Source organism: Vanellus vanellus, assembly GCF_965231255.1.
Source record: "Vanellus vanellus genome assembly, contig: HAP1_SCAFFOLD_59, whole genome shotgun sequence".
In the NCBI taxonomy this organism is placed as follows: Eukaryota; Metazoa; Chordata; class Aves; order Charadriiformes; family Charadriidae; genus Vanellus; species Vanellus vanellus.
The window spans coordinates 862970-934028 of NW_028127359.1; the positions used below are offsets into that span (position 1 = coordinate 862970).

The 71059-nt window shown below is 50.9% G+C and overlaps 1 protein-coding gene across 1 annotated transcript; it reads left to right on the plus strand.

The window, feature by feature from the left end:
* Nucleotides 1–8552: 8552 nt before the first annotated feature.
* On the plus strand, nucleotides 8553–24318 carry LOC309685338 (E3 ubiquitin-protein ligase TRIM36-like; the record flags this gene model as incomplete). Its single annotated transcript, XM_082501116.1, has 7 exons — nucleotides 8553–8561; nucleotides 19608–19754; nucleotides 20838–20933; nucleotides 21866–22119; nucleotides 22771–22895; nucleotides 23438–23731; nucleotides 24017–24318. The coding sequence occupies 7 exons, from the start codon at nucleotides 8553–8555 to the stop codon at nucleotides 24316–24318; spliced, it is 1227 nt and encodes a 408-aa protein (XP_082357242.1).
* Nucleotides 24319–71059: the final 46741 nt, after the last annotated feature.

Sequence of the window (71059 nt, forward strand, 5' to 3'; positions counted from 1 at the left end):
CTGTCCCAGACCCTCAGCCTGTGCCCTGCCCTGCCTGTGCTGGGCAGCCCTGCCCGCCTGCTGAGGAGGGGGTGCTGCCCGCAGGCTCCAGCGGAGGAGACGGGGTGCAGCGGGTTTCTTCTCTCTCCTCCTCTGCAGGGCAACTGAGGAGGCAGCGAGGAGGGAGCACCGGGCCCCACAGGACCCACTGGGCTCCCTGCCAACCATATACCATCCGAGCAGAGATGCCTCTCTCTACCCCCTGTCCCCCCCAAGCCCACAGGTCCCCCTGCCCTCCTTTGCCGCCTATAGGTCCTATCAGTGGGGACAGCTCCTTCTGGTCCAGGCACCCCCCGGGCTCCTGGGCCCCCCGAGGGCCACCGCAAGAGCCCCTGCAGCCTGTGCTCGCTGGCCAACTCGGAGGACTGCAGCAGCCTGTTGAGGAGCAGCTCCTCTTCCCAGAGCTCCCTCTACCACTTCGTGGAGCCCTGGCCCAGTGCAGCAACAGAGCCAGTGGTGCTCACACACTCAGGACACCCCCACTCTCCCATGGCTGCTGGTGGGGCAGTGGGGAAACTGGGGCTGGTCCTCAGCCAGGAGCCTCCACAGGAGCTGCCAGCAGGGACCGAGAAAGAGTGGGTTCCCCAGCAGGGGATGGACAGGACACAGAGGCCCACGGACGAGCAACTGTCCCCTGGAAGGCCCCCAGCCATGGACATGGACAAGGTGGAGCGGGTGCGGGAGATCACCTGCGCTTTCCAGGCCTTGAAGGCAAAGAGGGAGGAACCCTGCAAGACCACGGGCAGGGAGTGTGGCCAGGCAGACCCAGGGCTGTGCAGGGCAGGAAGATGCCCACGGTAGGGCTGCGCCTGGCTGTGGGGCTACCTGAAGGGCTGGTGGAGATGCCACTAGCCGTGTCTGCTTCTGCCAGCCCTGCAAGTGGTGACAGCGCCAGGCCCAGAAGACCAACAGTGCCCCGAATACTGAGCGGCTGTGGGGTGTGGGGCCGGGAACCCCTCTGGGGTACCCCCTATGTGAAACGTTAAAGAAATAAAATGTTTGTCTCTAGCCCTCGTGCTGTCCTCCCTCCTCCCATCCCACCGCTGCGGGTGCTCCCCCGAGGGAGCAGGTGCAATCAGCAAGCACTGTGTGTTGAGCTCCCCTGCTCACAGCCATGCTCCGCCTGAAGGCGGCGAGGCAGGAGCAGTCCCCAGCCAACTTGGGCACAAAAAGGTTCATCTGACTCAGCGGGTGAGGAAGGGCCCGTTTCAACTCCGTACCTTTGGTATTCTCAGGTCAGAGGATTTGATGGAGCCAAATGAGAGCGGCAGCATACGCTGTGGGGCTCTGAGCTGCTGCGTGGTGCCAGGTCTATCCAATGTCAGGCAGTACGTTCCCAGGAGACGTCACCGCTAACAACCCTTCTGAGGAAGTCGGTCCGTTTCTGTAGTCGTAGCCTGCCTGGAGAAACAGCCCCACGGAGCTAATAGTCTGCTGAGCAGCAAGGGAGCAGAGTCGCTGACTCTCAACCAAGGACTGAAACACAGCAACCCACTATACTGCCTTCCCCCTACGCCCGCTGCCTCCCACAGTTTAGAAGAACCAGGGAGTTCCAAGTGAGGGGACCCCTCCCCCACTCCCCCAAATCTGCTCAACATCCCCAAAGCTCCCTCAAGACACGGGACTCCTCCCACACACCTCCACTCCCCACACCGACAACCTTCCCCCTCCCCCAACGCTCCAAAAAGCAGCAGTCCTTAGGGCAGACTCCTTAAGCTGACTCCACAGCTACGGCTCCCCGTCGGCTCTGGGGGAGACAAGGGGGCCCCGCGGGTCTCCGTGGGCTTTAAGGGGGTCCCAGGGCTGCCCACGGGCTCCCAGCAATGCCCGTGCCCACCACACACCCCCGCTTCAGGGGGCCCAGCGCTGACAAACCCCGACCCATCTCGGGGGTACCTGGGGGGACTCGGCCGTGGGCTGGAGGCGGGCGAAGGGGGCACGGCCGGGCTGACCTGCCGGGGGCGGGGGGGGGCTGAGAGCGGAGCCCAGAGCGGAGCCAAGCGCCCCGCCAGGCCGGCCCCGGGCACCCTGCGCTGCGGCCGGGGCTGCCGCCACCTGCGGGGAGCGAGCGGGGGGTGAGGGGGCGGCAGCGGGGGACGGGGGGGGTGGCCTGAATCGGCTCTGTTCCCCCCGGGGACCCCCCACTCGGCTCCGCCACCCCCAAACAGGCCCAGACCGCCCCCCGAGCCCCCCAGCCCGGTCCCGCCACCCCACAAACCCCCCGAACTGGCCCTGCACACCTCCGCGCCGCCGCCACCCCGCCCGCCCGCTCCCGCCCTCCTCGGCTCCGGTCCCCCCGTCTCCCCCGGTACCGACCGTCGCAGCTCCCGCCCGCCGCCGTACACCGGAAGTGCTCCCCCTCACGTCCGCCCACCCGCGCATGTGCCGAGGCGAAAACCCGGGCCACGCCCCCCTGCGTCGCCGCGGCAAACGCGAGCGAGGGGGCGGGGCCGCGCCGAGGACAACGAGCCCCGCCCCACAGCTTCTCTCCGCGTCGGGCAATGCGAGCCCGAAACCATCCCAGCCCTCCCCAAAATGAGCCGGACATCCGCCTGCAGAGCTCCGCCAGCCCCGCCGACGAACATCACGGGGATGGGGGGGAAGAAAACAACCAGAAAGGTACTGAAAATAGCTTGGAGATGGGGCTTAGAGATCCTTCTGAGAGGCAAAACCCGGCCTTTGTTCTCATTTTTGATCACGGGGTTTCGCAGTGCTTCGCGGGCGGTGGTTATCCAGGGGCATCAGCTATCCTGGGAAGCGAAAGTTCCCATCCCATGTGGCAAAAGTCCACTCGCATGAATAACTTAGACAAAACCAGCTCTCAAAAGGACAAGAGGCGCGTTTGGTCACCTTTTCCTTGAAGCTTCGCTAAAACTGTATACTCAGATTGGCCCTGTCCTGCAGTTTCTTTCCCAGAGTTTTGCCCCCAAACCCACGCTTCCGGCCCCGGTCCCCAAGCCCTCCCTCAGGGCCCACCACCTTTCCCCAGCCCAGCCTGTCCTTAAAGCTTTTCTTTTCACACACAGCCCTTTCCACTCACCTCCCTCCGGGGCCTCCTCTCTCACAGACACCTCACAGCCCTGCAAACCGCCCTCTCCCGAAAACCCATTCCCCCCTCACTCCCCCCTCACAAAACACCTACTCCCCTCACACCCTCGCCCCCCCTTTCCCCTCTACCTCCCATTCAAAATGGCGCCGCCCTTCCCTTCCCTTCCCTTCCCTTCCCTTCCCTTCCCTTCCCTTCCCTTCCCTTCCCTTCCCTTCCCTTCCCTTCCCTTCCCTTCCCTTCCCGCCTTTTCCTGCCTCAGCCCCCGCCCCCCGCTCAGGTGACACCGCACACAGCCGCCATGAGGCGCGGCGGGGAGGGCCGGGGCTGTGAGAGGCGATGGCGGTGAGGGAACTCTTGGCTTTTCTCCTCTTCTTTTCATCTCCTCAGGCTTCGGGCAGCCCCGCGTGGGCGGCTGGAGATCCCCCCCTCCCCTTCCAGGAGTGGCCCCGGCCCTGGGGCGGCCCCCGCCTCCCTCCTCCCCACAGGCTCTCCTCAGGGAGAGCCCCCAAATCTGTCCCCCGGGCGGCCCCACAGCCTCCTGTGTGTCCGGGAATGGAGTTTCCTTCAGGGAGTGTCTCCAAACCTGTTCCCGGGGTGTCCCCACAGCCTCCTGCGTTGCCGGGAATGGGGTTTCCTTCAGGGAGAGGCCCCAAATCCATCTCTGTCGTTGCCCTACAGCCTCCTGCATGGCTGAGAGCAGTGTTTCCCTCAGGGAGAGCCCCCAAATCCATCCCCAGGGTGGTCCCGCAGCCTCCTGTGTGGCCAGAAATGGCGTTTCCCCTATGGATGGAGCCCTCTCCTTCCCCTGACTCCACTCCTGGGCAGCCTTTTCCTCCCTCCCACCTTCTCCCCACAGCCTCTTCCAGGGCTGGGAAAACACTCCTGCCCTTTCTCTTCCTGCGGGTTTTGATAAGAAGAGCCCCCCCGTCTGCCCAGCCCACACGTGGGGTCTGGGCAGCTCCACGCCTTGTGTTTGAACCGGGAATTGGGATATTTCAGTTGTCTTCTGCGATCAGGCCTGGTTGTGAAAGGGCCAGTTGTAGTGGTTAGGCTTTGGTGGGTGAGTAACAGCAAATCTTATTTAAATTTTCCTTTTTTTTAGATTTTGTGTAGGGGGCTTGTTGTCCTCACGCCCTCGAGTTCTGCTCCAGGTCAAGCGAAGCCCCATGGAACTGGCCCTAAGGGCGGCGGTGGCCATGGACCAGCGCCCCTTTGGCGTCGAGAACGTGGTTTATTTTGAGGTGAATCTCCCTGTTTTTCTTGAAAAGCGGGGGTCTGGTTTGTAGCGAGGCTTAAAACCCCGAGTTGTGCCTAAACGTGGGTCTGATTTCAACCTCAGGGGCTGCAACTCTGTCCAGCTCCGACTCACAGCCCTGGCAGCACCGTCAGCATGCCGGGCTCAGCATTCTCTTGTATTTTGAAGGGTTTCTTACGGATCGGCAGCAGCTGGGGATATTTAGCAGCTGTGTATTGGTGGTGGAATCCATGTGGTGAAAAGATCTTTGGGGTAAAGAGGTGAATAGGTGTTGTTTTCTTTTTTTTCACCTGGAGAATGTTTCTTGTTGCCTTGTACCTGTAAAAAGATGTTCAAATCGTTAAGGTGTTCAAATCGTTTCATAAAATTACCCCCTAGACAGGAATATGTTTTGTGGTTGGTTTGGGTTTTTTTTATGAGAGTCCTTTCAGCCTGCTCTCCAGGTGGAAATGGGAAATGCAAAGGCATTACAATGATAGATTTGCTAAATCTGTTGCCAAGGTCTATATTACTGGCTTTCCCTGAAGCGGGGAAAAGACGTCCTGTTTAATTGTTGTTTGCATTTGAAATTCTCTGTGAAATGGATTAAGCAGTGTGGGCTTCTTTTTGTGGGTCTGCCCCTTGGAAGGAGAGCGCCTTTAGGAAAAGGCTTTTCTGGAGGGGACAGAGAATTTAATTGCTGATGGCTATAAAAGCGCGCCCTGTTTGGGTGGCCTGAAAACAAAACCCGTGAAAATCCATGACTGAAAAATGAGACTTTCTCCTAATGATCGGGGCTGCTGTTTCTACTGATTGGCCCATGAATAACAGCTCGTTCCTTACTGGTGGCTGAGGACCCTTGAATTGTTTCCCAATGCCTAAGGCAGCGGGAAGGGCTGGGGTTGTCAGATCACTGCAAATCAAATAAAAGAGAGCGGTTTGGAGTTGTCTCGTTCCCTCTTTCTTTTCCCAAGAAAGAGGGGTGGAAAATGGTAAAATGTTTTGCGGCAAAGTTCAAAATGGCAAAGGATGTACCGTGTGGGGGGTGGGATGTGGGTTTAGGTGTTGGTGGGGACCCCAGCAATAAACCGTAAGAGGTAGAGCAGCTTTGTGGGACTTTTGGGGCTTGTTTTTGTGTGGATATTCGCTCGTTGCAGACCACGTTCCGGAGCCCTCCAACAGAGGCATTAGAAAAAGAAGTCTTTTTCTTAGTACTAATGCTTTGAATTTTCCAGTGTGGGAAAAGCCGCAAAAGTGTGTATTTCTGCCCAGCTGCGGAGAAATGGGTAATACTGAGCCCTACAATAGCTTGGTTGTTTTTTTTCCCCCTGTGTGATGACTGGTGTGGAGGGAGTTTGTACCAAAGAGTCAACTTCTGATTGTGGGCAGCCCCTGTTTTAGGAACTGTTGCACAGATTGCTTATCGATGCAAGTGCTGCCATGACTCCCGCACTCCCTGCTGAGTGATAATCCAAAACTGCAGAGCGAGCTGGGTGCCCGTGGAAGGGGAACTGCACTCTCAAGTGGAAATACTTGGGGTCTCTTTGCCTGTGGGAGGGAAAGGGACGTCAAGAGTCAATCTAAAGGAACTTCTCACCTTCAGAGATCGGGCTCTGGAGGTGACGGTTAATTGAGGGGAGTCGTGGAAGCGTGCTTTACTGAGCAACATGCTGCTGCTGGCCCGAGACTAAATGTCTCCAAAGTTTGGGGTTGGTTTAAGTGCTTTTTGGTTATTAGCTGGATGTCACTCTTACAAGCACCTCTTGCCCTGTCTGGAGGGGTTTGCTGCTGCCTCCTGCATTGGGCCGAGGGGACCGGCAGCCCTTAGGACAGGGACTTTCTCAGGCGTGGAGGTTAAACCTGGTGCGTGCTGCTTAAAAACTGCTCTAGGTGTTAGTGCAGTGGTCACGGTGAGAAATGTGGTGGCTTAGGGGAGCCTGAGATTCGCATTCCTCTTAAGTGCGTGGGATTTTGGGGAGCCTGGGTGGTACAATCCCCTTCCTGCTCCCAGATTCCTGTCGCTGACCCATCAGCGGGGTGTTAGCAGAGCTGATGCCCGCAGCGGGTGAGGGTCGGCATGATCCCGGCATCGCCGGAGCTCTGGAGCCGAGGAATGGGAGCGTGGCCCGTTTCCATCATGGCTTGTGAGGGAAATAGTGCGGTTTGATATAGCCGGGGTGTGTAAACGGGGATTCCTCTTTGCACGTGTGCTTACAGGGTGCACGCAGGTGTGTTACTTGGAGTGTTTCTTAATGCCTGCGAAGCTTTCCGAGATTGGTTAATGAGCGTTGCTTTGCTGTGCAAGTGCAAAGTGTTATTTTCATGGAGAAACCAGCTCGGATGTTCCATTTAGGCATTCTGCCTTTAAAAAAAGAAAAATATTTTAAAGCTTTCCTTGCAGGCAGAATAACATCTGCTTTTGAGGATTGTTTCTTTCCCTGCAGGGTGGAAAAATCTACAGCCTCGCTAAGGCTGCAGAGGAAGAAAACTTGTCAGTTTCCTGGAGCAAACTGCAGTTTGGAGAGGGGGGTGGTTTGCCAGAGTGCCTTTTAGCACCTGGTCGGGCACATTTCTTTTCCCTCGGGGCTGAGGTTTAACATGGCCTTTTCATTTGGCTGGGTTTTGGTTGTATGAATTAATGGGTGTTTCAATGGGAACCACAAGAGCTAATTTCTCAGTCGCCATCCCAAAAATTGTGCATTCTAAAAAATCAGAATGCGGATGCAAGAACAGAATTTGGACCAGATTCTCCGGCGCCAGGACAGTGCACCGATGCTCCAGGGTGCTTTCCCAGGCAGCAAAGGCCTGGTCTGGCAGGAAGGCGGTGGTGGGGATGGCGAGGTACTGCTGGCTCAGCCGCCCCACGGCCGGGAAGCGATGCTCGTTCTTCTTCCACCAGCGCAGCAGCTGGTGCTGCGCTTGCAGAGGGGCTCCAGGATGTAGTTTTCCAGTTGCTGGTGGATCTCGGGTATGCTCTCCTCGGGTCCTACCCCAAAAGGATGTCATAGATGCTCTGAGATGGGGCGCTGGTGCATGGGTCCTTGCGAGCAGGCAGCTGGCTGCCGGCATCTGTGCCTGTGGCTTTGGAATCCGAGTTTGGCACCCCAGACTGGGTGGCAGATGGGGACTGGTGGTTGCAAACCCACAACAGCGTGGTTCTCACTGGCTGGTGCAGCTCGCTTCTCAGGCTGGGGCTGAGAAACTGCATCTCCTTGAAGCGCGGGTCCAAAACAGAGGTGATAACTGCTGGGCTTTCGAGCACTTTCTCGAATGCAGTTCCCTTCAGTTTGGAAGACGGCAGAACACGGAGAATGGCATTACATGCGATCTACTCCTTGGTGTGTTGATTGGACAGGGAATCAGTCAAAAGAGAAAATAAGAAAAATTAATTTGCCTTCTACTTGGATGGCAGAAATCTACGAGAGGCAATAGAAGTCGGATGGTTGAACAAAATCTTGCATGGCTTTGAGTTTGCCCTGAGCTGACGGCTGCAAAGCCTATTGCGAAACCTATTCATTTTTGTGATGGTAGTGATTTTTGTTGGTGTTTTGTTTGGATGTCTTAAGAGTATCGTTATCAAGCAATTATCTCCCCCCAGCCCCGCCATGCCCGCCGGCAGCAATGGGCCGATGGGGTCCTCAGCTGTCAGGTGGGAGGCAGCGGCACCGGGGCAGGGAGGGGGATGCCCGGTACCCCCGGGCGGGCCGGGCCGTGCCGCCGGTGTGGCTGGAGGATGCTCCATGGCTGCTCACTGCGGCATTTCCCATGGCAGGGAGGAAACACAGGGGGAGCAGGGGGTGGGGGCAAATGGGGGAGGCAAAGCATCTGCACGGGGGGGAGGCGGGGCGCTGTGAGGGCCATGGAAAGGGGAGTGAAGGGCATCTGCAAGGTTGGAGGGGGTAAGGAGGGTGGTAGGTGTCTAAAATGGGGTGCTGGGGGTGTGCAAGGAGGGGGGGCAGCAGGCCGCTGAAGGGGGGTGTAAGGCATCTGCAAGGCGGAGGGGTGGGGGCTCAAAGGGGGAGGTGAGGGGTACCCAAGGTGGGTGTGGGAGGGAGGCACCTGGGCGATGCCTGTTGGGGGTCTCCCCACCAGACCCCCCCTCCTTGTCCCCTCCTCCGCATCTCGATGTGACCCCCTGGTGATGCTGTGGCCCTTCAGAGCAGGGGGACAAAGGCCACTGTCCCCACAGAGCCCCATGCCACCTGGTCACCTCAGCTCTTGTCCCACCGGATGCGCCTGGTGTTGGGGTGCAGGCAGGAGGTGGCTGGGTGGTCCCCCCATCTTTCTGCATTTCCTTAGCCTGGGGGAGAGCCTGTCCGCCCCCCCGCTGCACCCATGGGACCTGGCTGCAGGAGCTGCTCTCGGGGGCAAACGAGAGGTGGGGAATTAATTAATCTGGCCTGAAATTACAGCTCACGGGAAAGACTGAGAGGAATTTGCGTCTCCGCCAGCAAGGGATGACGGTCACGTCCTGGTGATGCTCAGCTGTGACCTGCGTGTGTCCCCCCCTCACAGCCCTACTTTGGGGCTCTGGAGATGTGTCCTCTCCCGGGTCCAGTCCCCGTCACAGCCCAAATCCTGGCTCAGGAGCCAGAGGGGTCCCCGCAGGGGACGGTGCTGACCCCCACGATAGCAAAGGAGGGAGCCACAGGACCGGTGGCTTCGTCTGGGTAGGATGGAGATGGAGAGGGGCAAGGAGGGGGGTCTCCTGCTCCGCCACCAGAGCAGCTCCCCCAGTTTGGCCCCTCATCCCCTTATAACACTGGGATCAGTGTTATTAATTACACTTTGCTCGAGATTAATTACATTAATCCTCCCTCCTGCTGCTGGTGGCCAGTCCAGCTTGCGTGTGACGGGACGAGGGGGCCGAGGTGGGAAGTTTGCGTGCTCGTGCGATGCTTTTGGCCTCCCCCGGCACCGGGAGGACTCAAAGCCGGACGTGAACCTCTGCTTTGTACTTTTCTTCATCCTCAATTACACCAATGCTTCCCCAGGGAAAGATTTTTCTTTCTAACTGGAGGAGTTGCACTGAGACAGGTAAACTGAGGCAGGACAGTCAAAAATCCCTCTCTCTCCTGCTGGGACAAAAAAAACGCTGCAGCAAAATAATAATTTGGAGAAGTTTTCTTGAGATGGAACAACACTCTCTGCTCCGAAACTCAAAAGTGAGCTCGCCATCCCCTTTCCCAGCCCAGTTTCGATGCTTTGATGTTTTCCAGGCACCTGGCAGCGGCGGCGAAGGACAAAGTACTTGGGGGCCAGAAAAAGCTCATTCCCAGATGGGAACGTTTGTTCCTTTTGCTCGTTAAATTGGCTGGCGAGTGGGAGGTGTGAGCTTCCCCGAGCGTCGCTGCTGCGCGGCGGCAGGTGATGCCATTCGGTCGAAGCAGGAATTTGGGGGATAAAAAGCAGATTTCCGGTATTTTGCTCTTTTCTAAAGAGAAGGGTTTCCTGGAGGCCCTTTCAAAGCTGCAGTTGCGACTCGAGTGTGAGAAGTGGTTGGTTTTTTATTTCTTTGAGCGCGGTGATCCCAGTGATGCTTCCCCAGCCCCGGGGGCAAGGGGAGAAGAGAACTCCTGTAGTTCTCCTTCAACTTTTAAGGCACAGATGCTCTTTGTGCAGCGCTGGCAGTGGTATTTCAGCCAAGGAGGGCATTAGCTGTCAGCCCTTGGCTTTTTTTTTTTGAGGAGAAAAATGCAGTTTTGTGTGGAAAGCGGGCTTGCAGCAAGAGAAGCCTGAGCCTGGTTGGGCTGAAGACGAAGCTTCACCCTTGTAGGTTCTGAGGGCCTTTGGAGGTTGGTGGTGGCCATGTCCTGTGGCCAAGTGCCATCTAGTGAGTCCTGCAGGTATCACGTTTGGAGAATGAAACTGGCTGTGCTCAAAAGTGTGGGGTTGGGTCTCCCCACCCCACCCCCAGTTTGGAAATCCCTATTTTAATTTTTCGAAAGGAACCACAAGAATTAAGCAGGAGGTTTGGTTTTGGTTTGAAACACTCAATTGTCTCCCCTTTTAGTAAATCCTTCCAGACTCACGGTGTATACAATACAGGTGACATTACAGGTGGTTTTATTTGGGCAGGGGAAAAAAAACCTCCTCCAAGTCCGTGTTTTTAGGGCTGTGCCTGAAGGAGGAGACACGCAGAGGTGTGATGCTCGTTGGCTCGCGTGGCCGCGGGGATGGGTGATGACTGGGAGGACGTAAGGGAGCTCTCCTCACCTGGCCCCAACTTGTACCTTCTTCTTCTCGCTAAACAGAGACACGACGAGGAGGCGGTGATGGACCAGGGAAGAACGAGCACCGTTGCCAATATTCACTATGAGAAGGAGGAGCTGGAAGGTGAGTCGGGAGAGGTGGCACCAGCCCCACGCATTTTCCCGTTGCGCAAAGTCCCTGCCGCGTCCTGTGCTCAGTGTACGCATCACCTGCAGCGAAACGTGGCGTGCTTCTAAATAAACAAGCACAGTTATTTTCACATTTTTTTTAATGTTGTGGCTTTTAGACAGAGGGGACAAAGCCCCCGCGGCATCTGTGGTGTGAGTGTTGGCCACGGAGCTGGGCAGTTCCCAGCTTGTTTTCTCAGAGGCTGCTCTTGGCTTGGAGAGGTCAGGAGAATAATTTGATGGCTGCAGACACAGGGCTGTGATTTTCTTTTTTTTTGTTCCAGACTTCATTATCACGGGACTAATTGGATCTCCTCTTGTCGCCTTGTGCCGACAAAGATTTTAAAAATAATTACCTTCTGTGGCTGCTTAATGAGCAGGTCTGAGTGTTGTCCAGCCGAAGCTGGAATTTGAGACGAGGGTTGATACTTTCAGGGCACTTTTAGGTGACCCGGAGCCATCGCTTGTTGTTGCTCTGTTGTTGCAAAGTTAGAGTAAAACAGGCTTGGAAAAAGGGACGGGTCTCTGACATTCAGGAATGCAGTGAAACTAAAATGAAGAGAAGTTGGTGTTTCCTCCTGGGATGGCTGTGCTGGTTTAATCATGGCAGCGGCGTCAACCGTCTCCGCAATATCGAGAGTGATGAGAACGCTGCTTTTTTTGCAGGCCACCACACCCTGTCCGTGGGCATGCGGATGCCGCTGGTGAGGCAAAGCCACCGGCACCACTGACCCCACCGCCAGAAGCATCGGAAGAAGGAACGGGAGGACTGTGCCCCGATGGAGCAGGGCTACCACTGTAAGTCCCCCCGCAGCATTCATGAGCCTCCTCGGGGCTGCGTGGGTGCCGGGGTCCTCTGCAAGCAGGTCCAAGGTGTGGCTGATTAGTGTGGTTTGCTGTTCTTCTGAGGGAAAGTGGCATTATTTGGGAGGCAGTTGAAGGCATAATGGATTGAGGCTGGTCTTCCTTAGAGGGATCCTGCCTTTAAAAATGGAAACGTGGGGAAGGAAAGTGGCCCATCCTTATGCAGAGGTGGAACAGATGGTTCTCCTTCTCCATGGCTCTGTGCAAGCCTGGCCAGACCCGGGGGAGAGGGGCCAGCCCAATATTTAGGGCTGAACTGGTGCCAATCGATGGCCACGTAGGGCTTGCTCCAGCGCTCGCTGCCGTCTTCCACGTCCTCCTCAAACTTCAGCCACCTGCGGACATCGGGCACGATCAGCCCCGTTGCAAGAAAACAGCCTCAGCTCTGCAACCCCTTTGGTGCAGCTACGGGGCGGCAAGAGGAGAAGGCTCCGCGCATCGGCACCTGCAGCTGCAAAAGCTTTGCGTCCCAGAGAGCGGAAGGCAGAGCCCACGGCCGCCACCGCAGCTGGCAGCAGGGATTTACCTTGCCGTTTCCTTCCACTCGGCATCTTCACCCTCCTTCAGGAAGATCTCATCCAGCTTGGTGAACAAGTGGTGGGGAATGTGCTGCTCATCCTCCTCGGTGCCGAGGATGAACTACACCCGCTGGGATGGGGTGTCTGCGGGCAGAGGATAAATCCTGTTACCACACCTGCATTCGGCCTGTCACGCTCACATGCAAAGCGGCCATCGATTGGCACCAGTTCAGCCCTAAATATTGGGCTAGCCCCTCTCCCCCGGGTCTGGCCAGGCTTGCACAGAGCCATGGAGAAGGAGAAACGCCAGATCGGGCAAAAAATGTCATTATCTAGGATGGGAAATAATTATCTGAGTGGAGTGATGAATAAGCACTTTGATGATGGCTTTTAGCAAAAGAGAATTCTTCCTTTTGCTGCAAAGGCTGAACTGCAGGTCCATGGCTACTATGATGACGGATGAGGTGTGACGAGATCAGAGATATCTCCGGGTCATTTTTGGGGCTTTCTTCACCTCTCCCTGTCTCTGTAGTAGTGAGGAAGAGGGTTTGTTGTCCCTCTTAGCTGCCTGCAGGAGGCTAAAATCCCACCTGGGCTGCAGCCTGCGCCTCATCCTTCTCCCCAGGGTCCCCAGCGTGCTGTCCCCAGTGGTGGCATTGCCAGGGCCAGTGAAACTTCTCCTCTTGAAGCAGAAGGCTGTGGGGTGCCATGGGGGACGGGAGCCTGGTGGAGATGGTTACAAATACTGTGATGCACAGATTTTTCCTTTGGGGGGAATATTTCCTGCCATTTCCAACAGGCGATTTGCGGAAAATGACCTTGCATTTAGCCAAGAGCTTATTGCACTGGTTAGGACATCCGAGATGGGTCATCCTCTCACCTGGTTGTCTCCTACGGCAGGTCTTCCACGATGTTGCCTATAAAGCCAAGAACCGGGCTGACCTGGTGGCTGGCATCGATGAGTTTCTGGATCAGGTCATGGTTTTGCCGCCAGGAGAGTGGGATCCCTCCATCCAAATTGAGCCCCCGAGAAACGTCCCTTCGCAGGTGGGTGATGCGGCAGAAGGAGGCACGATGGGGATGGGCAGGAGGGCAGCACGGCTGGGGGTGCTGCTCAGGGGCCCAAATTTACAGGTCACATACCCAGCCCAAAAAGCAAAACAAGCCAGTGGCTTAAAAGACATATCTTTATCTTATTTCCATTTTACCAGGAAAAAAGGAAGGTGCCAGAAGCTCTCGATGACAGTGCTTCTCACAGCAAGCCGGAGAAACACAGCGGTCCTGAACTGGAGTGGACAGGAAGGTGTGAACTGCAATAGTTTGGTGGGGTGTTTTTCTCTTTGCCCCTAAAATCTGAGTGCACACCTCCCTTCTAGCAGAGTTTTGGGGTGAAGTGGGTCAGTGAAGGGGCTCCAGGTTACCAGCTTGGTCCCTTGGGCTGGGTGGGTGGGAGATTTGGGCAGCTGGGCTCAGCCGCAGCGTGGTTGCACACAGGTTTTCTTGCTTTGGGGTGGAAGCAGATGTGTAAGTACCTCCAGGTAGAGCTGTGCTGCTTCTCAAAGTGAGGGACTGTTGCAGTAAGAGGGGACGGGCTCTCAGGTTTGGTCTCTTTTTCTTTTTGTTGGAGGGTTTCTTTTGTTGGAGGATGGACAGTGGGGTGGATTGAGAACTGGCTGACAGATAGAGCTCAGAGGGTTGTGGTTAGTGGTGCAGTCTAGTTGGAGGTCAGTAACAAATGGTGTCCCTCAGGGGTCAGTACTGGGTCCAGTCCTGTTCAATATATTCGTCGATGATCTGGATGAAGGGATAGAGTGTACCATCGGCAAGTTTGCTGATGACACTAAACTGGGAGGAGTGGCTGACAGGCCAGAAGGCTGTGCTGCTTTACAGCGTGACCTGGACAGGCTGGAGAGTTGGGCAGGGAGGAACCTAATGAAATTCAACAAGGGTGAATGTAGGGTACTGTATCTGGGGAGGAATAACCCCACGCATCAGTACAGGTTGGGGGCTGACTCTCTCCTGGAGAGCAGCTCTGTGGAAAGGGACCTGGGAGTCCTGGTGGACAACAGAATGACCATGAGCCAGCAATGTGCCCTGGCGGCCAAGAGGGCCAATGGCATCCTGGGGTGCATCAAAAAGAGTGTGGCCAGCAGGTGGAGGGAGGTCATCCTCCCCCTCTACTCTGCCCTGGTGAGGCCGCATCTGGAGTACTGCGTCCAGTTCTGGGCTCCCCAGTTCAAGAAAGACAGGGATCTGCTGGAGAGGGTCCAGCAAAGGGCTACGAAGATGATTAGGGGATTAGAACATCTTTCATATGAGGAAAGGCTGAGGAACTTGGGTCTCTTTAGTGTAGAGAAAAGAAGACTGAGGTGGGATCTTATTAATGCTTTCAAATACTTAAAGGGAGGATGCCAGAGGGATGGGAGGAGTCTTTTTTCAGTGGTGCCCATTGATAGGACGAGGGGTAATGGGCACAAGCTTGAACATAGGAAGTTCCATCTTAACATGAGGAGGAACTTCTTCACTTTGAGGGTAGTGGAGCACTGGAACAGGCTGCCCAGAGAGGTTGTGGAGTCTCCCACTCTGGAGATGTTCAAAACCCGCCTGGACGCTGTCCTGTGCAACCTGTTGTAGGTGACCCTGCTCTGGCAGGGGGGTTGGACTAGATGATCTCCAGAGGTCCCTTCCAACCCTGACTATTCTGTGATTCTGTGGTTTTTTGGTATGCCTCAGTTTCTACTGGGGCTAAAATGGGAGAAGGAGACTTCTTTTTAGCAATGGAAGTTACTCTGTGCTTGCGATTGTCCTTCCTCAGCCAAGAAAACTTAACGTGGTCTTCCACGAAAATGGTTTAATTTTTTTTCCTTCCTCCAGGCTCTTTGGAGGTTTGATCCGGGATGTGAAGCGAAAAGCCCCCTGGTTCTGGAGGGACTTTCGGGATGGTCTGAGCCTGCAGTGTCTGGCGTCCTTCCTCTTCCTCTACTGTGCCTGCATGTCCCCCATCATCAATCACCTTTGGGGGACTGCTGGGGGAGGCGACCAACAGCCACATAGTGAGCACCTCTCTCTGTTGGGTGGCACGAGGGAGGACAACACTCATGCAAAAGTCCTTGCTGCAGTGAATTTGCACTTGTGGTTTTCCCTCTAATGATTTAATTACTCGCTGCTGCCTCTCTTCCCTGGACAGAGTGCCATGGAGTCGCTGCTGGGCGCATCCGTGACCGGCGTGGTGTATTTCCTCTTTGCTGGCCAACCTCTCGCCATCCTCGGCAGCACCGGCCCCGTCCTCGTGTTCGAGAAGATCCTCTACAAATTCTGCAAGTAAGGCTGGCTGCTGCGGCCAGGTGCTGCGAGCGCCTTCAGAAGAAGGCAGGGATGGAGAAAAGATGTTTTTCTTAGTGGTAGTTGGTAGATTTAAGTTGTCTTCTGTGTCACAGACATCACGCGCTGCTGCTTTAGTATGTGACGGTGCAGGAGCCCTCGGTCTCTGAAGGATGGATGGGTGGTTCAGGGTTTTTAGAGTTAAAGTGAAAGAGCAGGAGGAGGAGAAACCACAAGGATATGGATGCCCGAGATGGGCTGCACAGGGAAGATGAGACAAATGACTCTGGTTTGGGAATGAGGGAAGATTTGCTTTCCTCTCAGTACAAACTCGGGCACTTTTTTGCATGTTTTTTGCTGGAAGTGGAAATATATTTTACCCACATATCCAAACAGTTCTCTGGTCAAATGTTTTGATGATTTTTGAAAAAGCAGGAGCTTTTCAGGCAAAATGGATATTTTCCATGACAGTCTTTCTGTTGTGGCAACTGTGATGGGAGATTAACCTCTCTTATTGCAATTAAATTTATTATGAAGCCCCAACTTGCTGGCAGCAGGTAACTGGGTGCAAACCCAGCCGGTTTCGCTGTTAGGGCATCGGGGTGATGTGGGAGAACACCACCTTCCACAACAGGGACCTGACCTCAATTAGCCTCCGAGGCATTAACACAAGGTAATTGTTAAAGAATGATAATTAACTAATTGGCCTCTCCTCCTGCGGGCCCACACCCTGCGCCGCAGCCCCGAGGCTGTCTGTCGTAGGACGTGGAAACTGCATTTACCATGCGCAGCCTTGACACGCTCCTGAATTGCTGCCGACTTTCCCCAAAGGAAGGCACGGCTCGGAGCCTCTTGCTGCCCTTTCCACCCTGCGTTTTCTTTTGCTTTCCCAGGGACTACGCACTCTTCTACCTCTCTCTACGGGCGTGCATTGGGCTGTGGACCGCCTTCTTCTGCATGGTGCTGGTGGCCACTGACGCTAGCTCTTTGGTGTGCTACATCACCCGCTTCACCGAAGAAGCCTTCGCCTGCCTCATCTGCATCATCTTCATCTATGAGGCTCTGGAGAAGCTGAGTCACCTGCGAGAGGCCTACCCTGTGCACACGCACAGCAAGCTGGACTTCCTCACCATCTCCTAGTGGGTTTCTTCCTCCTAAAGTGCCGCTGCCCCTTGGCAGGTGCTCAGGGCTGCACCTCCATCGCCTTCCCCTCACCTCTGTCTTGGCTTCTCTCCTCCCAGCTGTAAGGGTGAGGCACCGACCCATCCCAGCAACGAAACCCTGCAGTTCTGGGAGAGCAACAAGATCAATGTGTCTGGCATCACCTGGGAGAACCTCACGGTGACTGTAAGTGCCCCGAGTCACTGCTTCCTCGTGCCGCGGCCGTGGCGTCCAGGGGCACTGGCCTGGTGCAAAGCTCAGAGCCCTTCAGGTGATGATGGGCTTCCAACTGTGCCAGTGCTGCTCTGAAAAGTCGTTATTTCAGTCTAAGGTGTGGGTTTAACCCCCTTGGGCCTGGGAAGGAGAGTCCACCTCATCCCTGACATGGTGGGCAATAACTGTTATCCTCAGGACAGCGGTTCTGTCTGGGAGCAAGGTTCAGTGGGTGCTTTGGTTATTGGAGAAGTTGGAGGACTTCAGTTCATGCTTGAAGGCCATAATTAGCTTCCTTAATTGGTTCCTAGTAACTCCAGGCCTTGCTTTCTTACTCAGCGCTGTCTGAAGGTAGGTGCATAAACTTGCATGTCTGAGCAGCTCCTTGGGCCATTGCTGCTGGAAGCAGAGCTCAGGCACAGGGTGGGACGCTCTTATAGACATCTTCACCCCCCTTGGCTGTGTCCTGTGAGCCCGCCCCTGGGAAGGGACAATTTGTCTCTTCTCCTTTCCTGTCACTGTTGTCTTAGCCCTCCTTCCCCGTTCCCTCTTTCACTCTCCCCAAGAGTTTCCAGTGTTTCCTTCCCCTCTGGTGTCTTCTTCAGCCACGGTTACCTGCTGTTCAAGCGGAGGATGTGCCATAGGTCTGTGGTACGGTGTCCCATCACATCTCCTGTCTCCGCTGTCGTGGAGAGTTTCATGGACCTGCCTGTGGACACGATGGCCCCTACACACCTGAAGTCCTCTTCAGGCTGAGAGATCTGGGGCTGTTCAGTCTGGAGAAAAAATGGCTCAGGGAGACCTTATTAAGGTGTCTCAATGCCTGATGGGAGGGAATGAAGGCAAGGGAGCCAACTGTACCTCAGGAGTTCCCAGTGAGTAGACTCGGAAGGTTGTCAAACCCTGGAACCACTGGAACACTGCAACCGCCCAAAGAGGTTGTTAACTCTCCACCAATGGAGATCTTCCAAAGCCTCAGGAGTTCCCAGTGAGCTTTGAATTTTGAGGGTGAACAAACACTGGAACAGGTGTCTCAGAGAGGTGGTGGAGTCTCTAATAACGGAGTTATTCAAAACCCACCGAGAGAAGGTCCTGAGCAACCTGCTGTAGCTGACCCTGCCTCAGCTGGGGCTTGGACTACACGGTCTCCAGAGGTGCCTTCCAACCTCACCCATTCTGTGAGTGTAGAGGACAAAAGTAAGACAGAAAGAAATGAGAACAGATCCCCTTGGCCACAAACACCTTGGTCTCCTGTGGAGAGGACCTGTGATGAAGAGAGGAAACTTATAATGAGGAAGGAGTAGCAGAGATGGAGTGTTATGCACTGACTGTAATCCTCCATTTCCCATCCCTCGTGTGCCTCTCCAGGCGGGAGTGAGAAGAAGAAATGCAAATGCAAATGAAGGAGTAATTTGAGCCTAGGGAAAAAAAAAAAAAGTGGGGTGGGGGAATGGTCTAAAATATTTAGTCATAGTTTCTGACTATCCAAGTCTACTTGACTTGGCAATGAACAGATAATTTGTAAGTGATTTCCCTGTCTTTGTTTTGACCCATGATCATCTTTCCCCTCGTATCATCTTGAGGACGGGGAGCGAGTGAGCAGCTTGGTTGTTGTCTGGCTGCTGGTCAAGGTTAACCCACCTTTCATAAACCCGCTTTCATTCACAACCAGACTGGAGAGCACTTTGTAACGTGTGTGGTGGGGATGGGAGAAGCAGATACTGGGCTGATTGTTCTTGAATTCTGAGAGAACTAGACAAGGTAATCTGCTGACCTCTTCGGTCTCTAGCTTGCAGGCTGTAATTCTTACTTACACGAGGAGATGAATAAAAGTATGCAGTTTCCGTTAGGTGTGACTGTGCACTGCTGTGGAAAAACTGCTTCCACAGACTAACAGCATGACTGCAGTTTTTGGAGATGTCTGCCTGCACAGCTAATTTTCCTGAACATTTCCTTTGTCTTTGGGCTTTTCACCATAGCCTAAGATAACATTTGGAGCTTGAGAGTTGGTTTTGGAGATGGTCTGCAACCTTAGCTTTGAGTGTCCGTGTTTATGCTACTTTATGTGCCTTTTAGATGGCTTTATCTGTTGCATGATCTTGGAGTTGAGCGGCACTTTTTCCCTCTTTGAGCAGTTATTTCAACACGCTCAGTTTTTGAAAGATGAGTTTTAGTGAACACCACGTTTTTTACAGTGCTGTTTAAGCTGTTGCTGGAATTAGCGCTCAGCATGAGCAACTTGTAATTGGAGTCAGACAGAAAAATTGAAACACTGGGGCCTTTTGTCTTTAAGATGGCTGTGACTGGTGGTGGTGGCTGCGTTTCATTTGTTGCTCCAAGAGCAATGGCTATGTGGCTGGTCAGAGTCTAGCTTAGACCTCAGTCATTACAGTATTATGTCAACTCTTGCTTTAAGAAACAGTTGATAGCTGTTTCAAGAGATGCCGGTGTGAACAGGGTTAAATTTGACAGGGTGGACATGTTCTGTATTGCATTTACATCTCCGAACTGGAGTGCGGGGAGCTTGAGGTGTGCAGACAGCTTCAGGGATTAGCAAAATGGTTGATTGCAGTATGGAGGCTATGTGATGTGTACACAGACATTGCTACAGGTTCACTCACTGTAAACCTGGTGAAACTGTTTGTTTTCATCTGCTGGCTTTCACTGGCATGGACAAATGTAAAAGGTGGAAGATAAACAATATAAAAAATACCCACTGATAAGTCAGACGCTGCTGTGGGATAATTGAGTGTTTTGGCGGTTTGTTGAGCACCTCCGTTTTTGGAAGGACACCTGCATTCTCTCTGCTCTCTTTTTTTTTCTTCCAGATTTTGATGTGTCCAGAACATGAAATGGAGAGGGTAAACATGTACTGTGAAACCTGCAGAAGGCCTGTTTGTCGTCTATGTAAACTGGGTGGATGTCATGCAAACCACAGAGTAACAACCATAAGCACTGCCTACAAAACCCTTAAGGTAAAAGTAAATATTGTTGGACCTGGCCTTAAGAAGGGGGAAGAGCACTGAGCCTCGGGTTTAAGGGCAAACTTCCCCTGGCAGGATGCCAGGACGTGTGTTTGGAGGACACTGAACGAGTCATGAGGCATGCTGCTGTGCAACATCTGTTAATGTATATATTAGTGTGACATAGTGTGCGGCTAAGAAACTAAACTATATTTTCTATGAGGCTTCAAACAGAACCCCTTAAAAGCGCTTCCACCTTATGTTAGCCAACTGTGCATCAGTACTGACCAATGCAGAAGGTTTAAGAAGTTAATGGTTTACAATCTGGCTTTTTTAAGGCAAGTGTCCTTGTGGCTTGGGTTAGCTTATACTTCAGAAGCACTCCTGAAGAATCTGCATCGGCAGTTATCTGCTGGGACGCTGTATGTTTTTGAAGTTGCAGAGCTGTTGATTCCCTAAGCACCATACAACAGGGCAGACTTGCAAGCACTGCTTTGTTATTAAAGAATGATTGCTGCTGCCTCCTCTTCTTCCTTTGCTTCCTCTCTTGCTCACAGGAGAGGAAAAAAAAAAAAAAAAAAGCCCATCCCAGCCTGCCTTCTGCTCTTTGGCCTCCTCGCCTGTTTGCAAGGCTTTTCCTGTACAGCTGTTAACTCTTGCAACTAAGGAAGTGCAGAGACACTCCTAAGTTCAAGTTTCCAACCACTCATTTTTCTAGCAAACCTTACTACAGATGAGTTAATAACCTATGAGGCTTTTCTATTAGTTCTGGTAATGTCTTGAAGACTCGTGTTCCTAGCCTAAGAGAGAAGGTGACTGCTGTGGCTGGGGAAGGATGAGCCAGCTGAGGCTGTCACCTCTTCTCCTCAGAGGCTGTGCCACCAGTCCTGCACATGGCAGTGGCCTGATGTCCCGGGCCAGTCATGGCGGGTCACTGAGCAGTTCTCCGCAGGGTTGCTGCTCATAACTGATGGCAGGCTCTTGTCCTCGTAACTACAGAAACTGAGTGCTGGCTGGGTGGCCCACCTGTGCTTGTTGTCAGTTTGGGTGGGATGCCCTTGTTCTGCCTGCCAGTTTGCTGTTTTATTTTAACAGGAGAAGCTTTCAAAAGATATCGAGTACCTCATCAGTAAGGAGAGCCAGGTGAAAGCTCGCATCACGCAGCTGGATCTGCTGCTGAAAGAAACAGAGGTGAGAGTGGCTTGTGGGTTGTCTGGGGATGGACCTTGCAAGGACACAGCAGGGACTCCAAATGGAACAGTGAAGTGTTCCAGATCCTTTGGGGTTTTTTTTTGTTAGCCAGCAAAACCATTTCTGAACAGTTTGTGTTGGTTCTGAGTCACAGACGGTAAGACCTAATCCTGACAGTGTGGGAAATTTGGGCAACCTACAGAGGGAAGTTAAGTTTTGGGTGCTGCTGTGAATTTAATTGACATAAAGCTTATTTGATACCTTACCCAAAGAGAGGTGGGTTAGACTTACAGCTCTTGCATATGAGTGGTGCTGCACAATTTATGCTGTCTGTTTACCTTGAGGATGTTGCAGTGAAGTCAGAATTAAGGGCAAAATCTCCCTGCAGAAGAGTCAGAGCTGGGAGCTCACATACGAGCTGAAAAACGCAATGGCAAAAATTGGCAGGAGCTCCTGGCCCTGCCTGTATCTTGCTGCAGATGGCCTTTGTGCTTCATAGTTCCTTTTATCCAGGGCACTCATCAGAGGTGGCACTACAGGGCATAGGGGAGAAACTGGGCTGGACTCCCAGTTCAGGGTGACTGGGGAAGGTGGAAGAGCACCTAGGTCTTGGGCATGAAGACTTCAGACGCTGACTTGCTTTTACAGTGCTTTTCCATGAACTATTTAGACAAACGCTGTGCGTAACTCAATACATAATCGGAGGAATAATTTCCTGCTCTTTCCTCTCTGTGTTAACGTAGGAGACGCTTACTAGCTTGGGTGCAGTGCTGATTGCATTTTCAGTGTTGAAGAGCATAACAAAGCTCGTTAGTCTTGTCAGTCAAACAGATGACTAGTTTGCTCTGATCTCTTGAACAACCCTAAGTACATTTCTGTACACAGCCACAGTGCTGTGGGATCCGTCTAAAATGTCTTTTGTTCCCTCCTAGTGCAACAGTGAAAGAGCTAAAGAAGAAGCATCTCAGAGTTTTGAGAAATTATCTCATGTCCTGGAAGAGAAGAAATCCGCAGCTCTTAGGGCAATTGAAGCTTCTAAGAATTTAAGGCTGGAAAAATTGCAAACACAAGCAGAAGAATCTCAAGGGCTCCTGGAAAATAATGGCCTTGTAGGACTTGCTCAAGAACTGCTTAAAGAAACCGATCCATCTTGTTTTGTTCAAACAGCAAAACAACTTCATGTCAGGTATCTTATTAATTATCTTCCGTTTGAGGTACAGGTACTGTTCCAGGGATGTCTGGTCAGTCATATTCTTTGGACACCTGCTAGGAAAGTACTGAATGCAAGTACTTTGTGTTGCAGAGCCTCAGAGGCGGTCCCGGTACCATTCAGTAGAAATTCCTATATTACAGTGTGCGTTAAAAAACAGCCCAGAGGAGGGGCTCTGTCCTGCGCCAACGCCTAGCCTTCTTCAGTAGGACTGCAGTGGAAGGGTAACCCATTCAGCTCACTGATACAGTCCTTTGCTCAGAGATTGCATCGGGTATTTGCAAGTTAATCTAACAGGTCTCTTCTGGCTTTAAACTCTTTGATCTGAATAGTTGTGCTCCATTAGCGCTTCACACCTATTTTGTTCTTTGAATGTAATGCCCCAAATTGTTAAAATGCTCTGCCAACCAAAAGATTCCCTGTTAGTTATCTTTACACTGATGTACAAAAGGCCTTTAAATTTTGCATTTTAATTCTGTCTAGAGAGACAAGTTTCTGGGACACGTGAGTAAGTACCTGAAAAGAGAACTTTTTTTAAAGCAAAACCTAGCGGTTTTGCTTTAAGGAATACACCCATGTGAATTCCTTTTTCCCTCTTCTGCCATCCCTCTGCTTCTGTGCTTTCAGAATCCAAAAAGCTACTGAATCTCTGAAGAGCTTCAAGCCAGCAGCTGAAACTACTTTCGAGGACTTTGTGATGGACATAGCCAAGCAAGAAGAGATCCTTGGTGACTTGTCCTTCCATTCCAATGGTAAATTATGAGAGCATCATGTCTTTCTTGAGTTATAGCTTTAAGGGCTTCTCTGGAAAGAGGCAAAACTTGTGCAGGGCTGCAGTTGCAGAACTCAATCTTGTGACTTGCATTGTCCCTTCTGCCTCTGTGATTCTCAAGGCATTACCTGGCAGCAATGCTAGCTTCAGCTTTGATAAAGAAGCTAAGATGCCATGGCATTCAGAACCAGTTTACATTGGCTTCCAAAATATTGTAGTTAAGTAATACTAGGTCTTCCTAGCAGCTTTTTGTCGTGATTGCATGACAGAAAAGAATAGGTTTTTATATGGTTTTTTAGTTGCCAGCAAAAATAAATAATACAACTTTCAAAGTAAAACCAGAAAGGATTTAAGTGCATGAACAGACCCGTCCTCATCTGCACTCTTTGACTGAGTCAGATTTCCCCCCCCCCACTGTCCCCCCAGTGCTGTAGCCACTCAACAAAGGGCTTCTGTGTTTAATTCTAAAACAACATGTATCTACATTTGAGGTTTTTTTCTCCTGAATCTCTGTCATTCCAGGTCTAGAAATACCAGAAATCAATGAAGAGCAGAGCAAAATGTACAACAAAGCTCTGATCAGTTGGGAATGCCCTGGGAAGACAGACTCAGCTGCTATCTATGTTCTTGAGTATCATAAGCTTAATAGAGAAGAGGAGAGTACAACGTGGCAGGAGATCGAAGTTTGCAGCAAGAGCAAAGTAATATCTGATCTCGATGACGACAGCAGCTATGCCTTCAGAGTTCGAGGATATAAAGGATCCATCTCTAGCCCTTGGAGCCGAGAAGTTATCTTGCGTACGCCTCCAGCCCCAGGTATTGGGTTTTCTTATGTCCACGAGCTGCTGGTGGTGTTAAGAGCTGTAGGTGGTTTCCAGTAGCTCCCAGACTTCTACTACACTGTTACCGGTTGTATAAATGTTTAAAAGCACTGTTAACAAACAGGTTAAGTAGGTAGCATACTGAGACTGTGTTAGCTTGCGTAATGTTCCTGGTAGCCTTTAAAAGCGAGGAATTCTAGTGCCAGCATGACTTAAAATATAGTTTATAAGCACAGAAATACTTAACTAAGAGAAAATTTTTTGGGATGCTGTTTTTCAGTTCTCAGTTTTCTTTTTGATGACAAATGCGGGTACAACAGTGAACATCTCCTGCTGAACCCAGGAAGAACCTCTGTGGAAAGTAGGGCTGGATTTCCTCTACTGCTGGGGTCTGAGCGCATGCAGGTCGGATGCTACGCAACCCTGGATTACATCATTGGCGACACTGGGATTGCCAAAGGGAAGCACTTCTGGGCTTTTCACGTGGAAGCCTATTCCTACCTGGTGAAAGTGGGAGTTGTTTCTAGCAACAAGATACAGAAGTTGTTCCATAATACCCATGATGTGACCAGCCCAAGGTAAATTGCAGACTCTTGCTTAATACATGTTTTGTATAAGGAGATGGCTTTTTAAAAAATAAATTAAGAGCGAGCCTGGTCTCAATTAGTATACAAGATGAACCTAAGCAGTGGGAAGTGGCTTGAAGGATATAGTGTAAGCAGGTTGTCCTGTTCATCCTCTACTATTAGTAGGAAGATGTTCTAATTGTCCAGAGTCCTATTTTCTTTCTTTCTGGGAAAGAAATCGGGTTTCTACAGATATCAAGATATGTCAGTTAAAGCAAGAAGGTTAAAAAAGAGAAAAAAAAGCATCATTTGCAAGATTGAAGCAATGCTTAGTTGTCAATAGTAAGATTCTGCCTTAATTCCCTTAGCATACTAGGTTTGGCAGCCACTCAGAGGTACAATGTTCACTGTGCATATCTGTGTGTCTTTGCTGTAGCTTGCGTCATGGTGGATTCCAAGTCACTGGCTCATCCCAGGCTATAGATTTGCATATGACACTGGAGTGCTACTGAGCACAAGCCAAAGTGCAGTGGATAAACCAGCAAAAAGATTTCCAGCTCTCAATTACAGTTGTAGTAAGCCTGGATGTGTCTAGGAACTGCAGGCTGGGAGGCTATCTCCCAGGGGCTCTTAACTTTTTCATGAATCTAACAAAAGTGTTGGCCTTCTGCTGTATAACATACTGAAATTATAAAAACGCCAGTGTCTCAAGCTTCTGAAAGTCAGATGGAGACTTTTTGAAAAATGAGAAATTAGATCCTGATTTTCTCATTTCTCCCGGTCCCTGCCAGGAGGGAGTGAAGCTCAGCCCCGCTCCCTCCTTTTACAGGGAGGAAAACAAAATGGAAAAAAGAAAACCAAATTGTCCTATATTAGAAGTGTATAATTCCATTTTAAGGGTAGGGCAGCAATAGGGCTGGTACCACAGCCCCCCAGCCCCACAGCCACTGTGGGTCACCGGCGTAATAATGTACCTCTCCGGTAATTAAAGTTTCTTTTGGGAAGGGGGGAGAGATGGGGACTCTCCTGCGCCAGGACCTTTCCCCTCCAGGGAGGCAGAGCCGGAGCAGCGAGCACGGTCCTGCCCGGAGGGCAGCGTGGAGGGGACGCGCACGGGCATCCCGGAGGAACAGCAGCAAGGAAACCCCGGCACTGCACCTTTCCCTTCCTCCGAGCCTTTGTCTTTTCCTCTTTTTAAGGGCTCAACCAGTTTCTTCCCCCTCTGACCATCACCATGGGGCACTGGCACCAGCAGCTTTGCAAAACCCCATCCTGTAAAAGCCGCCTGATTTTGGCCCTGTTTGGGGATGCGCTGCTTCCATCCTTACAGAGCAAACTGATAGATTTGGTTTTCTCCCCCGTCCCCATTTAGCAAGAAGCACCAACGTGCCGTTGTCGGTTTGGGTCGGTTTGCTGCAGAAAAAGGCTCCCGCAGGGGACGGGATAAGCCGATGGCAGGAGGGTCCCTGCACCCATCCCACCGCTGCTGGTGGAGGGCGGCAAGGGGACCTTTTCTTCGGGGTTGTCCTCTCCTCCCGGGCTCTGCAGCCCCACGCCGCAGCCCAACGACCCCCCCGAGATGGGAAGAGAGCACGAGAACCATCTCTGCTCAACAGCTCAAGAGGAAAAAACAAAATAAACGAAAGAGATAAAATAATACAATAGGATGAGATACAATAACGCAGGAGCACCCGCCCCACTCGTGGCACTACTTTTATTCTCGGCCACTGCAGTGATTGGGGGGTTTGACAGGATGGACCTTCCAAGGTCCCCTCCCACCCAAACCAGTCTTTGGGTCCATGACTGGAAGTGTCTGAGGTCAGGTTGGATGGGGCTGCAACCAACCCCGTCTACTGGATCCCAAACCACCCAGAAATCCAATCCAAACTGTTCTTTGGGTCTGGTTGGAGGTGTTCAAGGTCAGGTTGGATGGGGCTGGGACCAACCTGGTCTACTGGAAGGTGTCCCAGCCGATGATGGGGAGGTTGGACTGGATGGACCTTCAAAGGTCCCCTTCAACACAAACCGTTCTGTGGGTCTATGACTGGAAGTGTCCAACGTAAGGCTGGATGAGACTGGGACCAACCTTCTCTACTGGTTCCCAAACCTTCCAGCCCAAAAATCCAACTCAACCAACCCAAACCTTCTATGAGTCTGATTGGAGGGGTTCAAGGTCAGATTGGACAGGGCTGGGACCAACCTGGTCTGTTGGAACCCAAACCACCCAAAAATCCAACTCAACCAATGCAAACCATTCTGTGGGTCTGAGTGGATGTATCCAAGGTCCGGTTGGATGGGGCGTTGAGTAACCTGCTCTACTGGAATATGCCCCTGCCGAAGACAGGGGAGGTTGGACGAGATGGACCTTCAAATGTCTCCTCCAAGCCAAACCAATCTGTGTGTCCATGACTGGAAGGTCCGAGGTCAGGTTGGACGGGGCTTGGAGCATCCTGAGCTGCTTGAAGCTCTCCCTGCTAATGGCCACCCCACCAGAGGTTGGCGGTTGCCGTGTCACCACGGTCAGTCAATCAGCGATGAACATGTCACCCTGATGTCACAAGAGGTGCGTGGCACACCCACTCAGGGGGTATAAAAGGGCCCACCGGGTGGTGGGTCCCACACTTTGGAGGAACGTCCATAAGATGACCTCCAACATGGCTGTCGCCACCAAGAACCGACCTGCCAGCGTGAGGCGGACCAAGATGGACTTCTGGGATGGGATGGAGCACACCTTCGCTATGTCCAGCGTCACCGCTGAAGGTACGGCCAACCGCAGCCACCTCTCCGGCAGCCAAGACTCAAGGGCTTGTCACCATTTCGGAGCCAGCCCTGACACTTGGCGTCTGCCACCGCGTCGCGGCTCAAGGGGGAGATGTTTGGGGTGGACCTGAGAGCTGGTGGAGATGGGGCCTGACCTGGTTCTTCTTTGTTTTTTCAGAGCGAACGGCCGTCTGGGATGCAGTGGCTGGCTACATTCAAGACCAACTCCTGCTCCACAAGGTGGTGCAACACCCGCGTCCTCCTCATGCACCATGAGGGGTGGTGGGATCCCCCTGGGGCGTGGCCTGCTCTCACCCTTCAACTCCTCAGAAAACAGGAATCTCACCCCAAAAGTCCCCACTGATGGCCAAACGGGGCCTGTGCAATGTTGGTGTCACTTCTGGTAGGGCTGATCCAGGTCGCTGGAGACCCCCCCGGGATGGCCTCGTCCTGGTTCTGCCCAAACTCCAGTGCTGGTTTTTTCTCCTGAGGAGGGGAAGGACTCAACATCTCCTCCCCAAAGTTCTCCCCACCGCCCAGCTCGTGCCTCCAAACGGTGGGAGAGGGCAGGATCCAGCCTCAAGCACCATCCCTGGATGGGGGAGGTCACCTCCAGATCTTCCCTCTAGCCAGTCCTCACCCTCCCACCCTTCTCGTCCACTTGCAGGGCGTCCGAATTCCCACCCTTGGCTCCTTCGGCACTGTCCTCGAACGCGTCCAGGTCGGAGATGAAACCGTGACTATCCAGAAGCCGGTGTTCCACCTGGCCAGGAACCTTGCTGTTGTCCACAACCTGATGGACAACAAGGACTACCTGCCCGGTAAGATGGCTGACTGCATGGTCATCTTGTCTGAAGCAACTCCAAAGTCCAATAATTGAGTGGGTTTGAGTTTTTTTGGGGCAATGCAATGATTGTGACACACAAGCTGTAGGACACGGGCCACCGGGTGAGCCTCTCCATCCTTCTCCTGTGGTTCTTCCAGGCAACAAGGAGCTGGAGCCCCTCAAGTACTCCAAGGTGGCCGTGGCAGCCGCCGTGTCCCGGCAGAAAGTGGTGGACTGCATCCAAGGCACCACGACCCTCCTCTCGCACTGCCTGGGGAAGGGGGAGAATGTGGCCCTCATCCTGAGGGAGGTGGGGGTGCTCCTCATCGAAGGCACGAAAGTGCGCGTGATATTCTACCGCAGCTTCCTGGAGAGGCTGTCTGGGAAGGAGAACTTGGAGAAGGTTGTCTTCAAGGTAAGCATTTTGGTTTCTCTGTGGTGCGTGCGGTCCCACGGCAGTGTTCTGGCACTGCTTGTGTGGGGTCCCTCAGGACACGTTCAGCCACTCGGTCCAGGTGAGAGTTACGGTCCTGCCAACACTTGCTGCCTCAAGCTCCTCCGACACTTGAGAGCCTCAGCCATGTGGGGGATGTCCCACCGTTTTTGGCCTCTTCCAATGTGGGGTGCTTTAACCACGTTGAGGGATGTCCTGCCATCTTTGGCCTCCTCTAACACTGAGACCCTCAACCACATTGAGGATGTCCTGCTGTCTTTGGCATCCTCCAGTGTGCAGTGCTTCAACCACCTTGAGGATGTCCTGAATCTTTGTGTTCCTCCATTGCAGGTCCCCCATCTGCTGGACATGATTGTGTCCCCAGTGGTACCCGTGGCCTCACTGAGCTTCTCCGGCCGTGTCATCCTCTTTCCCAAGTGAGTAAGTTGGCGGCTGTAGCCGCTCTTTGATGCCAACGCCCAAGGTAGCATCTCTTCCTTGTGCCGCTGCGGGTGTCCTGGGGACACCAGGCGGCGACTCTTGATGATGTCCCCAGGCCGCAGTCACTCCCATAAGGCAGCTCTGAGGGGAAAGACAGAGGAATTTGGGTGACATTTCTTCCCGTGGCGGCCTGGACTTCTTTGCTGGGCGACTCCATTTCCCAGGCCCGTCCTTGGGGATGGGATGTGGTAGACTTGGGAAGTCAATGGCCTTCATGGCAATGCCAAACTCTGCCTGCGGGCAAATGGCCGCAGCAAGTGGCAAGTGCTGGTGGTGCCATGGGTCATATGGGTGTCTTCTCCTTCTTTCCAGGTTTGTGATGGAGTGTGTGCCCAAACACCCACCCAGGGCTCTCCTCAAGACCTCGAGACAAGTCCCTGGTGAGGATGTGCAGACGAGAAAAGACAGTTTGCCACCTCTCCAGCAAGGTGGGAAAGGTAAAGCAGCTCCCAGCTCTTCTCCATGGGACGGGCAGCCAACTTCTGCCATGTTGTGGGGAAATGGCCAACGCTGAGCGCCAAAAGGCTCCGACTTGTCCCAAAGCTTCAGGCCAACTCCTGAGGGCCTTTTGTCCTAACGATTTGTTGGTGTCACCAAAAGAGAGCCCCGGGGTGGGATGTGCCCAAGGGTACAGTGGGAGGATGGTGGGCCAAGGCCTTCTCCTCCCCCTCTTCCCCTCAGAAATGACACCTGTCCCCTCCCCGGCACCACCCGGCTCCTCCTTCCTGACCATCATGATGATGACGAAGTCGGAAAACCACATTGGAAATGGGGCTGGTGTTGGGGAAGACACGATGGGGCTGCTAGAGGAGCAGAATGTCCAACCCTCAGACATTTTGGGAAGAGGCCTGAGCACCCCCTGCGTGTCCCTGGGTGGTCTGGCAGCGTCACAGCGACGCTCTTCTGAGGAGGTGTCTTCTTTCTGGTTCCAGTGGGGTTTCCCGGTTTTCCCTTTCCTGCTGCTCCGAGCCCGACTCAAAGCAAAACACCGCAGTTCAGGGAAATCTCGGAGCTGCAGAAGAAGAAGAGGACAAGGTCTCTGGCCAGGTGAGGCTGAAGGCTCAGGGTGGGCGGCCGCACGGGGCCATTTTACCCGGAGAGGTGGGAGACGCTCCATCCCTGGAGACATTCCAGGCCAGGTTGGATGGGGCTTTGAGCAACCTGATCTGGTTGAAGACCTCCCTGCTCATGGCAGGGGTGTTGGACTAGATGGACCTTCAAAGGTCCCTTCCCACCCAAACCATTCCATCAGCCTGACTGGAGGTGTTCAAGGTCAGGTTGGATGGGGCTGGAACCAACCTGGTCTACTGGAAGGTGGCCCTGCCGATGACAGCGGGGGGCGTTGGACTAGATGAACCTCTAAATGTCCCTTCCAACCCAAACCATTCCATGATTTTCTGACCCAGCAAGAGCCCGTTCCCCAGCCCTGAACGCTCCTTGGTCATCACCACCCAAGAGTGGTGAAGGCAGCACCTGGAGGGGTGGGATGTGGCTGCCGGGAACACCCCCATTTCACAGGGCTGGATCTTCGCCAGCTCTTCAGGAGAGCCCCAGCGTGGTCTAGGGACAATGGGACAGCTGTGTGTCAGATGAGGGTCCCGGCACAGGGGGTTTCCTCAGCCAACCTGCTGCTGGCTACATGAGGAGGCACGTGGCTCACGGGGAGGGGCAGAAAGCAGCCCCAAACCCATTGTGTCCTCAGGTAGACCTCTCCCTTTGTGTCCTTCCAGGCGGCGGTTGGTGGTCCCAGGGGTCTCCTCCGACACAAACCAACCCATGACCAGCCAACCCAAGGGCAAAGCAATGCCCAAAAGACAACATGGACGCAGAGCCAAGAGATGGCAGCCAACCCTCAGTCCTATAGAGGAGGAAGAGGAGGAGAAGGAGGAAGAGAGGGAGGAAAAGAAGGAGGAGAAAGAGGAAGAGAAGAAGAACGAGGAGGAGAAGGAGGAGAAAGAGGAAGAGAAGGAGGAAGAGAAGGAGGAGGAGGAAGAGAAGGAGAAGGAATAGTGGAGAAAATCCTCACCGAACGCACAGTGCTGAAGGCAGTGAAGGCCGAGTCCTCCCATCCTCGCGAAGCCTCGGCCTTCATAACGTCTGTAATAGCCGTATTATCGGCAACGAGTTCTGAGGTCAGCCTGCTCAAGGAGCCCGCCTACGGGGCCCTCCAACGGCCACCACCGAGCCGAGGCAGCAAAACCAGCAAAGCTGTCCCTCCATGGAGAGTTCAGAGAAGACTTTAAAGGACAGTCCTGTGAAGAGTCCCTGGAAGGATCCCCTGAAGAGGCCTCCAGAGAGTTCCCTGCTGAGAACCCTCTGTCACCTGCTGCCAAGAACCCTGGCCAGACCCCCGGCTGTCCCCCAGCATCGGCCACCCCGCATGGCCCAACTGTTGGAGGAGCTGCTGAGGAGGCAGTCCCAGGAGGTTTTGACCCGCTCGCTGCTGCCACCAGCCGTTGTCTCCTGCCAGGCTGTGCCTAGATCGGGAGAGGCAGGTGGCAAGCAGGCCAAGCGCCCCGCGCCACACGGCACCCCCAGGACGCAAGAGACCTCCCCGTGGGACAACATCCCACCCAAGAAGAGGAAGATGGTGGTGTGCCAGGTGGAAAAACACTCCAAACCCCTGTGGGAGGGAACGCCGGAGCGGGACGGTGCCGCAGTGGGCAGCAGCAGGCAGCACATGGGCAGCAACAAGCGGAGGGCATCTGATGGCAACACCATGGCCACCAAGCGACGCAGAAACCTGGTGGATGCTGTGAGGCAAAGTGCCCCACGCTCCCCCAGCCTCTCTTCATGGGCTGATAGAGAAGGCGTGGAGCACGCATCCCCACCGCATGCGACCCGCACCCACCCACTCCAGCCCCAGACCTCTCCCACATCTCTCTCTCTTTCTTAATTCATTAAAGGTTTGATGTTTGGTTCACAGTGCGTCTGCCTGTGATCATTCCTGCAGTGGGAGGCGCGGGGGTTAACGCAGCCCGTGCCGCATGTGTACATCTGACCCTCCACCTCTTCACCCCTGTATATGAGGAATCCCCCAAGGTTGTGGATGGAGACTGTCCTGGTTTGAGGTAAAACAGAACCAATTTTGTTCAGTAACTTCACTTCTTAGCGGGGCCTCTTCTAACTACTAAAATAACTGCATATTGTGCAGACAGTGTTCACTCTCTCAGAGAGATCAGACCAATTGTTTATAGCTGATGCCCAGGCATGGGATGCAGAGAGGCTCCTGCTTATACTTATTGCCATAGCAGCCAAGGCCAACCAACTTTGTTATTTGCCCCGTCGGAGGGTCAGAAGCGGAAAAGCATAGTGGGGTCCCACCTGGAGGGAGGAGCGGACAGGACAGGTGACCCAAAACTGACCAACAGGGTATTCCATCCTGTGGGAAACCTTGGCTGGTCCGAGGGATCAGAATGCGAGTTTAACGTTGACCTTGAGCAGATATCCGTGTACCCTTGAAGAGACTGGGGAGTCCTGAGAAGAGCTAAGTAAAAAGATAAGGGTTGGCAAACATCCTGGCTTTGACCAGAGCATGAACATTGTGTGATGTGAGAGCGTATCGGGCAAAAGTAGAATGCTGAATATATGCATAGATAAGCACCTGGGTAAAAGACTATAAAAAAGCACTGCTTGTTAAGTAAAGAAATTGGATTGCTGCAACTTGATGTCCAGTGTCGTGTCCGTCCCAACAATGACACAATATTATCAAGATTTTATCCCGCACATTTACAGAAAACAAACAATAATAATCTTTTTTATTACACGTGGCAGGTCAGTGGCAATTCTTCATGCCTAATCTACTGATTACTCTGGTGTCTTGTCATGTTAAGAACATAACTCTCCCTCCTATAGTGGAATTATATTGTTACTGATTCATTGAATAAACTAATTATATTTTCTTCAGTCATGCCACTTGGCCAAGAATAAGGAGAAACATATTAAGGGAGGTAAATATTTATTAGCTTGTCTTCCTCTGACCTTAATTATGTTGGATAAAGCCCAACATTCAAAACAAAACGGAACTCTCTTGTTACTACCTTTTACAAGACACTTCAAGGGGGTATTTATTTAATCTACATTTAGTAATATAAAAGTTTGGTGTATCACTGCATCTAATCCTGTAGACACTCAAGACAGCCAGCAGAGAGCACGGAGCACCTCTGGGAAAGTGAGTCCTCTCACCTGTCTTTGGCACTGTCTTATGATTCAATAAATAGCCCCAAAAGAGTGCCTATATCTCTCCATTTCCAACAGAGAGCCTACACGAGAAATTTAAACTACATTCCTAACCTTAGGGTGGCTAAACTTAGACTACACAAATCTTGATCATGAAGAAAAACTCTATGAAAGACCTATGTTGTATATCTCAGGAAAGTACACGAAGGGTTAACAGCCCATTTCCACCTTTTCTATCTACACTCAATTGTTACAGGGAGTCACTGCGTGTGTGACAATATATGTAGAATCATTGAATCATAGAATTGTCTAGGTTGGAAGAGACCCTTGGGATCATCGAGTCCAACCATCTACCCTACTCTACAAAGTTCTCCCCTACACCATATCCCCCAACACCACATCTAAACGTCTCTTAAACACATCCAGGGATAGTGACTCAACTGCCTCCCTGGGCAGTCTATTCCAATGCCCGACCACTCTTGCTGTGAAAAATTCTTTCCTAATGTTCAGTCTAACTCTACCCTGTTGGAGCTTGAAGCCATTCCCTCTTGTTCTGTCATTAATTACCTGTGAGAAGAGACCAGCACCAACCTCTCTACAGTGCCCTTTCAAATAGTTGTAGAGAGTGATGAGGTCTCCCCTCAGCCTCCTCCTCCTCCAACTAAACAGTCCCAGCTCCTTCAACCGCTCTTCGTATGATTTGTTTGCTAGGCCCTTCACCAGCTTCGTTGCCCTCCTCTGCACTCCCTCCAGCACCTCGATATCTCTCTTGTATTGAGGTGCCCAAAACTGGACACAATACTCGAGGTGTGGCCTCACCAGTGCTGAGTACAGGGGCACAATCACCTCCCTACTTCTGCTGGCCACGCTATTTCTAAGACCAGCCAGGATGCCGGTGGCTTTCTTGGCCACCTGGGCACACTGCCGGCTCATATTCAGCCGCCTCTCAATTAGAACCCCCAGGTCTCTTTCTGCCCGGCAGCTTTCCAGCCACACCTCCCCAAGCCTGTAGCGCTGCACGGGGTTATTGTGGCCCAAGTGCAGGACCTGACACTTGCCCTTGTTGAAACTCATACCATTGATGTTGGCCCAATGATCCAATCTAAGTCTCTCTGTAGAGCTTCCCTATCCTCCTGGGAATCAACACTCCTGCTTAACGTGGTGTCATCTGCAAACTTGCTGATGATACACCCTATGTCCTTATTGAGATCATCAATAAAGACGTTAAACAGAAATGGTCCCAACACTGAGCCCTGAGGCACACCACTTGTGACCGGCCGCCAGCTGGATTTAAATCCATTGAGCACCACTCTTTGGGACCTTCCAGTCAGCCAGTGCTTGATCCAGCGGATCGTATGCTCATCCAGGCCCTGCGAAGCCAGTTTTTCCACGAGAATTGTATGGGGGACAGTATCGAATGCTTTTCGAAAGTCCAGGTATACAATATCAACAGCCTTTCCCTCGTCCAAGATTCTGGTTATCTTGTCATAGAAGGAGATGAGGTTCGTTTGGCAGGACCTGCCTTCCACAAACCCATGCTGACTAGGCCTCACCCCCTGGTAACTAGGCCTGATCCCCTGGTACTAGGCCTGATCCCCTATATATATGGGGGGAAATTAAAAGTGTTTCTATCCTCTTTGTAATATGCTATCTTTCATCATCACTAAGTTCAAAAAGCGGGGAGCATGGGCAAATGATGTCATAGTTCCTTCCTCTAACAGTAATTTAAAAACTGGTAAACATTGTCTGAGAAGATGGAAAGTACTTGCCTTTCTGCAAGTCTCGCCCGGTCGCTTCCAAGGGTAATAGCTCATTTTGCTGAGGTGAAGACACAGTTTTTGTTGATTGGTGTTCGAGACGGTACGGAATCTTGTAATACTCAGCTAAATATATCCCAAGAGGGAAAAAAAATGCACCGTCATTTGCAGGGTGCACGCAGGAGAGTAGGTTGTTCTCTCACACTCTGGGAATGTGCAATTCATTCCATCACTCTGAATCTCTCATCTCTGAGTGAGATACAGTCAACGGTTTAACTACAGTTCACAAAAAGGGAATAAATAATAATGTAAATATATACATATAGACACTGCAGTTAATCTAGTGAAGAGTTTTGTCTGGTTTCTCTTCGCTAGACTCAAGAGTAACTTTCTGCAATAAAATGAGACTGCCTTCAGAGTTTAGGAAATCAGTCAAACAAATTATTTAAGTTGAGGTCACTCGGCTATCTTTTTTAAACAAACCTGTGACTTCACCTTCAGTGATGAGTGTCTACACCCCCTCTTCCAAAGTTTGTTTCCCGGGAAAGAAGTACCTCCTGAATTTGTGATTTCATCCCCAAATTTTGAGAATTTTTGAATGGTGGATCACATCATCTGAATAGTGGATCACATTTTAAACTTCATTGAATGAAAAAGAAGTGAATTGTACCACCATTGAAATATATAGCTAGGCATTTCACAGGGGTTAGAAAACATTGCCTCACTCACATCTGGGGACTACCAGTTCCGATATTTTGAGGATTAGCTGGAAGCTATTTCCAAAACTTGTCAACAACTCTTTTCTAACAATGTAATTGTTATTATAATACATCAGTTGCGATGTATACACTGCAAGAGTCCAAAAAACCCATTCTGCTTCCTTGTAAAAGAGAGAAAAAAACTCTTTACAGTTCTCTTCCTCTTCGTCATCCTCTTCATCCTCCTCGTCATTGAGGATTATAATCAGTGGAGGGTGAACGGGTAGTAAAATATTCTTTTGATTTCTGAGTGATTCTTGATGATGGGCCGGAGGCAGAATCCCTTCTTGTACACCCTGTGGCAATGGGGCATCTGCAGACAAGAACATTATTTTATTTGGAGGGAACTAGAATATCAAGTCCAGGTTCAGACCAGCAGGTACAGTTTTTAAATCATTATATTGAAGGAATCATTAAATAGACAGATTGTGCCTTTTAGGAAAAATCTTCTGCGGAGGTTGACGTCTTCCAACTACAAGAAAGTAGGAAAGACGCTCTCTTCCGAGAGCATCTTCCAACTACAGAGAGTAGGAAGAATCACGGGCACTCACTCCTCTGACTGGACAGATGAGGCAGTGCTGAATAAGGCCTTTTGAAAAGAGGAACACTTTGACCATTCTACGCTATTTTAAAAAGGCTGGCTGTCTCTTCCAGCTGGTGGATAGATTAATTTGAGGCAGAAACCTTCTTTCTTCCAATACCTTTTAAGATATTTACAGCTTAGGGAAACACACAATCAGTAATACCTGGGCTGAAGTGAGTGAGTTCAAGACCCCACCTGTGAAACTCGTTTAAACATGCTGAATAATAGGCAGGCCTGTATCGCTCCTCATGGCATCAGTTTTGGAGGATTTAGCAATGTGTTCTGGTTTGAGGTAAAACAGAACCAATTTTGTTCAGTAACTTCGCTTCTTAGCTGGGCCTCTTCTAACTACTGAAATTAACTGCTTATTGTGCAGACAATGTTCACTCTCTCTGAGTGATAAGACCAATTGTTTATAGCTGATGCCCAGGCATGGTATGCAGAGAGGCTCCTGCTTATACTTGTTGCTATAACCCCCAAGGCCAACCAACTTTGTCATTTGCCACGTTGGAGGGTCGGAAGCGGAAAAGCATAGTGGGGTCCCACCTGGAGGGAGGAGCGGACAGGACAGGTGACCCAAAACTGACCAACAGGGTATTCCATCCCATCTGCCTCATGCTCAGTAGAAAAGCTGAGGGATCAAAGGGTCACGGGTTCTTCCTTCAATGGCTGATGTCTTAGGAGGACTCTGTTCGTCTGCCTGTGATCCCGATCCGGAATCCACATCTGGAATCCAGTTCCCGTCCGTCACTGAGTCCAGCCTGGGACTGCCCCAGTGCCAGCCGGTGATGTGATTGTCATCTCGGGAGCTTGATACGGTTTTGTATATATTTTTCATTATTTCTTTTTATTTTATTATTAATATTTCATTAAAGTAGTTTAGTTTCTTCTAAACTCGTAAGTCTCTTTTTCCTCCTCTGCCTCTCTCTTTGTAGAGGGGTAGAGGGGAGCATCTGTCGGTCCCTTCTGGGGTCCCTCGGGTCCCCAGTGGTGGATTTGGCCTAAACCACAACACAATGCTAAGATTACCTTTTTTTGGCTTGTAGACGTTCTTTTGCTATCAATTTTCTGAATCACAATTCTCTTTACTAAGTACAAAATGTAGATTTTGAGAAAGAATATCAAGTTCACAAAAATAATTTCCACTTAATTAGAAGAAAATCAGAAAAGATATTCTTTTCCTTAGGAATTTATATCTACCCATAATATTTGCAGCAAAACCATTCCAGTACAGGGATAGCATTTTCTGAGAGCCAGGAAATGCAACGGACTGAAAATAAAAATGATGAAAAATGGTAAGTCTATTTGTGTTGTTCAAGCTGACCAATTTGCAGCTCTATATACAATCAGGATTCTGTGCATTATATTAAAAATATCAAAGAAATAAGATGAAGCGTGGGCATTTTCTGTTATTCCACTTGCTGTTATTCTTCCGCATCTCTTGCTTGCCTAGGAGCAGCATGTGTATCCTAGCAAACCCATTTCAATAACACTCCTGCAGATCAGATTTGTTGTATTTCATGCCAGAGAATGTAAGATACAACACTTTACCTTGATAGAGCCTTTGTCAGTGTCCAGAATAGGATATTATTAGCCCTGGGTAGTGTAAGCCAAATCAAACTTGAATTCGTTTAACAAGATTTCTAAGTATTAAAACAAATCAATGCACTTTTCATATTTGCAATGTTATTGTGCAGCACACGAACTTTGAATTCATCCATATTGCAGTAAAAAGGAAAAGGCCTGCGTCCATTTTCTCTTTCTGAGTGTTGAACATTGCTCTTCTACAGGATGCCCTTGTCCGCAGTGCCTCTTAGGCACAGTCTCTGACTCACACAAGACCCAACGTCATGCCTATGTGGTGGGCACGGCAGCACCAGCTGCCTGGCGCCGACACGGGGGAAGTGGAAACTGCACTGAAAGCAGTATGGGCACTCACAGAAAGAGCACACACCCCCTTGCCATGGGGTTAGTTAGGCTCAACATGCCCAGATATGACAGGCTACCCTTTCCTGGGGGAATTTCAGGAACTCAAGGTGTTTGCTTCTGACTAGAGGTCTCTCTGGAGTTCTCTGGTGACACCTGTCCACAGCTCTGGAGATAAGGCCCAGGAACAACTCTGGTTTAGTCCACTTCTTCATCCATCTATGACACGCCATGCCGACTCACTGAAATGAGCAGTGCTGGTACAGGCAGGGCTGCAGCGGAACCCCTTTTTGGCCGCAAACCGGGCCTTTCTGGAGCTTTTCTGGGGCAGGAAAGGCTGGGCGAGTGCAGGGACACTCGCAGGGTGTTATCAGGATGGCTGTGACAAGCCAAGGGACGACACTCCAAGGTATGAGGGATGGGGCGCGAGCGAGGGCCCTCAGCCTCTTGCTCCAAGATGTGCTGGGTATACTGCAGCACACTCGTAGTCTTATGAAGAGGAGCCAGGGGCTCCTGAGGCAAGAGGAGCCAATGGGGAAACACAGGTAAACACCTCAAAGGAAGGCCACCTGGAGAACAGCACAAAGGAACTGCAGCCACTCCAGCCACTAAGTCACCTTCAACGGGGACCCAGCTTAAGTGCCTCTATGCAAACACACATACCATGGGGAGTAAACAAGAGGAGTTAGAGACGTGTGCACACCTCCAGGTCCATGATCTCATTGGCATCACAGAGACGTGGTGGGATGGCGCCTATGACTGGAGTGTTGGAATAGAGGGATACGGGCCCTTTAGGAAGGACAGGCAGGGGAAACAAGCAGGGGGTGTTGCCCTCTATGTCCATGACCACCTGGAGTGAGTGCATGGAGCTCCACCTAGGGATAGATGAGGAGCCGACAGAGAATTTATGAGTCAGGATTAAAGGGAACCGATCTTTGTCGGTGACATGGATAGTGGCATTGAGTGCGCCTTCAGCAAGTTTCTCATTGACACCAAGCTGCCTGGAGTGGTTGACACGCTGGAAGGAAGGGATGCCATCCAGAGGACACTCTGTCCCCTCATCCAGGTCATTAATGTATATATTAAACAAAATTGGACCCAGTATTGACCCCTGGGGGACACCACTGGTTACAGGCCTCCAACTAGACTCTGTGCCGCTGATCACAACCCTCTGAGTTCTGTCCCGCAGCCAACTCTCGATCCACCTCGCTGTCGCCTCATCTAGCCCATACTTCCTCAGCTTCCTAATGAGGATGTCATGGGAGACAGTGTCAAAAGCCTTGCTAAAGTCAAGGTAGATGACATCTACGACTCTCCCCTCATCCAGCCAACCAGTTATAACATCATAGAAAGCTATCAGATTGGCCAAGCATGATTTACCCTTGGTAAATCCATGTTGACCACTTCCAATAACTTGCTGTTTTTCAACGTGTTTGGAGATGACATCCAGAATGAGTCGCTCCATTACTTTCCCAGGGACAGAGGTGAGACTAACTGGTCTGTAGTTCCCTGGGTCCTCCTTCTTGCCTTTTTTGAAGATCGGAGTGATGTGATTAAGGCGGTGAGTGAGATGGTCCTTGTGGGCGCTTTCTGAGTGGCTCAATGTCGTGGTTTAGGCCTTAATCCACTACTGGTGACCTGGGGAACCCAAGATGGGACCGACAGATGCTCCCCTCTACCCCTCTTCAAAGAGAGAGGCAGAGGAGGAAAGAGACTTATGAGTTTAGAAGGAACTAAACTACTTTAATGAAATATTAATAATAAAATAAAAAGCAATAATGAAAAATATATACAAAACCGTATCAAGCTCCCGAGATGGCAATCGCAACACCGGCTGGCACTGGGGCAGTCCCAGGCTGGACTCAGTGACGAACGGGAACTGGATTCCGGAAATGGATTACGGATGGGGATCACAGGCAGACGAACAGAGTCCTCCTCAGACGTCGGCCATTGAAGGAAGAGCCCCTGACCCTTTGATCCCTCACCTTTTATACTGAGCATGAGGTAGTGGGATGGAATACCCTGTTGATCAGTTTTGGGTCACCTGTCCTGTCTGCTCCTCCCTACAGATGGGACCCGACTGTGCTTTTCTGCTTCTGACCCTCCGACGGGGCAAATAACAAAGTTGGTTGGCCGTGGGGGTTATAGCAATAAGTATAAGCAGGAGCCTCTCTGCATCCCATGCCTGGGCATCAGCTATAAACAATTGGCCTTATCACTCTGAGAGAGTGAACTGTCTGCACAATATGCAGTTAACTTCAGGAGTTAGAAGAGGCCCAGCTAAGAAGCGAAGTTACTAAACAAAATTGGTTCTGTTTTACCTCAAACCAGGACACTCAGAATGGGGCACGACTGCTCATAGGGACAGAAAATGCTGTGGCAGTGGTTGAGCTGCTCAGATCTCGACAGTCCTACTCTTGTAGTTTTCCGTTCTCCTTAAAAGAGCGGGTGTGTGCTTTTTGACTTGTGCTGGGCAGTGATTAAAAAAGAAAAAAAACCAAAAACTCTTGAAACTTCCTGTGAAATTAGGGGTGGCTGAGACACATTACATTTCTCACCTCTTTCACTAACTATGCTGCTTTCTCTGAAACTTGTTTGTATCCTTATTCTAAATGGTTTGGCTTCAGTAGAGCCAGGACACCCTAAGATCCAGTTTTGGGGCCGGTCGTCTCTTGTCAGGCAGAGATGTCCACGTTGACATCTGTGAGTGATGGTTTGGAGATGTTTCAGACCCGTGGTAATGACAGTAAAAGATACTTTGTATTAGCTGTCATATACTTTGTATTATACATAGTATAATACTTTGTTATTATATTATATTATAATACTTTGCATTAGCTGTCAGCTTTCTTTGCAACACAGTGTTTGTGGGTCGCTGACAAGAGGCTCCTGGAGGTGTTGGCTGAGATTCTGTAATGGGAATTCTTTTGTTCTGGGGCTGAAGCCCAAATCGCCCTCTCATGGTGTGCGACTACGTAAGCTCTTCTTAAAAGGGAAGATCATTGCGGTAGCGGGAGAGCCTGTTTGGCAGGTGTAGTAGTTTGGGGACAGAGTCGCATTGTGGGCTGGGCCTTCGGGGGTGGGGGCTGTTTGTGCCCCGAGCCCTTGGCCCGGTGCTCACAGCTGGAACAGGCTCTGCAAAATCCTGCTGGAAGGAGCCAGATGTGGGACCTGTGGCTGAGCCAGGCCAGAGGAAGAACCCCTGGAGCGGCCTGGGGACCTGCGGCAAAGCTGCCTTCAAATCAGCTCTTCCCAGGAGCCACTGAGTGCTGTGGTTCTCCTTCAGGAAGCATGGTACGCACCAAGCACGGCCAGAGCTGTTGCTGTGCCAGGAGAAGACTTCCCGCCATGCTGGGGCTGATGGTGACAGTTCCCACCAGCTGTGCATCTCAGGCAGGTGCTGGTAAGATGCCAGAGAGGGGGCACCGCCTGGCTGTCACTTCTCTTGCAGGTTTAAGAGCAGAAGAGAGGCAGGATGAGAGGGTGCATGAGGTGCAAAAGCTCATCAGACAGCTGGCGCAGTAATGATGAGAGCAGAAGGAGATGCAGGTGATGTGGCTGGGACAATGCTTCTGAGGTACCATCTGCCACACAAACACAGCAACAGCCGGAGATGTTGGGATGTCATGGAGCAGGTGAGAAAGGTGCCTGGGAGAGGGGAGAGCCTGGGCAAGTGGGAGACAGGGATGGAGGGGCAAAATCTTGGGGGTTGGCAGTAAGGGTGCTCCTGCTGTGCAGGTGCTTGTGAGGTCACTGGTGGCTGAGCAGGATTTAAGGCAGGAGAAGGCCCTGGCTTGTGCAGCTGCTTGTGCTGCCACAGCTGGGTGAGTAGGTGATAGTGTAGAAGGTCACACCTGGCTTTTTCATGTGCTTGTGCTGTCCCATGTGCCTGAAGAGGTGCCTGCCTGAGGGCAGGAGCAGGACCTGGCTTGTGCAGCTGCTTGTAATGTCATCTGTGTTTGAGTAGGTGTTAGGGCAGGAGAAACCTCTGGCTTGTTGTTTCAGGAATTACGCAGCTGCCAGTGAGACTGTGGTAGGAATTATGTGTGTACCACCCCAACAGGGCTCAGCCCCAGGTTGCCCCTCGCAGAAGACGAGTCGCCAGTCTGCTGAGTAACTCGGTGGTTTATTTACCCGACACACAGAGCAGTTTGAGCTGTTGCCTCCAGGGAGGGACCCCTACTGCAGATTGCGCACCCCAATTATACCCTTACAGACAGATTCCCCAGAAAATACCGCCCATCACCCAATGCCCAAGTGCAATCGCTTCATTCTGGTTGGTGGTCTCTTGATTTCTTGGTTTTCTTGGTTGCTGGGTGGCCGCCTTCTGAAGTTACCTCATTCTCTCAGAATTGTCTCCTTGCTCCTTTTGTGGAAGGAATCACTGATGTTCCCTTTCTCAGCCGGGGTCAAAGGCTTCTTTCCAGCAGTGTCATTTCTCCTTCCAGGAAAGCAGCTGGGCATGAGAATTGTCTTGCTTTGTCCCATCGTTAGGCAGGACAACCAGACAGTGCCAGGGAGGGATCTCCTTTACCCCTGAGGAGGGAAGGGATTCAGCTGAGTCAATTGAGGCACCTCCTCTGGTGTTTTCAGTCCTGGGGATAGGAGGGGACTTGGTTCCCTCCCATGCACACCACAAATCTGTCAAAGGAGGTGGGATTCCTCTTGCCTCAGCTCAGGTGTGCACAACACAGCTGCCCTCATGGGAGCTCCTTGTCTGGGCTCTGCTGCTAATGACTGGAGGTGGAGGGCAGTGGTGAGCTGCTCAGACACAAACACCTGGTGACATGGGAGGTACTGAGTTGGTCCAGGGTACGTGCAGGGAACCGCAAGCTCTAAGGGAGCAACTCTGAGAGATGGGGCAACATCTAGGGGCATCTCCTTGGAGGTTGTTGGGAAATTCCTTTGTCCAACTGAGATGACAGCAGATGCCAAAATTTAGAGCAACTGCACCTTTTGCTACTCATTATGTTCAGGGCTCCATCACTCATAACGGTCACTTGGAAGGACAAACGCGAAAGCCTTCAACAGACCTTCCCCCAACACCTTGCTCTATTTTTCCCCAACTTTTATTGCTGAGCACGACGTCCTATGGCGTGGGATATCCCTTTGGTCATTTGGGGTCAGCTGTCCCGTCTGTGTCCTCTCCCAGCTTCTTGCCCACCCCCAGGCTAGTTGCTGGTGGGTCAGCATGAGAGGCAGAGAAGGCCTTGCTGCTGTGCAAGCCCTGTTCATCGACAGCTAAAACTGCGGTGTGTTATCAGGACTGTTTTGGTCACGGATCCAAAACAGGGCACCATTTGGGCTGCTGTGGAGCAAACTAACTCCGTCCCAGGCAAAAGCAGTGCCGTAAAGCCCATCCTACTCCTGCCGCAGCAGCCACACGCAGCGGAGAGGAGTGTTGGAGCACACTGGAGGGGCCGATGCATCCCAGAGGCATTCAATGCCCTCTCTCGTAACTGCCCAGCCGCAGCCCACCCCTAAACCCCACCTGCCCGGACGGGCTGCCAGTGGCAGAGACATGCTGGTGCAGGGGGCAGTCGGGATTTTTGGAAAAGGACTGGGGAAAAGGGGGATCGCTGATTCCCAGGACAAGATGGGAAACCTATTTCCTCTCTACCCAGCTGTGCCCCCTCCCTGCGGGTGTCATAACACACCTTCACGTGACGCAGGCTGATGGCACAGGGAGGTCACCCCAGCAAAGCAGCATTGCCAGGACTTCCCGGCGAGGCCTGGGCACTGCTGGGCACTGCTGAGGGGCTCCCTACTGCTTCCCTTCAGATCTGCTGCACAGCCAGGAGCGGGGTCGGGAGGCAGCGGGGCTGTGCTGGGGGACCCTTGCTGACAGGCAGAGCAGGAGCACGTCGGAGAGGAGTTTTGGGCAGGGAGCTGCAAAGAGCATCCCTTTTCCCTGAGCTGAGGGCAAGCAGCAAGCGCGAGGGAGGGCTGCTGCACTGTGGCCGTCAGCTTGGAGCTGAGCTGCTTGTTCCCCACGCATTCCCAAAGTGAGTGCCGTTCTTCTGCAGCCCTCGAGCGAGCGAGCGGGTGGCTTGCCAGCTCCTGCTTAGGAGCACGCGTTGTAGGGGCTCAACACTAGGCGTCGAGTCAGGGATCAGTCCGGAAGGGACTGCTTTCTGTTTAACTAATGCTGAGTTTGGGCTGCGTGTGTATTCTCCTGGAGTGACTGGGCATCGTGATCGCATTTCTCGCAGCCAGCCTGCCGTCATTGCCAGCAGAGAGAACCAAGTGCAGATGGAGAGGACACGGAGAGGCAAGTTTTCTGGTGTTGGGGGGAGATTGCCAATAAAAGGCGTGCATGGCCCCAAAGGGAGAGGGATGCCACGCCTCACACGACAGCCAGGAGGACTAGTGCTGGGGAGCTGCAGTGGGGTCAGCCCTCTTCAAGCCTGTGTCATCATTTGCTTTCCAGGTTTAAGTTGCAGCCATGCAGGAGAGCCATCCCCTTTGGACACTGTGGCTGTAGGGACTCTGGAGGTCCCCAACACGTGCCATATGGTTTTCATGAGCTTGTTTGCCTCATCGCAGGCCTCTGAGTGGGGAAGACGGCAGATGCTGAGTGCAGCCCGCATCACTTTGCTTGCCCTTACAGCAGACCTGAGGTGCAGTCCTCTCCCATCCGCCTGAAGGGGCTCAGGGCTCATCCCCCCTTGCCATGGGAAACGGCCCCACCTCCCCCGCTTCTTCTGCCAGCCTGGGAAGCTTTGATCCCAGATGCACACGGGAGGCCAACCTGCCCCGTGCTCATGCCGCCTCCTCCTGGTGTCTCTTTGCAGTGCGCTCCCCCCGTGTCCAGGCAGCTCCCTCAGGACCAAGGAGGCGGGCAGGCAGGCACCAGCTCCTCCAGCCAGGCCCACCGTGGCCCTCCCATCCTCTGAAAGCTGCAAGAGAGCACCGCAGGTACGTGCCCTGCCTTGCTTTAACTGCTGTGCTGTCTGAGACTCGGCAAAGGCCTCTTTGTGCAGAGAGCCATCCTGAAAGGATCCCTTGGCCTGCATTCATTGTCACCTCCTTCAGACCTGCTTCACGACAAGGAAGGTGCTGCACGCCCTTCCTGCCTTTTATTGCCCCCTGAGTGGTCAGGGAACACCTTACTGTGGACAGGGGCTATGGAAAATGTGCGAGTCCTTTCCAGGTGGTTGGCAGTGGAGGTCTTGGTCACTCTGCTGTGTTTTGCCAGGACTTGAGGAGCCTGGCATGACTCCACGGCCCCTGATCTGTCAGGGGCAAAGCGCTGCCGACCGAGCGGCTGAGGCAGGGGCACCAACACGGGTCAGAGCCAAAGGAAGCCCCTCCAGGAGCCAAGACTAATCCTGCCTCCTGCTGCGTTTCCCTGCCCTCCAGGAGGTCAGGAGCTGTCTGCAGAGTGGGACGGGTTGAAGATGCCATGACAGGAGCGGCAGGAACAAGCGAGGGCCGAATGGGGGGCGTGGGAAGCCTGGCCTGCAGGGGAGGACCGACAGCTGCCCCAGGTACGGGCAGCCATTGACAGCGCTGCGACAGCAGCCACCCTCTCTGTCGCGGCAGCCGGGGTGGCAGGTCTGTGGGGGTGGGAGCAGGACTGACCCCCAGCTGCAGGGCAGGGCTTTGCCTGCTCAGCCCCGTGCAGGAGAGGTGGGCGGCAGGGTGCGAGGGGCAAAGCAGCCGCCATCCGTGAGGACGGGCACGCGGTGCCGAGTCTCCTGGCTCCCAGGTCCCGCTGCAGGCTCCTTTCAGGAGGTCCTCTGGGAAAGGGCACCTCTGTTTGCTGTCTGGTTTGCTGAGAGCATCTCCTCCTTGGCAGGCACTCGGCACTGGAGGCACTTGGACTCCCCACCCTCCAGCCCAGCCCAGGAGAAAGGAGGTCAGCCAGAGGTGGAGGAAGGCTGGAAAGCCTCTCCCAGCAGAGGAGATGGCAGCAGCAGCCCAGCTGCAGAGACTCCAGCCTGAGTAAGTGTGCGCTGACTCGGGCCACAGCCTGGGGCAGTCGAGCAGCCATGACCCCGCAGAGATGCCCAGGGGGTCCCTGCGTCCTGGGGTTGCACAGGACACTCTCTGATGTCTCCTACCATGGGCATGATGTGGATTGCTCTCCCAAGCCAAGGCCCAAAACCCACCCGCAGGGTTAAAGGATGGGTGGATGTGGGACAGGGTGGGCGTGTGGACTTGAGGTGGCAAGAAGGGGTCTCCGGCAGAGGGATGATGTTGCTCTCTTGTTGCAGCCACCTTTCTCCACGAGCCTCCCAAGTCCTTAGAAGGCTGGAGCTGCATCAGGCACAGAGGAACGTACTCCAGCACGTCACTGAGAACAGGCTGTGTGGAGAGCAGCAGAGGCAGCTCCCCTGGTAACTGTGTCCAAGAAGGGATGGTGCTTCCCCTGGCTCCAGGACCCATCCCTCCACTGAGGGCAGCCCTGGGGGAAGGAGGGGATATATCTGACACCACTCGTCAGACAGAAGGAGGTTTTGGAGGCCGGCTTTAGGCTGGACCTTCCTGACCCCCAAGGGGACTGCCTGGGCACCCAGAATTGGCTTTCCACGGGGGCAGTAGAAGTCCTGGCTGAAGGCAGAGGCATCCCTCTGATGGCTGTAGCTTCCTCTTTCCAAACTGGAGAGCATGTCCTGCCCCAAGATGCCTTGCCCTGAGGGGGCACACCACTATGGGACAGCCAAGGTCTCAGCCCCACCTGACCAGCTGTACCTGGGACCTTCTCCTGGGCTTGGGCATCAGGGGCCTCTCCCACTTCACAGACACCTTGAGGCTTCCTCACAGGCAGATCCCTCCCACCGCGGGTGGCCTGAGCAATGCCTGTGGGGTATCTCTGCCTTCTCCCTCTCCATATGATCATACACTTTTCTTTCTTCCTCCCTGGCACTACAGGCTGGTACCGCAGCAGAGGGGCAGATGCTGGGAGCAGTGGCTGTAGTGGTGGTGGTTAGCCAAGGGGCTGGGTGGCTTCTCAGCTGCCGATATGCACCTAGAAATACAAAATCAAGAGCTCTCGGGCTGTTCCCAGCTGGACTGACTGGCCTGTGCCTGGCGTGGATCAATCTAAAGGGATTGTGCACACCCCATGTGTCATCCCAGAACTCCTCGTAGGGGCAGGAGAGATGGAGTCCACACATACCCCACAGCGCAAAGACGTGCAGCCCCCTGAACTCTCACACCCTTCCCGGGTGGGAAACCAGCCCAGCTGGTACCTCCCTGACATGCCTGGCACGCTCCTGCACACTGCGCGGAGTACCACCAGCAGGGCCAGAAGTCTGCACGTGATTACCAGGCTGTGACCACACTGGGACCGTGGAGGTGTGGTGTGTAAATGGCACAGCGGGAGAGCTGCAGTGGAGAGACGCGGGTTCTTCAGGAAGGGCCGTGTGGGAAGGCGAGTCCCTCAGAAACTGGTGTGCAATGGAGAAAGGTACTAATTTGGTGCAGCAGGTGGGGATGGCTCATGTGTTGGGTACAGGGTGCAATCCGGAGAGTTTAGCAGTGACGAGAAGTATCAAAGTGCAGTTTGTGAGAGGAGCGCCTGCCTCACTAAACCCCATGTGACAAATGCTGTGGGTAATGTAGGTGCCCTAGGAAACACCTTGAGGGAAATTGGGGCTGCAATTTCGGGACCATCTGTGCAGGTGGTGAATAAAGTAAAGCCGGCAAAACCGGGGGGAGTTACAGCACAGGTTACAAGGAAACAAATGTGGAATAATCTTGTGCAAGCCAGTATCCCCCGACCAGAAATAGATGGGATCACAGCATCAAAAAGGTTTCGACGATGGCAAAAGTTAGCGTTTATGCAAAAAAAGCCAACCGCCCCCTGCCCCACCACCAACTCCTCACCCCCCTCCACCCTGCCTGCCCCCTCACTGCAAGGTGTGACCTGGAAACAAAAGCACTGTACTTTCCGAGTATTGCCTCAGGGATACACACACAGTCCCTCCATTTGCCGCCTAATGACAGCAGCTGATTTAGCACTATGCTCGGGGACTGTTACTGGTTACCGTTCTATTGATGATCTATTGATTCTGGCCGAGTCATAACAAGAAAGTGAAGCAGCTGCCAAATTGCTGAAAGCGCATTTGCAGGACTGAGGCTGGGCAATGAATGCCAAGAGAGTACAGGGTCCGAGTACTACTGTACAATTTTGGGGAATAGTTTGGCATGGACAGATGAGAGGAATACCAAATCGGGTACAGCAAACAGACCAGCAGCTTCCTGTGTCCATCGCAGTAAAAGAGTTACAGACCCTTTGGGGACTTTTAGGGTATTGGAGAACTTTTTCCCACATTTGGTGATATTAATGTGCCTTCTGCAGAAATTAATGAGGAAGAAAGTTTTCTGGCAGGGGACCAAGCAACAAGAAGCCTCTGATGCCTGCAAAAATGCTTTGATTGAGCATTTGCAATTATACACTCCTAAGCAAGGATATCCTTTTGAATTAGAAGGAACAAGTCCAGATGATACACTCTCGGGACTGTGGCAGATGATTGGGACAAGAAATGAGAAAGAACCTGTAGGATTTTGGTCCAAGGCATTACAAGGCTCCACAATACATTATACCCCAACTTCCCCTCTTATTTGACATCACTTATTAGTATCAGATTCTCGAGTTCTTGTATTTCAGGTACCTTCGACAAATACCTGTGTCTTATCTAGAGGAGACGGCATCGGAACGGTGTTGCAAACACAACATCACGTTGAAGTTCCATCTGAAAAAGTGCACGCCACAGCTCTCCAGTCTGTATGGGCAATTAGCCCACATGAGGGTATCAAATCTAGAGTAATATTGGCTGAAGGAGCTGGAGCGACGTCTATGTGTCACTGGAAGGAGATGACACTGCTGCTTTTCTCCCCTATCACAGGTTGGCCACTCGTGCTTTGTAGTCTTGTGCTACAAGCGCATGCCCTGGGTACAGCTCTGACAAACCAACATGCAAATACTTAGATTTGGTCAGCCTCTACTGTCACTAACTCATCTGCCTTTTGTATCAAGGGAAGATTAGCAGCTGCAGGTCTTTTGGTAACTTGTTTCCGTGGCACATCAACCCCAGCAGCTGTACTATAGAACTACACTGCGCAAAGTGGTTTTGGTATTAATGTCTCTCATTGCTCTCTCTTCTGAGTAGGTAACAGCTGTACGCCAATGAATATTACAAACCCAACTGATGGTGGACTGTTTCCTCCCTCGACGTCCGAAATGCTGCTTCGACTTTGAAAACACGTGTTGTTCCAACATAACTGAGGAAGCAGTCAGCATGAAGCAAGACATTCAAAATCCTCCAGGACTTAATGCATCCAGTGAAACAACGTACTGGCGGTGCCCGGCTGGCTGAGGGGTTTAATTTCTTGACAGGAGGAATGGGACACCTGATTCAAAGCTTTACTTTAGAGAGTTGTTTATTTCTTTTTTTATGTGTGTTTATTTCATGCCTCTGTAAATTACTCTGTATTACACCCCACAAGTTTGAATGAACATTTCCAACTTTGTCAGCCCCAGCAGAAGCGGTCTCTTGAGCGAGGGGGTGGAATGTGGGAAAGTAACAGAAGATTGGCGAGGAGGACTGTAAACACGCTCAAGTGACGCGCACCTGGGGTGCTGGACAACACATCTATCACACTAATTCAGCCCCTTAGGTGCCCCTTAGGGACACCTTATCTGGCATATGGGAGATCACTGCCTTGGTCTTGAAGAAGGTCAGAGCACAGTGGAAAACTATGCCTGCTTGAACCCTTGAAAAGCAGGCGAGAAGAGCGAGTTGGAGCTCACGCTGCTGCTAACAAGGACTTTCTCCCGCCCTGTGGCACCTGCATCCCCTGCGTGTGTCCCTCTGTCCGGGCGTTGCTGTGGAGACTCCCCGATTCGCGAGGTATTGAGATCACATTTGTTCTTTGTCTTTCATCCGTGGTCTTGTGGTCGTTCCTGCGTCCTGCCCGAGTCGGCTCACACAGAAGCCTTTTGATTGTATACCATTCCTTAACGTGTGACCAATGCTGTATTATTGATCATTTTTAGTAATCTTTCCACAGGGGGGGATGTTGGAGTCCCTCATGGCACCATCTGTGGTGCAGCCGCGGAACCCTGGGGTGCTCCCCATGGGAAATGTTAAAGAAATAGAGACCAACGTTTTATCCCTGGTGCTGTGGTTCCTCCTCCCATCCCGCGGCTGGGGCTGTGCCCCCCTCAGTGCCCGACCCAGTGGGACAGGCTGGCACTGCTGGCACCCACCAACCTGGGGGGGTGGTGGTGTCGGGGGAGCTGGGTGGGCTGGAGAAAGGGAGGAAGCACCTCTTGAAACCAGCTCGGCCCTCTCCAGACACAAAACCCTCCCCAGAGGCACCAGAGGGGACCCCCAGATCCTTGAAGGGCTGCCCCAGACTCCCTCTGGCCTGCAAGAGTCCCCCCCAGGACCCCATAAGGGCAGCCCAGGACCCCTTACAGACAGCCCAGTGGCGTCCCAAATCTGGGTTCTTTACCTGCTGGGCAAGCCAATAACACACAGAGCAGAGGTATTTCTAATTTTATGCCATTAATGTGCAGAAATGGGTGCTTGTCCCAAAACAGGAGTGCTCACACCTTAGTTCCAAAAGTCCACTTTTACACATTGATTATTACATATTCAAACAATTAATACATAGTCACTGTTATTCCCTCTAATGATTGGGTAAATGAGTAAATGAGTGTGCAGACTCTGTCTTCTTTTTCCTTCTTTTTAATAGGTGGTATCATTTGGGGAGGTGGTCAATGAGCCGGTGGTCACCATCTCCCCCTGGCCGGAACCACCTTTTACCTTCTTTTCCTCTGATCTTGGCAGTTTCAAGTGGGTTTCTGGGTTTGCTGACCAGGCCTACAGCTCGTCGCTCTCTTGATAGGAATACCCTGCTTATCAACAGTGCTACACTGTCTGCTGGGTAGTTCCTTAACTGAATCATAGAGAAATCGTGTCTACTAAATATTTCCCTATATTGAGATTAGGTAAATAACTAGTGTTGGGGCAGTAGAGAGGACTTGAGCAGCAGCAGGTTTCCTTTGTTGCTTCAATTACATTTTACATTTAATTTTCTTGGTTTATGTCAATTTTACTACAACAATTCCCCCCCCCTTGAGACTTAGCCAAGTCTTTCTGTACTTCAGTGAGCCTCATTTCCTATCCCGTATCACTAATACATAAGGTTGAGATAATTGCTTGATAACGATACTCTTAAGACATCTAAACAAAACACAAACAAAAATCACTACGATCACAAAAATGATTGGGTTTCGCAATAGGCTTTGCAGCCATCCAATCTGGGCAAACTCAAATCCAAGCAAGATCTTCTTCAACCATCTGACTTCTATTGCCTCTCGTAGATTTCTGCCATCCAAGCAGGAGGCAAATTAATTTTTCCTATCTTCTCTTTTGACTGATTCTCTGTCCAAAGCCAATATGGGTTGCTGGGTCTTGTTAATATGCCAACACCAATTTTTAGAATCATTCCCCAGAACCTTCCATTTCCCTAATCCAAATCCCCTTTCCTTTTTCAAATTAAATCTTAATATTCCAGTTCCACTCATGAAGATGGTTTCAAAGGTCCAATTCAAAGCGAGGGTTCAAATTCCCTGCTCCAAAGGAGAGTTTGCTGTCTTTGGTAAAGGCAGACATGCTGTAATTGAACCCATGTTAGGGATTTTACTACAGCACCAGGACACCGCAGCGGACACGCAGTGTCCTCAAGGGCCCGTCCAGCACAAACCAGGAAACCAAAAAAGGGACGCCCGACCCAAAGAGGCCTCTGATTTGGGCAGCGCTTCCAGGAGATGCGGTTTCTCAGCCCCAGCCTGAGAAGCGAGCTGCACCAGCCAGTGAGAACCATGCTGTTGCGAGTTTGCAACCACCAGTCCCCATCTGCCACCCAGTCTGGGGTGCCAAACTCGGATTCCAAAGCCACAGGCACAGATGCCGGCAGCCAGCTGCCTGCTCGCAAGGACCCATGTGCCAGCGCCCCGTCTCAGAGCAGCTACGACATCCTTCTGGGGAAGGACGCCATGGAGAGAACCCCGAGATCCACCAGCAACTGGAAAACTACATCCTGGAGCCCCTCTGCAAGCGCAGCACCAGCCGCTGCACTGGTGGCAGAACAATGAGCATCGCTTCCCGGCCGCGGGGCGGCTGAGACGGCAGTACCTCGCCATCCCCATCCACCGCCCTCCTGCCAGACCAGGCCTTCGCTGCCAGGGAAGGTGCCCTGGAGCATGGGCGCGCCGTCCTGGTGCCAGAGAATCTGGTCCAGATTCTGTTTATGCGTCAGAACTTTGAGGTTTTTGAAGCCATACGGAACAGCAGCAAGACTTGCAGCAGGAATCCGCACGTGGAGCCCTTCCGTGGGGCAGCGGTGGTTTAAATCCACCCGCGGGGCTTTTGGACCTGTATTTCAATACCGTGCCAGGTATTTTCCCCAAATTCCCACCTTTTGGCATCGCTTTGGCAGCACCCGCAGCGAGGAGCGGGCTTAGGGAGGAGGTGTGAACACACCGCCGCTTCTTTGATTTTCAGGTTTTTTTACGAACAAGTGATGAGGAGCAAAAGGAGAATGTGCTGTTAATGTTAATTACCTAATCTAACTCTACTAAACATGTTTATACTTCAGCTCCCGGGTTTCCTTGTTTTACCCAATTCCCTTTCCCAGGTGGGGAGGGCTCATCGGGTGATAGAATGACAATAAATTGTTATGGGTCTCTCCAGCCATAACAGCACCACCAACCAAGCGGAACGAGTTTTAATTGCTTAAATTATTTACGGCACAAACAGCAAGATCAGTCCCAGAACTTTTACATTCACCAACTTAGTTAATAAGTTAATTTAATAAGTTAAATTTAATAAGTTAAAGACATAAAATGTGTTGCAGTTGATCGCATGCTGTGGATTGCATGCTCTTGATTGCAGAAGCCAGGGCAGTCACAATTATGCCATGGGGGGTGATGATGTTGTTGTTCCTCCTCCTCTCCGATTGCGCTTCCTCCTCCTGGGAGGCGCCTTCCCCTTTCATGGTTGCCGGAAGCGGCTCTGTGGCATCCCACGGCAAGCTGAGCACCTATCCGCCTCGCTGCGCCGGCTGCTCCCTGGCAGGCAGATGCACTTGTGCTCCACGCCGTTCTCTCGTGGGCTTACAGCCATGCGCTGAGTGCCGTTCATCGCGGAAGCGAGGTCACTCGCACCTGTGCCATGAGGAGTGATGTTCCTCCTCCGCTGCTTGTGCTTTCTCCTCCTGGCAGGTGCCTTCCTCCTCCCTGGTTGCAGGGAGTGGCTCTGTGGCGTCCCATGCCAAAGTGGACGGCCATCTGCCTCACTGCTCTGGCTGTTCCCTGGCAGGCAGATGCGCTTGGGCTCCACGCTGTCTCCTGGTGAGCTTATGGTGAGGCGCTCCATGCCTCTGATTATAATATCGAGGTCAGCCGTGCTTCTGTCATCTCCTGGTGAGCTTATGGTGAGGCGCTCCATGCCTCTGATTATAGAATTGAGGTCATCCGCGCTTGTGCCATATCCTGGTGAGCTTATGGTCAAGCGCTCCATGCCTCTGATTATAGAATCGAGGTCATCCGCGCTTGTGCCATCTCCTGGTGAGCTTATGGTCAAGCGCTCCATGCCTCTGATTATAGAATCGAGGTCATCCGCACTTGTGCCATCAGGAGTGGTGTGCCGCCTCTGCTTCCTCCTCCTGGGATGAGCCTGCCTCCTCTGCGGTTGCGGGGAGCGGCTCTGCGGCGTTCCACACAAAGGTGGGCAGCCATGCGCCTCGCTGCTCCAGCTCCTCTTCCTTCCAAGCATGCTTGGCATCCGAGGGCCTGGAAGCTCAACAAACTGTGGGCCAGCTGCAGGGACCCCTGCTTTTATAGGTCCCCAAGAACAGGCAGTGTGAGGTGGCTGATGACATCAGGAAGCCATTGTGATGTTGATTGGGACTGTGGCTGATGCGTGTGGCCAACTATGGTATGTTTGGGCGGGGGGGGGCTGTGGCCTGAAACGTGCCCAAATGTGGGAAGAGGAGGAGGGTCGAGGGGGCCAAAAGCCTCTTTCCTGGGGCTCACTCCTGCCCGCCATGTTGCTTGTCCGAGAGGGCAACAGTGTTCCAGGAGGGCTGGGGGTCCTCAGTGCCCTCCCACTGACCCAGTGCCCTGCAAGAGGCAAAGCCCCCCATGCTTGATAGTGGCTCTTCATCTGAAGTAAGGGCCTGGGTGGTAGTGTGACAGGCCGCCTTCCACAAGGTTGTGGCTGTCGCTGCCCATCTGGGGAAGGCAGGACAGCTCACCTTTGAAGAACCACAGAAGCATAGAGGTTGGTAGAGACGTTTGGAGGTCTTCAGTCCAAGCTTCTGCTCAGAGCAGCCCCAGCTGGATCCCGTGTTTGGAACTTAGTTCAGTCATGTTTGGGTACCTTCAAGGACAGGCTTCACAACCCCTCTGGGCTGTGCTGTGTCTGAGGAGCCTCATGGTGACAATCTTTTCATTTTGTCTAGCTGGGATTTCTTCTGGGCCTAGTGCCACTTGTTCAGCTGTAGTCACCAGCTGGGTCTACCCCGAGCCTCCTCGTCTTGATGCAGACCAGAGGCAGCTCCCTCTGCCTGCCTCTTGTGTGCCCCTCATCATCCCAAAGGTTTTGGGCTGGGCCCACAGCAAGTCTTTTCTTGGGCTGTGGAAACCAGGAGGGGGAGAGAAGTGTCCAGATGAAGTTTCCCAAGTGCCAAAGAAGAGAGGAGGCATTTCAATTGCATTTTCTGGTGTCGTTTAATTGTCTGGGGTTTTTTTTAATGGATTATTGCCCAGTCTTCTTCCATGTTGTCAGTCACTTCTGTTGCTCTTTTCCTTAAAATGTGTTCCTGTAAAGCACTGGGCATTTGGATACAATGAAGGAAGTCTGTCCCTTTGTGTCCTTTGCCATTGATTTGTGAGGAGAAGAGCAAAGGGGAAGGAAGAGGAGGACAATCAGCAAATGGTTGCGGTAGCTCAAGAAATCCCTTAACTTGAAGCTGTTATCCATCAACCTAATCAAACCAAGACCTCTTCCCATTGCAGTTTCTCTCACGGGACCTGTGCTGTGCTTTTTATCGTCTGGACTCTAAGTAGCTATAGATTTTATAAATATTTTTCCAGCTCCCCTGGTGATGAGTTTGCAAAGAGAGTGACAGTTCCCTGTTCATGCAGATTGATTTCTGAGGTGCATTGGGGTAAGGACAGTTTTCCAGCCTATTTGGAGCCAAGTGTTGAATCTGACTGGGGCCAGTAGGTGGAGGGAGGTCATTCTCCCCCTCTACTCTGCACTGGTGAGGCCACAACTGGAATACTGTGTGCAGTTCTGGGCTCCCCACTTCAAGAGAGATGGGAAACTACTGGAGAGAGTCCAGCATAGGGCAGCTTAGATGATTAAGGGATTGGAGCATCTCCCTTATGAGGAAAGGCTGAGAGAGCTGGGACTCTTTGGCCTGGAGAAGAGAAGGCTGAGGGGAGACCTTCTTATTGCTTCTAAGTATCTAAAGGGTGGGTTGAAGGAGGATGGAGCCAGACTCTTTTCAGTGGTTCCCAGTGACAGGGCAACGGGCACAAGTTGGAAGTTCCATTCAAATACAAGAAAAAACCTTCTTTAAGGTTAGGGTGATCGAGCACTGGAACAGGCTGCCCAGGGAGGTTGTGGAGTCCCCTTCTCTGGAGATCTTCAAGACCCGCCTGGATGCAGTCCTGAGTCATGTGCTCTGGGGAATCCTGCTTTAGCTGGGGAGCTGGACTAGATGATCTCTAGAGGTCCCTTCCAACTCTGAAAATTTCATGATTCCTGAAAACCAAACCTTACTCCTATCAGAAGAAAACCAAACCTTACTCCTATCAGAAGAACACTAAAGCCTAAAACTAAGACCTAAAAGATGGCTAACGAAGACCTAAGACATACACGGGACTATCACCTAAGGGGGAAACGCTATTAAATACGATAACTATTTCTCTGCTGTTTGCTTCTTCTGGGTCTTTCTGGAGTGGGGGCGACCTCGTGGTGGTGGATCCTCTGCAGAGTTCAGGCGCTGCCCCCTGCTAGAGGTCGGTGGGGTTTTCTAAACAGAGTAAATTGACCTCGTTGGTGGTCTGAGATGACAGTTGCCCAGTTGCCAGCTGGAGGAGGTCACAATCTGGGCTTTTCTCAGCTTCACCTCCCTTTAAAAACGCTGCTGGGGCCTTCCAATCGTCCCACAGGCGATGGAATTTCATGTGAGCGTTCCTCCCATTGACCTTCCCAAACACCCTGGAAGGGAGAAAACAAACGTGAATTTTTAATTTCTTTTTTTAGTTTCTTAGACCACGTTTCATTAGTTTTATTTTGTGAGTTTCTGCTGTGTTTTGCTGCGTGGTCCTACACAGTTTCTGCCGGTACCCCTGGCTGGGTGGGACCTTGCTGGTTAAACAAGAGAGATTGTTGGGGATTAAAATAGGAGAATTAACAGTGTGATTGCTTAAAATTAAGGTGGATTGAAACTTGAGCAGCTTTGCTGGGAATGAGTGATGTTGCTTGGCACGAGTGACTGCAGCGTGGAAGCCCTCGGGCCGCAAACCGCAAAAAGGAACTTTAGTGGAACCTCTTCTTAGTGAAAATAGAGAAACGCTGGGATTCTTGCACAACCGGATGAAGCGGAGCAAGCCTGTAATTCGAGGAAAGGGCCTTCAAAGAGAGTCAGGAGACAGAGGAGACCCAAGTGCGGACTGGATGGGAGGAGGGTGAAACTGCACGAGCAGAAACAATCCCCACTGCATTGTCGCTCCAATCAGTGCAGAGGAAAAGCGGCTATTAAACAAATTGCTGGGACAAAAAGTCGGTGCATGCAGAACACAGAGGCGCCTGAACACCTCAGGGAATAGACCTTCTAAGGCTCCGGAAGACAAGTGAGAGGGCTCTCTCTTCGGAGATACCCAGCTTGAGCTGGAACAAAGCCACTCTGGGGCAGAGCCGGCGCTCCGGACTCTCCTTCCCAGTCGGAGGCTGAGGCTGGATACAGCCGCGCCGGAACTCCTCTCCCAGAGGAGGTGAGAAAGCAAAGGGGGTCTGGTCCGAACCTCGTGACTCGGCGGGAGGGTCTCCCCACGTCAGAAAACACAGAGCTTTGGGTTAAAAGTCAAACAATACCGCCAGAAGGCTGCGGGGCAGGGGGAACCCTCCAGCTGCCCTTAGCTCCGCTCCCCCTGGGCGCCTTTGAAAGTTTCCATCGGTTTGAGCCCAAAGCAGCAGTTTCGAGAAGAAAAACGACCAGCTAACCTTCCACACTCTCTGCAGGGAAACAGCCACATCACCGGCGCCTCCACCCCAGCATGGAGACTCATGGGGACAGCGGGAGGGACTGCCCGTGCTGCGGGGCGTCTTTTCACAACTCCTCTGCTTTTTCTTGGTGTTTTCCTTGGGCCCGAGCCGGCGCCTCTTCTTCGGGCTGCAAGCAGCCTGTAAAGCAGACAGCCTTTACTCATTTCTCCTTCTCCTCAGCAAGGGGGACAGCTAAAGTGAAGAACTAGCTGGAAACAACCCCCAACGGCTACGGCAGCGAGGGGTTTCTTTTTGTGCTGGGTGTAACGCGTTCTGTCAGTGCCAGCCTGTCCTGCTGAACTCCTCTGAACACGAAACAGATGAAAAAACGCTGAAATTCGATGGGGAGGAGGGGGTGCAAAGACAGACCTTGAAAGAAAAGCCGTATAACTCCTACTGTCCTCAGTGGAATAGCCCTTTCCTCCACAGAAGTCTGTACAACGGGTTTAAAGTGTAGAAGTACTGAGCACTGAAGTGACGTGGTTACCCAATTTCTACCAACAAAAAAAAAAAAATATAAATTCTGTGAACCCAATTCCTGTTTCCGGACAACGAAAGTATTGGCAACCTCTCTGCAGAGCCGGGTCACCAGCAATTCCTTTTATGGAGCACTGGGATGTTACGGAACATCCCTGAAAATCAGCAGCAGCAAGTTTAACGCGAATGGGATTATTTCCCAGAGCCCGGGACGATAGCTTCATCGAGGAGCGACATCTCGCACCAACCCCCAGCAGTTTTTCTACCTTCTCTTCAGCTTCTTCCACTTCCTCCTTGTTTCCCTTCAGCTTTTCTTCTGTCCATTCAGCCTGACCGCTGGCAAATCTGACACGTTTTTTCCAGGTGTAGTAGTATTCGACACACTGGGACACAGTCTTCGTCTGAATCTGTTGGGAGAAAACCAGAAGCGATTGATGAGGGAAAGACTGCAGGAAAACATTTAGGGCGCAGACCCACAACAAATCTGTCGAGTGCTGTTTGTCTGTCCCCCCTTGTCTCTGGTTCTCACAGCACAACGTATGGGAGAGATCAGGCAGAAAATGAGCCTCCTTCTTCTGAAAGAGCTGTAAAGAAGCCATGGGAGGGCAGAACTGTACGTTTCACACGGGTGGTCAGCGGAACGTGTCAGTATTCTTTTAGTATTTCTGGTATTTTGCACCAGAGAGATGAAATATTCTGTGGTAATTACACATTAGGGCACATTATGTCTTGTACCAGTGTCTTTTTAGCGTGAAGCAGCATCCCAAGAACAGGATTCCAACTCACCATTCAAAAGATGACTTTTCTGGGTTAAAACTCCCCTCCACGCTAACAACCCGAGACCCGCCTCGGTCTAACGGCTTTACCTTCTTCTGTATCAGGTGGAAATCCTTCTGGTGTACAGAAAAGGCCTCTTTAAACAACTGCTCCTCGAGAGGCATCCAAGTGTCTGAGCCAGGGAATGAACAGCCACGTGCAAATGATTAGACCACTCGCAGCCTCAAGGAAACCCGCACCATTTATTCCTCATACATCAAAATCTCTCCTCCTTAAAGAGAAATTAGCTAACGCTACAGGGAGTTCTTTAGCAGAAGCAGTTACAGCTGCCAGCAGAGCAAGCCCTGAACGCCATAAAGCCCGCGTACCAGGGAATGGAGGAGCGTACGGTGGCGTGGGGCATCACCACACAGGAAAACAGTGGGCTGGAACACAGGGTCGAGGAATTCCCCATGCCAAAACCCCACCAGAACAGATTAAAATGACTGTTTTCCCCACCCCAAAGAACACAAACCGTTGCTCGCACGTTTCTAAAAACCACATTTTTGAATCGGAACAAAGGGAACAGCAGTACCCGCTCGCATTCCTGGAGAAGGAACAAGCTCTGATTCCAGTTTACCTGCGTAATGATAATCAGCCAGGGGATGGGATTCAGGTCGCTGGGGTGCCCCAGACTGCAGCATCTCCAGACCCTCCTGCGGGAGTTCAGAGAACAAGACTTAGATTCCCCCTCAGGAGGGGCCAAAAGGTCAACTCTTCAGCCCACTGTGGGAAGACGGTGCTCAGTCGATGCTCAGCAACAGCGTGTCGGGGTCACCTCCCCACACGGGAGTTGATGGGAATATTTCCTCAATCCACACTGATGTGTTTTAAGAAACCAGAACCTGCGGAGATCTCTGGGTACCAAGCTGTGGCACCCCAATGGCCACCACCTCCAGGAGAATACTGCTCACTGCTCGAGTCCTTTTGGGCTCGTCCCTGCTGCAGGTAGAGCCTCCTCGTGCAGACGCAGCAGACGCCGAGTCCTCTGCCACAGCTCAGCACTGTGAAATCCCTTCTTCGAAGAAGAGGGAGCAAAGCAGACCCACTCGGGGCTTCACCGGGGTCAGGCTGGAGGTGTTTGCTCAGCAAGGAGCACCCAGGGACGGTGCAGTTGTCAAGCACAGGACATTTCTCGGGGGCAGACCTCGGGTTTCAGTGAATATTCCTTCATTCCCAGCACTGGGAGTAGGAGGACTTCTATTCTCCAAATTGTCACAGAATTGACAAGAGACAAAACAAGCTCCTATTGATACACGGGGTCTGTCACCCCACGAGACCTTAATGCAGACGGCGGCCAACAGGCAGCACGCAAGAACTCTGCCCCTTTAGCAAAGGGATTTGAGCCTGCGGAACAGGAAACTCGGGAGCAACTCCCAGCTCACCCCAGTGCCAAAGGCTGTCCTAGTCCGGTAGGAATTCAAAACCAGCTGCTTCTTACCAGAGCGTCATGCAGGCGGTGCAAGGCATGCTCCAGGTTGGCTCTTTCCCCCGGCACAATGTTGGAGCAGGCGAAGTTGAGCAGATTTGTCACTAGAAACGCAACAAAACCCAACAGAAGGTCAGTTTCCGTCAAGAAAGAAGAAAAGGTGCGATCCAAGGCAGAGGGCAAACAGAGCAGACAGACTGGAGACCCAGAAAAGGCACCGAAGAAAAGGCAGGTTATCCAGTATCGCTCTCTGCCTTAAGAGCAGCTTTGGCACTGGCAGCTCCAGAGACAGATCTCGCAGTTGAGGTGGAACAGCTACAAACGGCCCTGACCGTCTCTCCCAGAGGACGTGACTGACAGCACCACCGGTTGTTATCTCTTCACTGTCCCACCAGATCTGAGCACACATCACACACATAACGACATGGATTCTGCCACCAATACACAGCTGCTAAATATCCCCGGCTGCTGCCGATCTGTAAAAAAACCTCCAAAATACAAGAGAATGCTGAGCCCGGCGCGGTGACAGTGCAGCCAGGGCTGTGAGTTGGAGATGGAAGGAGTCGCAGCCCCTGAGGTTGAAATCAGCCCCACGTTTAGGCACAACCCGGGGTTTTAAGCCTCGCTACAAACCAGACCCCCGCTTTTGAAAAAAACAGGGAGATTCACCTTGAAATAAACCATGTTCTCCATGCCAAAGGGGTGCTGGTCCATGGCCACTGCCACCCTTAGGGCCAGTTCCATGGGGCTTCGCTTGACCTGGAGCAGAACTCGAGGGTGTGAGGACAACGAGACCCCTAAACAAAACCTAAAAAAAGGAAAAGTTCAATAAGATTTGCTGTTCCTCACCCACCAAAGCCTAACCACTACAACTGGCCCTTTCACAACCAGGCCTGATCGCAGAAGAAAACTGAAACATCCCAATTCCCGGTTCAAACACAAGGCGTGGAGCTGCCCAGACCCCACGTGTGGGCTGGGGAGACGGGGCCTCTTCTTCTCAAAACCCGCAGGAAGAGAAAGGGCAGGAGTGTTTTCCCAGCCCTGGAAGAGGCTGTGGGGCTGCCCCAGCGCTGAGATGTGGGGAGAAGGTGGGAGGGAGGAAAAGGATGCCCAGGAGTGGGGTTGGGGGAAGGAGGGGGCTCCAGCCCTGAGGGAAACGCTGCTCCTGGCCTCGCAGGAGGCCGTGGGGCCGCCCCAGAGATGGGGTTAAATTCTGAGTGATGCCCAATTCACCACTATCAGGCACGTTTAATATATATCAAACTGTTACGGTTCTGGGTACACTAATAGCGCACTGCACCTTCAGCCCAGTCATGCTCATGAACTAACACGGCCACGCTTCGGTCGCGTTGCGTGAGAAACCCAAACGACGAGCTGCCTACACAGTGCAGTTTGCTCAAACAACAGAGACACGAGTTCTTTTGGATTCCCGGTGTCAGTGACTGTCTGCAAAGCCCGTGCGAATACTACAGATGTCAGTAATACAGCTCGGTTAGAAATGCGCTAAGCTATAAAACCACTCTGTAGAGATCTCTAGGTTTCCTGGGGAAGCACTTGGTACAGCCAAGTGTTTGCATCTTACCCACGAGCGTCCTTATGGGGGGAAGAGAGGCTCAGGCCGTCGACTGGTCCCAGAAGTGCACGATGGTGTCTTCCCTCGCATCCCCCCTTTCTTGGGCTATTTTTATACTTCTTTTTTATCGTCAAGGTGGAGTTTGAGTGACTCGAGTCATAAATACTTTCATTACGATTGGTGTAAAATTTTCTCACCTCGCATTTAAAGGTATAGTTTACGAACAATTCAGGGCGCAGACTCAAGCAGGAGTGGTCGCACCTTGGAGACGTGTAGCTTTTGGGATGGAGGTGTGTTTTGGTATTATAATGACATTATAACGAGCAAAGTTCACCAAAGGACAACATTTCATCAAAAAAATGACAGATCATTGGCTCAGCGGAACAAGTAGCAGTTTATCAGCTCCATAAGACCTTCGAGGGCTCCGTTTGGCCCTCAAGTTCCCAGTTTATCACAGGGGTTTAGCTGCAGTGTCTCCACTCTGCTCCATCCTTCGCACTGTTTTTCTTCCCTGGTGCCATCTCTTTCCCATGTTTGCTGGATTATCACAGGGTTTGGCCTTGGAGTCTCCACCCCACTCCACTCCCCGTGTTGCTCTGCAAGCAATATTGTACAGGGAATCGCAGATGTAGCGGATTCTTCACACACCAGCTGCGGCTGCGTTCTACCCTAGAAACCTTTTGATTTTATACCTTTCCTTAATGTGTGACCAGTGCTGTATTAACGATCATTTTTAGTAATTATTCCACAACAGGTACAGGTTTGGCCCATGTCAGCTGAAAATCTCAAGAAATCCCTCAGTGGGTGATAACTGGGACTCGAGGGGGGTTGACTTGCCCCGGCCCTCCAGTCCTCGAGGTGTCTGCCTGAATAGTGCCCTGACTCAGGGGAGGTGCTGGCCACAGCTCACTGCCATCCAGGAGAGCTCTAAGGGTCTCGCTAGAATCGCTGCTTATAGGGTCTGAGATAATTTACTTTCATTGGGTATTTTTCCACTCCAGCCCAACTGGACGATGGAATATTCTGGTACTTTCCACTAGTTGTGCAAGTCCAGAACTTGCCAGATCTGCAAGTTCTGGAATCGCCCCCTTTTGGGCCATGACCCAGGTACAGATGTGGTAGGCTGTCAGAGAGCGACAGTCCCAAGCGACACCGGAGGCAGGAGCCAGGCACGTTGCAGGGGTGCCTTAACGCTCTGGTCCTTTCTCTTTGGCAGATACATGTGCCTGACACCTCCTGGGTTGGTTTGTAGCCCAGGGATGGGGAATCGCACCAAGCACCGAGTGGCCAAAGTGGGGCGGGGGGTGGTGGTGGTGTTGCACCACCACACCACAGTGTTTGGGAGCTCAGCCTCAGCCGCGAGTTTCAGTTATGGTCAGGATTCGGGTACGGAGAGCCACAAAGCCTCCGGCTCCAGGGACTGTGTGGCTGGAAAAGGCACGCCAAGGGGAGCACGGCACTCCAACAGCATTGCTCCCTCCACACCTTTATCAATTCTTCCTCTCAGTCTTTACCCAGTCTTTTGTACTTTAAAATACATGTAAAAGCATTTTTCAGTTAATTCTGAAAGTTTTCTTGTGAACTTCTTTCAGTTCACAGTTCTGATGCCCAGCGAAAATGGCAAAATCTCAAGATCAAACTGAGACTGAGCACCCAAACATCTGACAAACAGCTGAACCATCTCAGAATCTGGCTTTCACACCAAAACAGCTACTTCCTAGAATGCATTGCTGTTGCTGTTTACGTTAAAAGTCCTCTGAAACTGCTAAGTAAAAAATTAATCGTATTTATTCATATTAGTAATTATACATAAAAACATAGTCTGTAACAATCATTTCAACTGGAAGCTTTCAGAGCAGACTAAACTTAGTGAATGTATTGATGACATTTATATGTGACCATGCAGAGCATACTTTTTAAATTTGTAATCAGTTTTGAAACTTTGTGGTGTTCTTCCCGCATCTCATTTTTGGAATTTGCAGTTTTATCATCTTTTTCCAGTGGATCCAGTTTTTCCAATTGATAACTTCCTCCTTTCCATTTCGATTTTTCTTGTAAATGGAAGTACTCGCTTCATCTCTTTCTCCTCTCCATGTATTGTTCTCCTTTTCTATTCACTTCTGTGTCTTCTTGGCTCTGCTGTCAAAATAGAGACAGAACATTTAGTGCATGATTTGTTGGAGTAAAACTATGTGCTCTTTCAGAAACGCTTTAAGAGGTAAACTTTCAACATGAGGCATGAGATAGAGGTTCTAACCTCTGCTTTTGAGACACTTGTAAAATGTTTCCATGGTCCTTAGGGTGTCTCGGGAATGTTTTGTAGCCTGAGTCCTTTTATGAATTGGAAACTGGGCTGATCACCATTCCGCTATTGCAGACGCTTCACAAGCAATTGAACAGAGACAAACAGATCGCACTCATAGAGTCTCTGCTGTGCTTTGGCCGGTGCGACAAGCCAAACCCCACTGCTTCTGGCTCCTCACTTGAAAGGCAAGGACGTACTTTGCTTTCATATCAGTAATGTTGTGAAAACTCAGAAATCACGGGTTAGTCATACAGGCAGAATTACATGTCTGCACACCAACAAAACTGCTCTTTCAGACTACTCAGCGTTGCTTACAATCTTGCAGGGTTTCGGCTGGGCAAGTTTGAAGAGCGCCTTTACATTTCCTAGGTGGGGAGGGGCATGTTGCTTTTACTAAAAAGACTGAATTGTAAACATTTCTGTCAAACAGTTACCTGAATAGTTGTTTTATACTTAGACAAGGGGTTTGCATGTGGATTTCTTCTCCTCCCAGCTGGTGCGTTGTAAGGTCCTGAAGGGTATTTGTCTATAGAAAAAAACATAGACGTTGCCTCTTAATTCCGGCTACATGAGAGACGAGATAGAGGTCCAGGAAAGACTCTCAGTCTGATACGTGAATTGAATGTTACATCAGCTGAAGTGTCAATGAAGGCATCAGGTGAATCCTACATTGTCTCTCACATACAAGCTGGTATTAAATACAGACTTTCTCTCTGGTAAAGATAATTTGTAACTTGCAGTGTTTGCATCAGGCTCACAGGATCTTCCAAATGAGGCAATTCTGCCATGGACATCCTTGACCTGAACAAAGTGAATGTTCCCATGCTGAAAACCTTCCCAAAGGCATCAAGTGCTTTTAGATTCAACAAGTCTATAATCCAATCCCCTCCTTTATCTCTGCTTGTGAAAGCACTAGAGGCAAGGCAACATGATGGTTTGTTCTAGGCAGTTGATTTGCATCAGAGCATGCTGCGTAATGACTAACCATTTTCTGTAATGCTTGGTTAAAAAACATTATCATTAATACTCTGATTTTCTGTTGATTCCAGACTATTTCCATTAATTCCAATTACTAATTGCACAATAATCTCAAAAGTTGCAATTTATACAAAACGTGTAAGTATTACCGTAGTTTTCCATTTGGGTGCAAAATCTTCTATTTATGTCAAGCTGGTTCTTTTGTATGTTTCAAGCTGGTTCTTTTTCCACCACATGGCTCAGGCACTGCTGAAAATAAAGGTAGAGAAAATGGTAATGGTTGTTTCTATGATAAAAATGCTGATCACCTTTTTTTTTTTAAATGCTTTATCCTTTTGTAACCTGGAAATTTGATAAGATGTATTCTTCACTTGAAGAATGTTTTCTCTGTAATCTCTGTACAAATCTGTCCACATTTCATCAACGTAGAAATTCTATTCTTCAACTACTATTCATCCCTGAGATGAACCAGTGATGTTGGGATCCATTTAACTTAAATTTATTCATCTGAAAGTAGGGGTTACTTTGTCTGAAAGAAGGTTCCTTGTATTGGAAATTAAGGCAGGGAGGCACCTGAAGAGGAGAACCCAGCTTAGGAGAGATGACTGGAACTGGCAAGATAAAATCACCTGATTAACTTATGATTATTTACATTATTTACCACTTAATTCCTTGATGAAGTGACAGGTGAAAAACCACAATTATCCAGAGAAACCATGGAAACGGAAAGTAGAAAGGCAAAAAAAACCCCAGTGATGTACTGTACTAGATTGCATGAAGCTCTATTAGCAATGTAAAAATAAAGGGAAAGATGTATAATTATTGTTATGTCTGAAAAAGATTGCCAAAAAGAAAGATACAAGACTCAGAATCCCACCTGTAGGCTTCTTGTCAAATTTATGACATAGTACATACTATCAAGAGGAAATGGAAAAAAGATGAAGGAAAATATCATAGAATCGTAGAATCGCTGAAGTTTCAAGGCTCCTTTAAGATCATCAAGTCCAACCATTAACCTACCCTGACAAAACCACTTCTAAACCATGTCCCCGACTACCACATCTACCCTTTTTTTAAACACCTCCAGGGATGGCGAATCCACCACCTCCCTGGGCAGCCTATTCCAATGTTTAACAACCCTTTCAGTGAAAAAAATGTTTCCTAATATCCAATCTAAACCTCACCTGACATAACTTGAATCCATTTCCTCTCGTCCTATCAGTTTTCACCAGGGAGAAGAGGTCATCTCCCACCCCTCTACACCCTCCTTTCAGGTAGTTGTATAGGGTGATAAGGTCTCCCCTCAGCCTCCTTTTCTCCAGGCTAAACAACCCCAGCTCCCTCAGTCGTTCCTCATAAGATTTGTCCTCCAGACCCCTCATCAGCTTTGTAGCCCTTCTCTGGACACGCTTCAACACCTCAATGTCCTTCTTGTAGTGAGGGGCCCAAAACTCGAGGTGGGGCCTCACCAGTGCCGAGTACAGGGGGATGATCACTTCCCTAGTCCTGCTCACCACACTATTCCTGATACAGGCCAGGAAGCCGTTGGCCTTCTTGGCCACCTGGGCACACTGCCAGCTCATGTTCAGCCAGCTGTCCACCAACACCCCCAGGTCCTTTCTGCCGGGCAGCTTTCCAGCCACACTTCCCCAGGCCTGTAGCGCTGCATGGGGTTATTGTGGCCCAAGTGCAGGACCTGGCACTTGCCCTTGTTGAAACTCATACCATTGATGTTGGCCCAATGATCCAATCTATCTAAGTCTCTCTGTAGAGCTTCCCTATCCTCCTGGGAATCAACACTCCTGCTTAACTTGGTGTCATCTGCAAACTTGCTGATGATACACCCTATGTCCTTATCGAGATCATCAATAAAGACGTTGAACAGAAATGGTCCCAACACTGAGCCCTGAGGCACACCACTTGTGACCGGCCGCCAGCTGGATTTAAATCCATTGAGCACCACTCTTTGGGACCTTCCAGTCAGCCAGTGCTTGATCCAGCGGATCGTATGCTCATCCAGGCCCTGCGAAGCCAGTTTTTCCACGAGAATTGTATGGGGGACAGTATCGAATGCTTTTCGAAAGTCCAGGTATACAATACCAACAGCCTTTCCCTTGTCCAATATTCTGGTTATCTTGTCATAGAAGGAGATGAGGTTCGTTTGGCAGGACCTGCCTTCCATAAACCCATGCTGACTAGGCCTCACCCCCTGGTAACTAGGCCTGATCCCCTGGTACTAGGCCTGATCCCCTATATATATGGGGAAAAATTAAAAGTATTTCTATCCTCTTTGTAATATGCTATCTTTCATCATCACCAAGTTCAAAAAGCGGGGAGGATGGGCAAATGATGTCATAGTTTCTCCCTCTAACAGTAATTTAAAAACTGGTAAACATTGTCTGAGAAGATGGAAAGTACTTGCCTTCTGCAAGTCTTGCCCGGTCGCTTCCAAGGGTAATAGCTCATTTTCCTGAGGTGAAGACACAGTTTTTGTTGATTGGTGTTCGTGACGGTACGGAATCTTGTAATACTCAGCTAAATATATCCCAAGAGGGAAAAAAAATGCAAAGTTTACTATATTGGCAGCACTGCTGTTTAGGAAAGAGTGACTAATTCCATACTTACCAGATTTATAGCACATTTCCTTTATTGCTCTTTCCTCTTCAATATCTGCAGCAGTCTTAGGCACCCAATTAGAAACATCTATAGGACAGATTTTTAAAAGATTACTAGTTATCTATACAAAGGCCTTCAATAATTCTTAATAATCAAATACCACAATGAATTTCATTTCTGTCATGGGTGTTTCTTTTCTCACTGCAACCTCTGCTTCTGGACAGAAAAATGATTCCGTAATATTAGGTATTGCCAAGTGCAATGGAATTGCAGTTATAACACCTATTAAGAAGTTAATGTTTGTTGGTTTAAAATGAGTTAAAAAAAATCTTCAGTACTTATTGGCAAAATAGTCCTTCATTTACACCCAAAAGGAAATCTTGTGACTAAACATGTCCCCAGGGAGCGCTTGTCACAAAACCTCTGCCCAAAGTTACTGTCCTGTAACGCCTGCCAGCAGAGCTGGTGAAATGAGCGCTCCTTATCTGTCTCAGTTCAGGCTACTAAGACGAGCAAAGCCCTGCTCTTTCTGTTGTTGAACTTAACGTGGCCAACTCAGACCGAAACCGAGTTTGGAGGCCCTAACAGGCAGCCCTGCCCGCTCACACAAAGGACAGCGGGAAAAGCAAAGGCGGCTCGGGGCTGCCTGAGAACTAGCACCGTCATTTGCAGGGTGCACGCAGGAGAGTAGGTTGTTCTCTCACGCTCTGGGAATGTGCAATTCATTCCATCACTCTGAATCTCTCATCTCTGAGTGAGATACAGTCAACGGTTTAACTACAGTTCACAAAAAGGGAATAAATAATAATGTAAATATATATATATAGACACTGCAGTTAATCTAGTGAAGAGTTTTGTCTGGTTTCTCTTCGCTAGACTCAAGAGTAACTTTCTGCAATAAAATGAGACTGTCTTCAGAGTTTAGGAAATCAGTCAAACAAATTATTTAAGTTGAAGTCACTCGGCTATCTTTTGTAAACAAACCTGTGACTTCACCTTCAGTGATGAGTGTCTACAGCCCCTGTTCCAAAGTTTGTTTCCTGGGAAAGAAGTACCTCCTGAATTTGTGATTTCATCCCCAAATTTTGAGAATTTTTGAATGGTGGATCACATCATCTGAATAGTGGATCACATTTTAAACTTCATTGAATGAAAAAGAAGTGAATTGTACCACCATTGAAATATACAGCTAGGCAATTCACAGGAGTTAGTAAACATTGCCTCACTCACATCTGGGAACTACCAGTTCCAATATTTTGAGGATTAGCTGGAAGCTATTTCCAAAACCTGTCAACAACTCTTTTCTAACAATGTAATTGTTATTATAATACATCAGTTGTGATGTATACACTGCAAGAGTCCAAAAAACCCATTCTGCTTCCTTGTAAAAGATAGAAAAAAACTCTTTACAGTTCTCTTCCTCTTCGTCATCCTCTTCATCCTCCTCGTCGTTGAGGTTTATAATCAGTGGAGGGTGAATGGGTAGTAAAATATTCTTTTGATTTCTGAGTGATTCTTGATGATGAGGCAGAATCCCTTCTTGTACACCCTGTGGCAATGGGGCATCTGCAGACAAGAACATTATATTTATTTTATTTGGAGGGAACTAGAATATCAAGTCCAGGTTCAGACCAGCAGGTACAGTTTTTAAATCATTATATTGAAGGAATCATTAAATAGACAGATTGTGCCTTTTAGGAAAAATCTTCTGCGGAGGTTGACGTCTTCCAACTACAAGAAAGTAGGAAAGACGCTCTCTTCCGAGAGCATCTCCCAACTACAGAGAGTAGGAAGAATCACGGGCACTCGCTCCTCTGACTGGACAGATGAGGCAGTGCTGAATAAGGCCTTTTGAAAAGAGGAGCATTTTGACCATTCTACGCTATTTTAAAAAGGCTGGCTGTCTCTTCCAGCTGGTGGATAGATTAATTTGAGGCAGAAACCTTCTTTCTTCCAATACCTTTTAAGATATTTACAGCTGAGGGAAACACACAATCAGTAATACCTGGGCTGAAGTGAGTGAGTTCAAGACCCCACCTGTGAAACTCGTTTAAACATGCTGAATAATAGGCAGGCCTGTATCGCTCCTCATGGCATCAGTTTTGGAGGATTTAGCAATGCTAAGATTACCTTTTTTTGGCTTGTAGACGTTCTTTTGCTATCAATTTTCTGAATCAGAATTCTCTTTACTAAGTACAAAATGTAGATTTTGAGAAAGAATATCAAGTTCACAAAAATAATTTGCACTTAATTAGAAGAAAATCAGAAAAGATATTCTTTTCCTTAGGAATTTATATCTACCCATAATATTTGCAGCAAAACCATTCCAGTACAGGGATAGCATTTTCTGAGAGCCAGGAAATGCAACGGACTGAAAATAAAAATGATGAAAAATGGTAAGTCTATTTGTGTTGTTCAAGCTGACCAATTTACAGCTCTATATACAATCAGGATTCTGTGCATTATATTAAAAATATCAAAGAAATAAGATGAAGCGTGGGCATTTTCTGTTATTCCACTTGCTGTTATTCTTCCGCATCTCTTGCTTGCCTAGGAGCAGCATGCGTATCCTAGCAAACCCATTTCAATAACACTCCTGCAGATCAGATTTGTTGTATTTCATGCCAGAGAATGTAAGATACAACACTTTACCTTGATAGAGCCTTTGTCAGTGTCCAGAATAGGATATTATTAGCCCTGGGTAGTGTAAGCCAAATCAAACTTGAATTCGTTTAACAAGATTTCTAAGTATTAAAAAGAATCAATGCACTTTTCGTATTTGCAATGTTATTGTGCAGCACACGAACTTTGAATTCATCCATATTGCAGTAAAAAGGAAAAGGCCTGCGTCCATTTTCTCTTTCTGATTGTTGGACGTTGCTCTTCTACAGGATGCCCTTGTCCGCAGTGCCTCTTAGGCACAGTCTCTGACTCACACCAGACCCAATGTCATGCCTATGTGGTGGGCACGGCAGCACCAGCTGCCTGGCGCCGACACGGGGGAAGTGGAAACTGCACTGGAAGCAGTATGGGCACTCACAGAAAGAGCACACGACCCCTTGCCATGGGGTTAGTTAGGCTCAACATGCCCAGATATGACAGGCTACCCTTTCCTGAGGGAATTTCAGGAACTCAAGGTGTTTGCTTCTGACTAGAGGTCTCTCTGGAGTTCTCTGGTGACACCTGTCCACAGCTCTGGAGATAAGGCCCAGGAACAACTCTGGTTTAGTCCACTTCTTCATCCATCTATGACACGCCATGCCGACTCGCTGAAATGAGCAGTGCTGGTACAGGCAGGGCCGCAGCGGAACCCCTTTTTGGCTGCAAACCGGGCCTTTCTGGAGCTTTTCTGGGGCAGGAAAGGCTGGGCCAGTGCAGGGACACTCGCGGGGTGTTATCAGGCTTGGCTTTGACAGGCCAAGGGACGACACTCCAAGGTATGAGGGATGGGGCGCGAGCGAGGGCCCTCAGCCTCTTGCTCCAAGATGTGCTGGGTATACTGCAGCACACTCGTAGTCTTATGAAGAGGAGCCAGGGGC